At 43.3% G+C, this 72089-nt stretch overlaps 2 protein-coding genes and 1 non-coding gene across 6 annotated transcripts; 1 reads left to right on the plus strand and 2 right to left on the minus strand.

Moving 5' to 3' along the window:
* Positions 1-5304: 5304 nt before the first annotated feature.
* On the minus strand, positions 5305-5376 carry trnae-cuc (transfer RNA glutamic acid (anticodon CUC)). Its single transcript has one exon. It is a non-coding gene; the product is annotated as a tRNA-Glu (tRNA).
* A 2739-nt stretch (positions 5377-8115) lies between these two features.
* LOC144695807 (uncharacterized) lies at positions 8116-40596 on the plus strand. 4 transcript variants are annotated; one of them, XM_078566798.1, is made up of 3 exons: positions 8116-8628; positions 9049-9253; positions 39072-40596. In XM_078566798.1, exon 3 carries the CDS (start codon positions 39599-39601, stop codon positions 40481-40483), a length of 885 nt encoding a protein of 294 aa, XP_078422924.1. In that variant the 5' UTR covers positions 8116-8628; positions 9049-9253; positions 39072-39598; the 3' UTR covers positions 40484-40596. The 4 variants fall into 4 exon arrangements, with proteins under 4 accessions (XP_078422924.1, XP_078422921.1, XP_078422923.1 ...); XM_078566795.1 differs by lacking the exon at positions 9049-9253; XM_078566797.1 differs by lacking the exons at positions 8116-8628; positions 9049-9253 and adding an exon at positions 27595-27716.
* Positions 40597-55084: 14488 nt separating this feature from the next.
* LOC144695805 (uncharacterized) lies at positions 55085-62418 on the minus strand. The gene is made up of 2 exons (XM_078566793.1): positions 62374-62418; positions 55085-56999 (listed from the first exon to the last, which is right to left on the minus strand). Exon 2 carries the CDS (start codon positions 56890-56892, stop codon positions 55687-55689), a length of 1206 nt encoding a protein of 401 aa, XP_078422919.1. The 5' UTR covers positions 56893-56999; positions 62374-62418; the 3' UTR covers positions 55085-55686.
* Positions 62419-72089: the final 9671 nt, after the last annotated feature.

Genomic DNA, 72089 nt, shown 5'->3' on the forward strand with positions numbered 1-72089 from the left:
CTTGTCCTGATATTATCACATTCTGTTTTCTTACCTCAGTGCCACTATCAGCACCTCATTTAGCCTTTATCACTACCATTAACACCCCCTTTGTCCTTTTGTTCATGACATCTTTGTCATTATCTCCTTTGCCTCCACCTATCTCTGGCCTTTATCCAGCTTCACCTGCTCCACATTCCCTGAAACACTATAAGTTTCAAATCACGCCTGGTGTTATCTTCAAATCTTTACCTTGCGGAAGGCGTTATTGGCTTAGCTGTGGAGTAATTTTGATGAACTAGCTTGTTTCCATCATTTTATTACTTGCACCATTACATTTAAATCCCTCCCTCATCTCGCCCCTCCCTGTCTCTATCATGGATTGCTGGAATTGCCTCCCTAAACATTTCTGTCTTCTTTAAGGAATGTGACTTGACGCACCACCTAGCATTGACCTAGTGAACACAAATGTTAAAGGCAAACACAATCCTGTCGATCCTGCAAAGTCCTCCTTACAAACATCTGGGGGCTAGTGCCAAAATTAGGAGATCTGTCTCACAGACTAGTCAAGCAACAGCCTGTCATATTCATGCTCACGGAAACACGCCTTATTGACAATGTCCCGGACACCACTATCACCAACCCCGCTGGTGCTGCTGGGACAGGACATGCCCAGCATAGCAGGTGGCACACTAGTATACGGTCGGGAGGGAATTGCCCAGTGAGTCCATAACATCGACTTCAGATCCCATGAAGCCTCATGGCATCAGGTCAAACATTGGCAAAGGAACCTTTATTACAAAGTACCCCTCCCACCACCCCCCCCCCCACCCCCCACCACCACCTTTACCACACCATCCCATCCCCGCCTCACCGCCTCAGCTGAAAATTCAGCGCTCCTCCATGTTGAACACAACTTGGAGGAAGCACTAAGGGTGACAAGGGCACAGAATGCACTCTGAATGGGAGACTTCAGTGTCCATTACCAAGATTGGCTTGGTAGTACTACCACTGAATGAGCTGACTGAGTCCTAAAGGTTAAAACTGCTAAACTGGGTCTGTGGCAGTTGGTGAGGGAACCAACAAGAGGAAAAACATATTTGGCCTCATCTTCACCAACCTGCCAGCCGCAGGTGCTTCTGTCCATGACTGCATCGGTAGGAGTAACCACTGCACAGCCCTTGTGGAGACGAAGTCCCATCTTCACATTGAGGGTATGCTCCAACGAGTTGTGTTTTTCTACCACTGTGCTAACTTGGGCATATTTCGAACAGATCTAGCAACTCAGGCTGGACAACTATGAGACGCTGTGGGCCATCAGCAGAATCCGAATTGTACTCAATCAGAATCTGCAACCTCATGGCCCTGCATATGACCCAGTCTACCATGACGACCAAGCCAGGAGATCAATCCTGGTTTAATGAAGAGTGGAGGAGGGAATTCCAGGAGCATCACCAGAGATGAGGTGCCAACCATGTCAACCTGCAACACAGGACTGCTTGCATGCCATACAGCATAAGCAGAAACTGATAGACAGAGCTAAGTGATTCCACAACCAACTTATCAGATCTAAGCTCCGGGGCCCTGTCACAACCAGCCGTGAATGCTGATGGACAATTCAACAACTCGCTGGAGAAGGAGGCTCCACAAATATCCCCATCCTCAATGTTGGGTTAGACAAACACATCAGTGCAAAAGACAAGGCTGAATCATTTGCAATAATCTTCAGCCAGAAGAGCCGAGTGGATGATCCATCTTGGCCTTCACTTGAAGTCCCTAGTATCACAGATGCCAATCTTCAGCCAATTCGATTCACTCCACGTAATATCAAGAAACGGCTGAGGGCACTAGATACTGCAAAGGCTATGGTCCGTGAGAACATTCTGGCAACACTACTGAAGACTTCCCTTTGGCATTTGCATGTTTAGGCATTCTTTGCTTCGTTCAAAGTCTGAACCTATTATTGGAGAAAAAAAAACTCATTGAGCTCTTCTCTCATTGCAATCCAGCAACGTGGGCGAGCGATGAGCTCAAGGTTATCGCAATTGCGACAATGGTAGGAAAATGAGAGATGTTGGGAAGTTGCTTCCGGAGAATGTGAGCTGCTGTCAAGGATGGGATGTAGAAGAACACAGTACAGCAGGAAGCAATTTGATTCATCCTCCTTTGGAAGCGAAATCTAATTAATCACGTTGCTCTGCATTTATTTCAACTTTTACGCTTTCCATATGAAAGTGACCATTGAATCTCCTGGACCCACCTCTCCACGTGGGTTTTATGAATCTTCTAACCGATTACCTGTTCCCTACTCTTTTGCCATTACGGACAGTCTTTTCTGAATTACACTACCAATTTACTCCGCACACCCCCATTTGACAACGCTGTCAAGTCTCCGGTTAATCTTCTTTATTCTTCCGGCCTCTACGTTGTTCCACATAGCTGAATTGCCTCGTCCCTGGATATGGGATAAGGCAGAAAATTGTGACGAAGTGTTGAAAAATATCGCCAGTTGGCAGTGGGAAAAAATGGAAAATAAAGCGTTGTTGTGCAATCAGTGAGCACTGTTTGGCTGTTAACCGAAATGTTGATGGTTAAATCCTATCTAGGGGCCAATTCGTTCACTACTCCCCCACTCCTCCCCCCTCCTCATTTGCGACTCTGGTTTACACCGTTTTGGGATGTGTACCTTAGATACAAAAACAATTACACGAACATTGTCAGCTGCGATGATATCCATTAAGGTCCCTCCCAGGATTGTTATTTTTTTATGATTACTCATTTCAAATAAATGAGAAAATAAATGCATAACCTGAATTCAACCCATCAGAAAAAAATACAAGTTAAAGTGTTCACAAGTGATTGCACTGGAGGGGCTGCAGAGGAGGTTCACCAGGCTTAAAAGTGGAAAAATCTCCTGGTCCGGATGATTTGTGTCCCAGCCTGCTAAAGGAGGTAAGGGAGGAGATCGCAGGGGCTCTGACCCAAATTTTTAATTCCTCTCTGGCCACGGGGGAGGTGCCAGAGGACTGGAGAACAGCTCATGTAGTTCCGCTATTTAAGAAGGGTGTAGAGATAAGCCAGGGAACTACAGGCCAGTGAGTCTCACGTCAGTGGTAGGGAAACTATTGGAGAAAATTCTGAAGGAGAGAATCTATCTCCACTTAGAGAGGTAAGGTTTGATCAGGGATAGTCAGCATGAATTTGTCAGAGGGAGGTCATGCCTAACACATTTGATTGAATTTTTTGAAGAGGTGACCAGGTGTGTAGATGAGGGTCGTGCAGTTGATGCAGTCTATATGGATTTCAGCAAAGCCTTTGACAAGGTCCCACATGGGAGACTTAGAAAGAAGGCAAATGCACATGGAATACATGGTAATTTGATAATGTGGATTCAAAATTGGCTTAGTTGTAGTAGACAGAGGGTGATGACAGAAGGATGCTTTAGTGACTGGAAACCAGTGTCCAGTGGCGTACCACAGGGATCTGTGCTCGGTCCCCTATTACTTTTCATTTATATAAACGACATAGATGACTACGTGGGGGGTAGGATTAGTACATTTGCGAATGACACAAAGATTGGCCGGGTGGTTAACAGTGAGGCTGAGTGTCTTGGGCTACAGGAAGGTATAGACAGGATGGTCAAATGGGCAGATAAGTGACAGATGGAATTTAACCCTGAAAAGTGTGAAGTGATACGCTTTGGAAGGAGTAATTTGACAAGGAAGTATTCAATGAACGGCATGACATTAGGAAGTTCTGAGGCACAAAGGGACCTTTGTGTGTGTGTCCATAGATCTCTGAAGGCGAAGGGGCATGTTAGTGGGGTGGTTAGAAAAAACATATGGGACACTTGCCTTTCTCAATCGAGGTATAGATTACAAAAGTAGGGAGGTCATGTTGGAGTTGTATAGAACCTTGGTGAGGCCACAGCTGGAGTACTGTGTGCAGTTCTGGTCGCCACATTGTAGGAAGGATGTGATTGCACTGGAGGGATCGCAGAGGAGATTCACCTGGATGTTGCCTGGGATGAAACATTTAAGTTATGAAGAGAGGTTGGATAGACTTGGATTGTTTTCGTTGGAGCAGAGAAGACTGAGGGGCGACCTGATCGAGGTGTACAAGATTATGAGGGGCATGAACAGGGTGGATAGGGAGCAGCTGTTCCCCTTAGTTGAAGGGTCAGTCACGAGGGGATCTAAGTTCAAAGTGAGGGGCAGGAGGTTTACACGGGATGTGAGGAAAAACTTTTTTACCCAGAGGGTGGTGACGGTCTGGAATTCACTGCCTGGGAGGGTGGTGGAGACGGGTTGTCTCACATCCTTTAAAAAGTACCTTGATGAGCACTTGGCACGCCATAACATTCAAGGCTATGGGCCAAGAGCTGGTAAATGAGATTAGGAAGGTACGTCAGGTGTTTCTCACGTGTCGGTGCAGACTGGTTGTACCGAAGGCCCTCTTCTGCACTATGTGATTCTGTGATTCTGCGAAGGGTATTGTTTATGTCTGCACATGTAGAACTCGAACACGCCATCGTCCCGTGTGAAGCCACATTACTTGTGTCAATTGTACATGGCATTTGTGAAGGCAAAACAATTCTGAAAACGTTGGGGCATTGAAGCACCCCAATAATGTTTCATCTGCATCTAATATCTTAATTTCTATTGATCGAAAATTAGAATCCCGAGGTATTCCTCTCCAGCTGCGCTAGCCCCTGAATATTAGAGCCCAGCAGTGCTCTCTGTGTATCCCTGTCCGACGGTGCGAGTTCCCGTGTGTACCAAACCAGCTTCGCTTGTCAGAGCTGAAACATGTCGAATTTGTCCAAGAATGTCATATGTGATTTTGAGAATACGTGGTTGTGATGCCGCGAAACCTACTGCCCAAAGAAAACCCGCCGCGCTCAGAATTGGAATGGTGTTTCCCGGAGGTGGCGTGAGGTCGGTTTCCATCCAAATAAATCCGAACGACAGTGAACTGATTTTGTAGATCTAGGGAAGACAATTCGGAAACCCCTTCAGGAGTTTAACTACTTTATAATGGATAATTTTACCTTGTGAATTGTGTGGTTTGGAACAGTGAAATATTTGTTGAACGGAGTGCAGGCGATTCAGATTCTACCGCCTTCCTTAATATTTTTTTCTGGCCTGAGGCTGAGAATTTAGACGTTTGCGCTATGTAGCATTTAACAGCTTGATCTGACACGCAAAAGGACGTTGTTCACTTGGCAAATATTTGCTTTGGTTTGCAACAGAATATCATTGTTTCTTTTCATTTTAAAGAAATCGGCTTTCATGAGATAAGATTGCCAGTTTTGTAAAAATTGACTTCCCTGACCGGGAATCGAACCCGGGCCGCGGCGGTGAGAGCGCCGAATCCTAACCACTAGACCACCAGGGAACTGTGCCTCAACTCGTTACAGCTAGGCTAATTATAATTAACACAACCTGGTCCTTTGATATTTTTGTTTCTGTGTGTGGATATAAATGCGTATCATAACTGGTTACAGGGCTATTTATATTAACCTATATTTTTTGTTGATTTAGTCGCCTGAATCTGACTTCATTCGGACAGTTTTTTCTTGTTATTTGTTTCTTTTTTTCAATTACTCCTAAATATATTTATACACAGCACAGATACACAGAACCACATTGAGAAATAACACAGAGACAGATACATCTATTCACAACTACTTGACTGAGACACCCAAAACCTGTTTTCAAGCATTACAGTATTAATCATAAATATTCTTATATTTAGAACCTGATGTAATCCCGAGATCCATAATAGCTACGTTAAGAGCGCTATATAAATGCAACTTTATGGTAGGGCAGATCCCGAGAAATTATTTCTTCGGACTTTGTGTGTACACGACGCAGGCGGATAAAGGTCATTCAGCCCATCGTGTCTGTACCAACTCTCCGAATGAGCAACAGATTTCTCGCCTACTACCTGTAACCCTGCACATTCTTCCTTTTCAGATAACAGTCTAAAATTCCCCTTTGAATGCCTGGATTGAACCTGCCACCACCACACTCTCAGGCAGAGCATTCCAGACTTTAACCATGCCTCACTTTTGCTTCTTTTGAACATTCCTTTAAATCTGTGCCCTCTCGTTCTCAATCCTTTCAGGAATGGGGATAGTTTCTCCCTATCTGGCCTGTGCATCTGTCTAGACCCTTCGTGATTTTGAGTTCCTCAATCAAACCTCCTTCCAGCTTTTTTTCTCCAAGGAAAACAGCCTCGACTTCTCCAATCTATCTTCATAAATGAAATTCCTCATCCTCGGAACCATTTTCATAAATCTCTTCTGCACTCTCTCCAATGCCTTCACATTCTTCCTCAAACAGGGCACCCAGAATTGGATGCAATACTCCAGCTGAGGCTAAACTCGTGTCTTATATCTGTTCAATATGACCTCCTTGTTCTTATAATCTATGCCGCTATTAAAACAGCCTAGATTACTGTATGCTTTATTAATTGTTCTCTCAACCTGTCCTGCTGCCTTCAATTGGTTATGTACCTTTATACCTAAGTCTCTTTGCTCCTGCATCCCCTTTAGATTTGTACCCTTTATTTTATATTGTCTTTCCATGATCCTCCTACCAAAATGAATCACTTCATATTTCTCCACATTGAACTTCATCTGCCACCATCCTGCCATTGCACCACTTGTCTAAGTCCTTTTGAAGTTCCACACTATCCTCCTCATAATTTGCAATGCTTCCAGGTTTCGTATCATCCACAAATTTTGACTTTGTTCCTGTGCTCCGAGGTCTTGGTCATTAATATATGTGAGGAAAAAGTAGGGTCCCAACACTGCCTCATGGGGAACTACACTACAAACCTCCGGCCTGAACAATCTACATTAACTATGGCTCTGTTTCATGTCGCTCAGCCAATATCTTATCCATGTTGCTACTGTCCCTTTTATTCCACGAGCTACAACTTTGCTCACAAGCATGTTACGTGGCACTGTGTGAAATGCCTTTTGGGAGTCCGTGTACGCTATATCAAGAGCATTACCCTCATCAGTCCTCTCTTACTTCAAAAAACTTCAGCAAGTTAGCAAAACAATTTTCCCTTAAGAAATGCATGTTGGCTTTCCTTAATCAACCCACATTTGTCTAACTATTAATTTTGTCCCAATTTATTGTTTCTAGAAATTTCTCTGCCACCAAAATTAAACTGACTGGCCTGTAGTTGCTGGGCTTATCTGTTCAACATTTTTTTGAACCTGGGAGTAACGTTTGCAATTCAGCATTCCTCTGGCATATTCCCTGAGGCTAAAGAAGACTGGAAATTATGGCTAGTGCTTCTACATTTTCCAATCTCACTTCTTTCAGTATTCATGGACGCATCTCAACTGGTCCAGGTACTGTATCAACTTTAAACACAGACAGCCTATCAATACCTCTGCCTTAAAAATTTTAAACCCTTCTGGTGCCTGATTTACCCCCTCTTTCACGTGGCCCAGGTAGCCGCCGTAAAGTATTCATTCAATACATCAGCTATGCCCTCTGCCTCCACGCATAAATCCCCTTTTTATTCAGAATCGGCCCTGCTCCTCCTTTTACTATATACATGCCTATAGAAGACCTTCCGACTATATTCAATGTTAGCTGTCAATCTCTTTTATGCTCCTCCTTGCTTCTCATATTTGTTTTTTTTCATCTTTCCTTTGAAGCTTCTATTATACTCAGCCTGGTCCTCAATTCTATTTCCTACCTGACATCGTTATTTTCTCTTTATCATAATTTCTATCCGGTCCTGCTGCCTCATCTGTTGCTCCAGTCCAGCATCGCACAATATTTTAAAACCATTCCAAATATTCTATTAATTTTATACCCAAGGTCGGGAAGATCACCGGACTCTGATAATGGCAGATCACAAATAATATAACCCGAACTTATGTCAATTCGTACATTTGTATTTTTATTTCAAATTGCTGCATTTATATTTTTCTGTCAATTCTTGTATTTCTCTTCTTTTGTATATCGATGTTTATATTTCAGGATAATATTTTGCATTTGCAGTGAACTCTAAAGACCCAGTGCTCAGTGACTGTTGTTCCTTTGATTGACATGTCTCTATCCTGGATCGCTGCCTCCTGTCACGTGACACACCACTGCGTCACCCACCGATACGGGCTGCGCAGGCGCTGCGCCGTCACGAAGCAGCGTTGTCTGAGTAACAGTTCATGCGTGAAGCAGTTGTGATGATGGCGGCGGCTTTGGGTCGGCTGTGCTGAGGCCTGTGGGCACTGAGGTGGGAGGGGAAAAGTCCTGCAGAGGGATAGTTTGCTGGTACCCATGAGCTGCCTGGGTCCCCAGGCCTGGGCCTGGCGCTGGGAGGGCGCCTGAGCGGCAGCTCCTCCGACTCCAGGTCTCGGCAGCAGTAGCGACGCCGTGCTCTGTGAGGTCACAGTGGTTGAGGGCGGTGATTTGAGCTCTGTCAGCAGGAGCACAGGAACGGGAAGAGGACATTCAGCCCATCGAGCTTGTACCATCATTCATGATCAGTCATGATCTTTGACCCTATTCCAATTATTTATTTGCCTTTGCTCCATATCCCTTAATACCCTTTGCTGGTAAACAACACCCGATCTCAGAGTCGGGAGGGGAGGAGTGGACAGGAGTAGAGAACAGGACGGTGAGTTTCTTGGGGTTTCCTGTGGTTCCCTGTGAATTTCTACCCTCACACACCCAGAGTGGCAGCTCAGCTCAGTCGTTGTCCCTCTGCCACCTCCTTGTCAAATGGGTCATGGGTTGGAGCTCAAAATGACACAGTCATAGAATGATGCATCACAGAAGGAGGCTCTTTGGTCCTTTCAAGGTGCTGTCTCACTGATAGTGTGATTCAATTAGTCCTTCTCCCCTGCCCAACCCCATAGCCCTGCAAATATATACCATTCAGATATTTACCTGATTCCCTTCTGGAAGTTATTGTTGAATCTGTTTCCACTGCCTTTTCAGACAGTGCATCTCAACACATAAGAACTCACTGTGTTAAAAGAAGTGGCCTGAACCTTCCCCTTATTCATGTATTTCTCCATTTTTCCTTGATTTCCAGATTGATGGAGAAGGCAAGGTTGGAAAGCTGTCCTTAAGACTACCCATGCTCTTTCGTAAGATCTCTCTCTCTGTGTCTTGCACTAGTCATTCATACTTGAACCTGTCACTGATGTGCGAAATCTGCGAACTGGACTGCTGCTGTCATCCTGCCTGTTCTCTGCAGATACAAATGTTGTCTGTTCCTGTATGTTGGACAGCGAACTGTAAGTGTCTGTTACCGAGTTACTGCATTCATTTCTGGTCCAACAAGGGGTATGATCAAGAAGTTTGCGGATGACACAAAAATCGCTAGGGTGGTAAATAGTGAGGAGGATAGCCGTAAACTGCAGGAGCATATCAATGAACTGATCAGGTGAGCAGAGCAGTGGCAAATGGAATTCAACCTGGATAAGTGTGAGGTAATGCACTTGGGGAGGGCTAACAAGGCAAGGGATTACACTATGAATGGTAGGACCCTGGAAAGCACTGAATATCAGGGGGATCTTGGTGTGCATATCCATGGAGGTAGCAGGGCAGGTAGATAAGGTGGTTCAGAAGGCGTGTGGGATATTTGCCTTTATTAGCCGAGGCATGGAATACAAGAGCAGGGAGGTTATGCTGGAACTGTATAAAACATTGGTTAGGCCACAACTAGAGTACTGCGTGCAGTTCTTGTCACCTCATTATAGGAAGGATGTGATTGCACTGGAGAGGGTGTAGAGGAGATTTACCGGGATGCCGCCTGGGCTGGAGGGCCTGAGCTATGAGGAAAGATTGGATAGGTGGGGTTGTTTTCCTTGAAGCAATGAAAGTTGACAGGGGACCTGATGGAGGTGTATAAGATTATGAGGGGCAGAGATAGGGTGGATAGGAAGGCACTTTTTCCATTAGTAGAGGGGTCAATAACCAGGGGCACATAATTAGGATATGAGGTAGAAGGCTAAGAGGGGAATAGAGGGGAATCGAGGAGAAATTTTTTCATCCAGAGTTGGGAGTCTGGAACTCTCTGCCGGAAAGGCTGATTGAGTCAGAAACTCTTGTAACATTTGAAAAAAAATTAAATATTCACTTGCGTTGCCACAGCCTCCAAGTGCTGGAAAATGAGATTAGTGTCGTCAGATCTTTGTTGACCGGCGCGGACACGATGGGCTGAATGTCCTCCTCAGCGCTGTAGATGTCTGTGTGTCTATAACAAATCCTCAATTTTTGCATTCTAATCCTCACCTTCGAATCTCTCCATGTCCTTGCCCTCCCCTATCCCTGTCACCTCCTGCAGCCCTAACCCCTCCAAGATTGGTCCCTCCTCCAATTCTGGCAACTTTTGCATCCCCAATTTCCTTTGCTCCGTCATTGGCTGCTGTGCTTTCAGCTGCCAAGGACTGGATCTCTTTATTTCTCTCACTAATTCTCTCCTTTAAGACCAGATGTGAAACTTACCAACCACTTCGAATATGCCCCGAGATGGCTCAGTCTTTAATTCTCCTTGTAAATGTTCCTGTCAAATGCCTTGGGAGGTTTGATAGTGTTGAAAGTATGATATAAATCCAAGGTTCTAACAAGCAATGGGGGCACGGTTTGGGGCTAGTGGGAGAGAGCAAAGTGTTCCTCTACAGCCATCATGATACTTCCATTACACACCTGTCACATCGTTCCCTGTGCAACTTAGGAACAGGAGGAGGCTATTCAGTTCAACGAGTTCACCAAATCATGGCTGACCTGTATCCCAACTCCATTTAAATCCTTGTTTCATCTCCCCTATTATTCTTAAACAAAAAAAAGTCTTATCGATCTCAGTGGTGGAAGCTCTTGTTGGCCTCTAGCATCCACAATCTTTTGTGGGAGCAATTTCTAGGTCTCCACATACCCTTGTGTGAACAGTGATTTCTGAATTTAGTCATGAATTGACAAGCTCAAATTTTAAGGTTTGGCTCCTAGTTCTGGACTCCTCACAAAAAATAATTTCTCCTTAACAACCCCATTTAATCAGTTTAATAAGCAAATGCACAGGTACAAAAAGTAATCAAGCAAGCTCCGAAAATAGAAACAAGAGGAGGCCGTTCAACTCCCAGCCTGTTCCAGCACTCAAACACGAGGTTCCGGAGAAGATGGGAAGGAGCTTGGGAGATGACAATAACATGTTTAAAGAGTTTGGAGAGGAAAGGGAGGGTGGCATGGCAGAATAGATTGCAAGGTTGCTGAGATAAAGGGTTGGTTTTCAAGGAGCCAAGTGATGACAGGAGTTTTTAAAAAGGAGAGTGGAATGGTACTTAAGAGGACCAGCAGGGGAAGTTTTGTGGTCAGCAGTTTACTGGAAATAGTGTCAAACGAGTAGGAGGTGGGTATCATGGACTATATTGTTATTCACAATAAGTGCTTGTTGTGGAAGATGAGTCCAGAGCTAGTACTTTACCTCAAGATAGTTTATTCTCAACACTGCTCTTCAGTGCAACAAACTTGCTCCAGTTCCTTCCACACCAGTGTGTTCCAGCTGTACCTATTTATACAATTTTGGTGGGAGAACCAATGTCCATCATCTGTTTTAACAAGCAGTTGTCTTAACATTGTAATTGCTATGCAATATAATTACTGATGTATTGACAGATTCCCCTCTTTTTTAAATTGAAGCTTTTGATTAATTTAAGACCATTCTTTTTGAAAGAAACAGAAGCAAATAAAGTCAAAACAAAAACAGAAATACCTGGAAAAACTCAGCAGGTCTGGCAGCATCGGCGGAGAAGAATAAAGTTGACATTTCGAGTCCTCATGACCCTTCAACAGAACTAAGTAAAAATGGGAGAGGGGTGAAATATAAGCTGGTTTAAGGTGGGTTGGTGGGGGGAGAGAAGTCAGGGGGAGACGGTGGTTGTAGGGACAAGCAAGCAGTGATAGGAGCAGATAATCAAAAGATGTCACAGACAAAAGAGCAAAGAGGTGTTGAAGGTGGTGATATTATCTAAGAGAATGTGCTAATTAAGAATGGATGGCAGGACAGGCAAGGTACAGATAGCTCCAGTGGGGGTGGGGTGAAATAAGACTGAAAGGGCATAAAAGGTATAGATTTAAAAGTAATGGAAATAGGTGGGGAAAGAAAAATCTATATAAATTATTGGAAAAAACAAAAGGGAGGGGGATGAAACGAAAAAGGGGGTGGGGATGGAGGAGGGAGTTCAAGACCTAAAGTTGTTGAACTCAATATTCAGTCCGGAAGGCTGTAAGGTGCCTAGTCGGAAGATGAGGTGCTGTTCCTCCGGTTTGCGTTGAGCTTCACTGGAACAATGCAGCAAGCCAAGGACAGACATGTGGGCAAGAGAGCAGGTTGGAGTGTTAAAATGGCAGGCAACAGGGAGATCTGGGTCATTCTTGCGGACAGACTGAAGGTGTTCTGCAAAGCGGTCGCCCAGTCTACGTTTGGTCTCTCCAATGTAGAGGAGACTGCATTGGGAGCAACGAATGCAGTAGACTAAGTTGGGGAAATGCTAGTGAAATGCTGCTTCACTTGAAAGGAGTGTTTGGGCCCTTGGACAGTGTTGAGAGAGGAAATGAAGGGGCAGGTGTTGCATATTTTGCGTATGCATAGGGAGGTGCCGTAGGTGGATGTTGAGGAGTAGGGGGTGATGGAGGAGTGGACCAGGGTGTCATGGAGGGAATGATCTCTACGGAATGCCGCCGGTGGGGGCGAAGGGAAGATGTGATTGGTAGTGGCATCATGCTGGAGTGGGCGGAAGTGGCGGAGGATGATCCTTTGAATGCGGAGGCTGGTGGGGTGATAAGTGAGGACAAGGGGGACCCTATCATGTTTCTGGGAGGGAGGAGAAGGCGTGAGGGCGGATGCGCGGGAGATGGGCTGGACACGGTTGAGGGCCCTGTCAACGAACGTGGGTGGAAAACCTCGGTTAAGAAGGAGGACATGTCAGAGGAACTGTTTTTGAAGGTAGCATCATCAGAACAGATACGACGGAGGCGAAGGAACTGAGAGAATGGGATGGAGTCCTTACAGGAAGCAGGGTGTGAGGAGCTGTAGTCGAGGTAGCTGTGGGAGTCGTTAGGCTTGTAATGGATATTGGTGGACAGTCTATCACCAGAAATTGAGACAGAGAGGTCAAGGAAGGGAAGAGAAGTGCCAGAGATGGACCATGTGAAAATGATGGAGGGGTGGAGATTGGAAGCAAATTTAATAAATTTTTCCAGGTCCCGACGAGAGCATGAAGCAGCACCGAAGTAATCATCGATGTACAGGAGAAAGAGTTGTGGGAGGGGGCCGGAGTAGGACTGGAACAAGGAATGTTCCACATACTCCATAAAAAGACAGGCATAGCTGGGTCCCATGCGGGTACCCATAGCCACACCTTTCATTTGGAGGAAGTGAGAGGAGTTAAAGGAGAAATTGTTCAGTGTGAGAACAAGTTCAGCCAGATGGAGGAGAATAGTGGTGCATGGGGATTGTTCGTGCCTCTGTTCGAGGAAGAAGCAGTCAGCCCTCAGACAATCCTGGTGGGGGATGGAGGTGTAGAGGGATTGGACGTCCATGGTGAAGAGGAGGCGGTTGGGGCCAGGGAACTGGAAATTGTTGATGTGACGTAAGGTGTCAGAGGAATCACGGATGTAGGTGGGAAGGGACTGGACAAGGGGAGAGAGAAGGGAGTCAAGATAACGAGAAATGAATTCCGTGGGGCAGGAACAGGCTGACACGATTGGTCTGCCGGGACAGTCCTGTTTGTGGATTTTGGGTAGGAGGTAGAAGCGAGCCGTCCGACCTCCGCGGAGGCTGAGCGTCAACTCGCAGACACTTCCTCCTACCTCTCCCTGGACCATGACCCCACTACTGAACATCAAGAAATTATTTCCAGCACTGTCACTGACCTCATCTCCTCTGGAGATCTTCCTCCCATAGCTTCCAACCTGATAGTCGTCCAACCTCGGACGGCCCGCTTCTACCTCCTACCCAAAATCCACAAACAGGACTGTCCCGGCAGACCGATCATGTCAGCCTGTTCCTGCCCCATGGAACTCATTTCTCGTTATCTTGTCTCCCTTCTCTCTCCCCTTGTCCAGTCCCTTCCCACCTACATCCATGATTCCTCTGACACCTTATGTCACATCAACAATTTCCAGTTCCCTGGCCCCAACCGCCTCCTCTTCACCATGGACGTCCATCCCCCACCAGGATGTTCTGAGGGCTCTCAGCTTCTTCCTTGAACAGAGGCCCGCACAATTTCCATCCACCACCACTCTCCTCCATCTGGCTGAACTTGTTCTCACACTGAACAATTTCTCCTTTAACTCCTCTCACTTCCTCCAAATAAAAGGTGTGGCTATGGGTACCCACATGGGACCCAGCTATGCCTGTCTCTTTATGGAGTATGTGGAACATTCCTTGTTCCAGTCCTACTCCGGCCCCCTCCCACAACTCTTTCTCCGGTACATCGATGATTACTTCGGTGCTGCTTCATGCTCTCGTCGGGACCTGGAAAAATTTATTAATTTTGCTTCCAATCTCCACCCCTCCATCATTTTCACATGGTCCATCTCTGACACTTCCCTTCCTTGACCTCTCTGTCTCAATTTCTGGTGATAGACTGTCCACCAATATCCATTACAAGCCTACCAACTCCCACAGCTACCTTGACTCCAGCTCCTCACACCTCGCTTCCTGTAAGGACTGCAACCCATTCTCTCAGTTCCTTCGCCTCCGTCGCATCTGTTCTGATGATGCTACCTTCAAAAACAGTTCCTCTGACATGTCCTCCTTCTTCCTTAACCGAGGTTTTCCACCCACGGTCGTTGACAGGGCCCTCAACCATGTCCGGCCCATCTCCCACGCATCCGCCCTCACGCCTTCTCCTCCCTCCCAGAAACATGATAGGGTCCCCCTTGTCCTCACTTATCACCCCACCAGACTCCGCATTCAAAGGATCATCCTCCGCCAACTCCAGCATGATGCCACCACCAAACACATCTTCCCTTCACCCCCCTGGCGGCATTCCGTTGGGATTGTTCCCTCCGTGACACCCTGGTGCACTCCTCCATCACCCCCCTACTCCTCAACACCCACCTACGGCACTTCCCCGTGCATACGCAAAATATGCAACACCTGCCCCTTCACTTCCTCTCTCCTCACCGTCCAAGGGCCCAAACACTCCTTTCAAGTGAAGCAGCATTTCACTTGCATTTCCCCTAACTTAGTCCACTGCATTCGTTGCTCCCAATGCAGTCTCGTCTACATTGGAGAGACCAAACGCACACTGGGCGACCGCTTTGCAGAACACCTTCGGTCTGTCCGCAAGAATGACCCAGACCTCCCTGTCGCCTGCCATTTTAACACTCCACCCTGATCTCTTGCCCACATGTCTGTCCTTGGCTTGCTGCGTTGTTCCAGTGAAGCTCAACGCAAGCTGGAGGAACAGCACCTCATCTTCCGACTAGGCACCTTACAGCCTTCCGGACTGAATATTGAGTTCAACAACTTTAGATCTTGAACTCCCTCCTCCATCCCCACTCCCTTTTCCTTTTCTTCCCCCTCCCTTTTGTTTTTCCAATAATTTATATAGATTTTTCTTTCCCCACCTATTTCCATTACTTTTAAATCTATACCTTTTATGCCCTTTTAGTCTTATTTCACCCCACCCCCACTGGAGCTATCTGTACCTTGCCTGTCCTGCCATCCATTCTTAATTAGCACATTCTCTTAGATAATATCACCACCTTCAACACCTCTTTGCTCTTTTGTCTGTGACATCTTTTGATTATCTGCTCCTATCACTGCTTGCTTGTCCCTACAACCACCGCGCACCCTCCCCCCCCCCACTTCTCTCCCCCCACCTTAAACCAGCTTATATTTCACCCCTCTCCTATTTTTACTTAGTTCTGTTGAAGGGTCATGAGGACTCGAAACGTCAACTTTGTTCTTCTCCACCGATGCTGCCAGACCTGCTGAGTTTTTCCAGGTATTTCTGTTTTTGTTTTGGATTTCCAACATCCGCAGTTTTTTGTTTTTAGCAAATAAAGTCATGTAATTTCACATTTATGGACCCCACATTTCCTTTACCATATACACACAATTATAAAGCAAATAATGTTTTCTCATTTGTTATTATAACATAAGACGCCCCTCTTCCAATACACATGGCAATTTCTTGGACCAGGCATTTCTTTTCGTAAAACAGTCTGATAGTTGGTGACTTTTGTCAACCTATCGTGTCTTAGAGATCTCTCTTCTCTCCAACCTTTCTTTTATGTTATCTAGGTGTAATCTTAGACTTTTTTTAAGCACACTTTTCGTCGAATGAGCATTATCCCAAAGAGACTGGTTGTCAACATAACTTTCTATGGGCAAACTTTTCTCACACTGCCTGTTATATAATATTTCAGTGTATTGGATAAGTAAACCCCATATCTATCGCTTCTACTAGTTCAGTGTTTCATCATTTAGGTACTTTGCTACTTTTTATTTTCTTGGACTCCCAACCCAGCGGGCAACATTTATCATTCTGTCCTACCAAGAATATGATAAACCCTGCTGTGCTGGAATACCCACCTGGAAGATTGGCATGTGAATCATTGATGAAAATGACCAACCTTAAATCTTCTGGTTCACCCAAAGCTGCAAACTTGAGTGTGCATCTCTCTGAATTTAATTTCTTTAATGATTTATTTGCTCACAGAACCTCAACTGTAGCATGTTCCCTCATAGTACTCAGCTCCAACACGTCATAACTAGTGTCAGATCTAGTCTGAATGCACAACCAGTTCAACTGCCCAATCAAATTTGTCAATTGTTGTGTTTCTTCCTTTGAAGCAGGATCCCCTTTTTTGTGAGGATCTAACCCGATTTTTTGGGATACAATTAACAGTTTTTAGATAAGATTAGTGATTCAGTGTCACTCCTGACTTGCTCTGCTTAATATCTAAACCTATGTATTTAAAGGCCCCTGAAGCCTGACTTCCGCCCTTGAATTCCTTCGTTATCTTCTCGATTACCCATTGCTCATATTCTACAGAGCCCCCCACAGAAAATCATTAACATGCATGATAAAGATTTCTGTTAGTTTCTCCTTATGGTCCCAGTGCAGGTCCGCCTTTAACTGAACGCAAACTGTTTCCAACAGGACAGACTTCATGGAAAAAATTACCATAATCTTGATGGTCATTAAATCCATAAACACACTTATTCAATTTTCAGCTTTCCTTCTACATTGTCAGCTTCTTTAGGCTGTTTCAAAAAAAAAACTTCTGCCCCTGCAAAAGTGCAATCTTTATATCAATCGATTTGTACTCCAAGGAATATGATGCTGAAATAGTTTTTAAAAACATTTTCAAGCTCACTTATCCTGCAGCAGGCGAGTCCATCCTGATATCCTGGTCCCGAATCTTTCTTCAACGTATCGGGCTACTAATCTCGCTTTACCTTTGTCTGGAATTACCATTTTTGTGCAGATCCACCTGTGAGATAAGGCTGGCTGTCCGTCCCCTGTCAGGTATTTCAGTATATACTGCAATTCCTTCCAACTTCCCAACTCTCTCTGCTTGGCTTCCTTTTTCAGCTTATTTTCTAGTTTATTAGCAGCTACTAAAACCTCTTGGTCATAAGGATTTCTACTTCTATTGACATTCTTAGCTTGTTCTGTAGTCTTCGTTCTTGTCAATCAACGAACTCTACTCGCATTCCTCTCTCTGTCTGGACTACTACTATATGCTGCCTGCGAGCAGATTCCCATTCGCAAGTCCGTGGTCTTTTTCTGGGGTCACAACCACTTTCTGGTCCACTGTCAGAACTCATACTGCGCTTTCTGGGTTTCCACATCTTTACCTCGGTTTGCCAATCCAAAGGTCTTATCTCCTGTCCTTCAACCTGCACATATAACCAATGTTTGTATTTACCGGTGGGATTTCCTGCTCTTCTTATGATGGTGGCATCCTTCCACACTTTGGCCCCTTCTGGCATGTATGTTACCTTTGTTCTTACTTTGGGTAGTTGCCCTTTTGGAAAAATAGCCTTATCCTGTACCTCAGTGTTACTTTGCTTATTGTCAGTTGACCTCCTATCTGCCATACCCCCTCATAACAGCCCAATGTGTATGTGTATGTGAAGTGCACGGTGCCTCTTCCCTTTCTATATCCTGTTCAGAACCTGTAAAGGTATAGTCAGTGCACAGTAACCTCAAAGAATGTACCCTAACAGTTTGATTGCTGTGTTGCATAATTACTATGTTTCCATCACTTCCTATCACTTTGCCAGGGCCTTTCAACTCTTTCCGGCCTTCTCTTTTGTAATATACCACGTCTCCTTGTCCAAACTCCTGATGGCCGTTTGCAGTGCTGTAAGTCTCGCTGAATTTTCTCCAATACCTCCGCTTTAATGAAAGCTTTTCTGCCTGCATGCAAACAATTCAGATGAGTAAAAAAAGTGGAGCTAGTTTCTCCTAGGGCAGGGGTGGGGGCATCTGATAACACTGAAGACAACTGCAGATTTCTCCTGGACACCAACTGATACGGACTGTACTCCCAACCACTTGTTAAAAGTTCTTTCCGTGCACTGCCTATGCCAGAGCTATTTGCAATTTGCAATCTTGTTAATCAGCCAATATCTTATGTAACATGTTGTCTATCACCACATGGTTTCTCTTGCGGTGACCATTACTAAGCGGGCTCTTTGCTGCAGTGTGCATAACTACGATGTTCAAATTTTTACACGTCTTGAAATTACTCATTGGCAAATTCCCCACCATTATCTGTCATGAATTTTTTTGGTGTTCCTAATCCTGTTCCCATCCGTCTCTCCATGACCTTATTGACAATGGTCCATTTGTCTTTACTATGTATTATAGTGGACAGGCTAAATCTGGTTGCCATATCCATGAAGTGCAGCAAAAAAACCCTTTTAAATCCATTGCCACTGCATCATTAAATTCCATGGCGGGTGGCAAGCTCACAACAGGACACTGTGTTGTCTTGTGATATTTAATGCAAATTTCACACTGAGTAGTGATTTACTCAATAATTAAGAAAGCATACGGGATACTTACCTTTATTAGCTGAGGCATAGAATATAAGAGCAGGGAGGTTATGTTGAAGCTGTATAAAATGTGTGTTAGGCCACAGCTGGAGGACTGTGTGCAGTTCTGGTCGCCACACTATAGGAGGGATATGATTGCATTGGAGAGGGTGCAGAGGAGATTCACCAGGATGTTGCCTGTTGTGGAGACATTCAGCTATGAAGAGAGACTTGATAGGCTAGGGTTCTTTTCCTTAAGAGTACAGAAGGCTGAGTGGTAACCTGATAGAGGTATACAAAATTATGAGGGCCATAGATAGGGTAGATAAGAAGAAACTTTTCCCCTTAGCGGAGGTGTCAATAACCAGGGGGCATAGATTTGAGGTAAAAGGCAGGAAGTTTGGAGGGGATTTGAGGAGGGATTTTTTCACCCAGAGGGTGATTGGAATCTGGAACACACTGCGTGAGCGGCTGATAGAGGCAGGAACCCTCACAACATTTAAGAAGTATTTAGATGAGCACTTGAAACACCATAGAATACAGGGCTATGGCTCAAGTGCTTGATAATGAGATTAGAATAGATAGGTGCTTGATGGCCAGCATAGACACGATGGGCTGAAGGGCCTGTTTCTGTGCTGCATAACTCTATGATTCTATGACAATAAGGTCATCCTACCCTTTATTAAGCACTCGAACATCTCTGAGTTTTCAGTTTTTGTGGCGCCAGATGTACAAACTGTCTGTGTAACTTCCAAATAATCTTTTTTGCCCACCAAATTCTTATTCCCGGAAGTTAACAAAACGTCATTAACTTTTTGATGAGAAATATCTGGCTTCCTTAGTGGTAGGCAGTAATGGCCTGACCGAGTAAAATGTAGATCACATTTTTTCCGAACGCAACAGCTCTATCATTCATCATGTCTAGTATCATCTGAGCCTTTTTCATCGCGAATCAACTTAAGAATAGTGGCCTGTCGCTAGTAACCACAGTAATACTGAGGAACAGACTGATCTCTGCTATCTTGCAAGGGAGGGCTACCTTTTTGGAAGATGTTAATGTGTTATCACCTAGAGCTTTCATATTCCTTGACCTTCCCCCGGTTTGCTCCATTGAGAGACTCCAGGCAGCAGTTAAACCAATCCACCCCACACACTGTAGAAGTACAACCACTGTCCAGAACTGCACAGTTGAAGGAATTGACCATCAAGATACTTGTCACTGGATTCAAACTTTCAGTGACGAACACAATTCCATCATGGCAGTCACCATCGTCATTGTCAGTTTCAGAAGAATCAGTTGCAAGTTACTTCAAAAACCTGATTCTTTCGCTGTGGGCAATTCATTGCTTAATGATACTGAGAATGACACTGATAACACTGATTAACCATTCCCAGTGCATTTTTCGGGTTAAACGCCCACGGTCACCATCCCAGACCTGCTTTTTGGCTTGACTCTCAAATTGACTAAAATTACGACCATTTTCATACGGCCTGTCAGTAACCCAGTACAAGGACTGGAATCTTCATCTAATATTTGGTCGATCTCGAAATTTGGCCACCATAGAATCTTCCATCCTTTGTTTTATACAAAGTTGTTTGTATTTGCTAAGAAAGTGACTGGGAATGACTGTTTTCCAATAAATGTTTTTAGGGCAGCAGCCATTGGTCTAGGAGAGAGTATTTCTCCCAGAATTGAACTCCTGTCAATACTGAAAGTCTATCAACATGAGAGATATGTACACATTCAAGTAACTTAAATGCCAATACAGACTCTGGGATTTCAAGTTCAAATCTCTTCAATCTCTTATACCATTTATCAAAATCCATAATATATTCCTCCATGGACTGACCATTTGTTTTATTAAATCCATCAAAAGTTCAGAAACTTCCAATAAATCATCCTTTTTGTAAAACTTATCCAAAAACTGTAACAGAAGGTTCAATCCCTCTTCGTGACCCAAAGCATCCACATTCCATTATGAAAATATGTTATTCCAAATCTTACTTTTTGCTGGTAATGATAATGCCAAAGCCATAGCTTGCTTCTTTTGGGGTATAGAGTACCTGGGTCCACATCTCAACTTCAGCCTTCCATTGCTGATATGGTACAGAATCAGAAAAAATTGGGACCATCCTTCCGTCATTCCATAACTTAAATTGTCAGCAGCAGTATGTTTCTTTTCCCTCAGGATTGAGACAAAAAGCTTCATGTACAGCAATCAATCACCAAAGCTTAAAGTTCATCCTCTACTACCATGTTATTTATAATTAGTGCTTGTAATGGAACAATGAGCCCAAAGATAGTCTTTTACCTCAAGCTGGTTTATTCTCAAGACAGCTCTTTAGTGCTACAAACTTACTGCAGTCCCTTTCACACCAGACTGTTTCAGCTGTACCTATTTACACGATTTTGATGGGAGAACCAATGTCCATCACCTGTTTTAACAAGCATTGTCTTAACAATGTAATTGCTATACAACATAATTACTAGTATATTGACATAAATGAGCTCCAAGATTGCATGAGGGAAGTTAGGATCTGTAAATACCTGAGTATTACACTGTACAGACATAGGCTAGTAGAAACATCCAATACTATATTGCAAAGACACAGACTTACAGAACCCCCAGCATGCAAAAATAGACCTGTAAACCCTCAGCAAGGCACAGTAAGTACATAGTCCTGTACAACCCAAACACTGTGCAATATAATTTAGATACAGAGAAAGTATTTCCTCCTGTGGGGGATTCCAAAAGAATGGGGTCATAACCTTAATAACTAAACCCTGGCCATTCAGAGTGATGTCAAACAACTCTTTCTTCAAAGGGGAGTGAAAATCTGCAACACTCCAAAATCTTGGTGGCACTGAAGTGAATAGAAAATGTTGAAACTGAAATTGATTCATTTTTACACTACAAGTATATTAAGTTAGATGGAGCCAATGCCAGTAAATGGAGTGAAGATACAAATCAGCCAGGGTTTAATTTTATAAAAAATATTTTGCAGGTGTGGGTATCGCTGGCTAGGCCAGCATTTATTGCCCCATCTCTAATTGCTCTTGAGACGGCGGTGCTGAGGTGCCTTCTTGAAGCACTGCAGTGGGTACATCCATTGTGCCGTTGGGAAGGGAGTTCCAGTATTTTGACCCAACGACAGTGAAGGAACAGAAACATGGTTCCAAGTCAGAATGGTGCGCATTTTGGAGGGGAACTTCCAGGAATTGGAAGTTTGTAATGGTCTGTGTCCTTACAGTGCTGGGCTGGCCGGTCTCCCAAATTCAGCCCTCTATAAATCTGAAATCAGGCTGAGTTCAGTGAGGATAGTGCACGTTCTGCCCCGCGGGCAATACTGGCTAACAGTTCCACGATTGGTCAGCCAAATTGATGCATAGGAATTATGTTACGTGATCCAGTTGAGATTGGATCCAGCAGGCCAAGATGTAAAATTAATAGTCAATACAGAAACACAAGTGCACTGGCAATCCACCATAGTTCTACCCTGGATGCGATTAACAGCTGCAATAACAGCAGAATGAACTGCTAGAGTCAAGTGTGATTCGAAAATCCCAGGAGAGAAATGGAAAGAAAGCAATCAAGTGTGAACTCATTGGTGTGTCAACAGTGGGGTGGTGAACAAGTGAATCACTTCTCATACTCAGAGCATTTAAATAGCCTCTCCCCAGTAAGAATGTGCCAATCGTGCATCAAATCATTTCAATATTTAATGTTGAATTTTTAACTGGTAGGAACACTGAGTAAATCTCTTTGCACATGTACAGGATCTGAAAAGAAATCACTCTCTGATGTGACTGTGCTGCTCTGCCTGTAAATGGGATGACCTCGTGAATCCCTTTCCACATTCAGCTGATGAGCCACATTTCTGCAGCATGAGTTTACAGCTCAGACAGGGAACCCAAACACAATCAGAAACAGAAACTTCCACTTGTATAGCATCTTAACTCATCTTAACAAAAGTTTAAAAAAAAATGTCCCAGTGCCCTTCACAAGAGCGTTAATAGTCTCCACGTTAAGATGATTGTTTCCTGAGACAACTGTGTTTGTGTCTGCAATTTAGTCCCCAAAACATTGTTATAATTTCCAAAGCATAAAAATGGGAATGCACATCTTTTACATAAGTCAGTAGCTCTGATAAATAGTCTGTTACATTGTGCCATACCCTAATTGTTGTAAAACAACAGATTCTCTGCATCAGTCAAAGCTGTGCTTTGTCAGATTTGCTAGGAATAAATGTAAACAGGAATTGTCTGTGCACCCTGTTTGCTATATCGCGTGTTTATTTTCAGTAAACCTCTTGCGGCTAATTGTCTCCCAGGCAGTTGAATTCCAATGATCTTATTAACTCGTATTTCCTCTCTCTCAGTTTTGTTTCCCCTGCTTCTTTGTTCAGCTGGTCATATTGTTATTTCTCTGTACATTTCTCACTTGTATTTTTCCTTTCCTATTTTCTTCAGTATAAGTTTTCAAATCTGTTTCCTGCCCTGCTTTCAATCTCTCCATCCCGAGCATTCTAACTTTGTTCCCAAAGTTAGTAAAGATTTAAGATGTGCCATGTAGCATTTATCTAACACTATTTCAGGTGGTGTGGGAAATTAGTAAGTAAAATACAATGTGTACAATGTTTAGCATCAGAAAATGAAGGGCTGGAGCTCCTATGTTTCAGGAGGTATTCCTTCGTCTGGAGCCCCACTTGAAACATCTAACCATTAAAATGGGTTCCAAGGGGGAAAAGTTTGTCTCCGAGACTAGGGATGGCCAAAAATATGTACCAAAGGTAAGATTTAACTCATGGGTTATGGGCTCTAAATATATGAAGCACTATTTTTGGCTGCTTCTCACCCCCTCAGCACAGCTCCTGGCCCCTCTTTGCCTTAGTACTTCCCACACAATTGCTGCTTCCTGCATGCTGTTGCTGCTGTGTCAAGTGATTAAAGACAGCTCCTTACCGTGTGCAGGAATTCTTTCTCAGAGTTTGTAGTGGTATTGTCACTTAAAGCACGTCGGCAAGATGACAAAAAATGGCGGTGAAATTGAAGGGTTGAGCTATCGAGGCAACAATAGAGTGCCAGAATGATATGAGAGGGAAGGAGGGAGAGAATGATGGTCTGAAATTGGAGGGAGGTGGACCGATTGTCAGTGTGAATTGCAGGGAGTGGGAGACTCACCAAATACTTACTTGTGCTCTCAATTAATGCCCCTGGTCTTCAGCTCTTGGGTCTCGTTGTCTCCAGCTCCCTCTCTTAGACTACTCTTTTTTGTAAAAGGCCAGGATAGTACCTCCTCCTTCACAGCACCAAATTCCCTCACTTACCAAATTCCAAGATTTAAGCACTCGGTCTCGCTGCACTCAGTCTCCAGCAGCCTACTTTGTGCAACTTTCTTAAGAAAGTGGAGACACCCCACACATGCACTTTCCAGCAGGTTCACTGGATCTTTTCCCAATGGCAGCCTGAGTAAGGTGGAGGAACAGGAGGGGCTCATATTTATCCCTGTCTGCAAATCCTCCCCTTCAAATACCCTGCAAAAGGAGATCGCAATAATCAACTCTGTAAATGGAGGAGGCCATTTAACCCCTCCAAACTATTCTACCATTGAATTATATCATGGCTCATTTGGATCTTAGCCCCCTTGGTTTAAATGGCAATTATACCAACAATTGCCATTAATATTGCACCTCAAAATATGAAAATGTTCTACACAAGACTGTAAATCAGGCAAAAACTGACACCAAGTAGTCCTTCAACTTTCAAAATTGAATTTTATGAAGTTGAAAGATTATGAATAAAAGATGATTATGGAGAAGGAGCTTAGACTAATTGGAGAGCTGAACAAAAGCCGAATGGTCAGTTTCAGAGCAGTTTCATTATCAGATAGTGGTGAATGATGATACCCAGAGTGCGCTGCATGGTAGGCTATGACCTATCTCCTTCAGAAGGGCCGTAGTGAGCAGCGTAGGAAGGCCCCAGTCCCGTATACCACCTGTTTGTGAGGAGCGTGCACAGTCCGGTTCCAGGAAAACGAGTGAGGGCTACATCGAGTGCTGGTCTCAGGCCCCGAATCAAGCTGCCAGGCCCAAGGGATGTACAACTAGGGCCCTAAGGGGGTCACCATTAAACCCATGAAGCAGAACCTTCCCCATCCTCGTCTCCGCTTCCCGGTTTCTTCTCCGACTTGTCTGACTTGCAATAAAGGACCCACCCAGATTGCCCCGCGGTTGGCCCTGGGCAGGATGCGTACTCTCAATGCATGGAGAAATGAGTACGTTGGATAGAGCAGATTCTGGGACACAAAGAATTGTGGGAACCACAACTGCTACTTCTGAGTGGCTGGCAGTAAGTGTTTTGCCGTAGGCTTAACCGAGAGTCAGGGACCTAAAATGTTTGCTCTGTATTTCCACTGTTTTTTTGTTTTTGTTTCAGGTTTTCATCATTTGCAACATCTTGTTTTTGTTTTATTGCATGTGTTTCTCAGAGAACTGAGTCGAGAAGCAGAAACTGAACATTTAAATTTGCATCAGTGTGGGCGTTGTTTGAACAAGAACTGGTTTTCTGGCTATGTCTTTTTAGTTAGCTCCATTTGGGCAGGACAAGTTAACAGATTTTTATCTAGTGACACTGAAGGAATGGTGATGCATTTCCAAGTCAGGATAGTGTGTGACTTGGACGGAACTTGAAGGTGTTGGTGTTCCCATGCACCTTCTTCCCCTTGCTATTTAGGAGGGTGGAGGTCATGGGTTTGGGAGGCTCTATCAAAATCCTGGTTGAGTTGCATTGTGTAGAATTACTCTGCCCCTTCCATCTCTGTGGGAGACGATATTTGTCAAAAACTGCACCATGGACATTCTCACCATCAATATTAGTGGAAACTGAACCAATCTCACAGCTGAGTGTCATCTTTGAATTATTGTTCTCTTCATCCTGTATTCAATGAAACTTGTAATACTGAACCTGAAATGCTCTTTCTGTTGCCAGGAATCCAGGTAGTGCTGGGCACAGAGAAAGTAGCAAACTCATCTCAGAGTGTGCATGCTGGGTTTTCCCTTCTGGGTTTTCTGATACTCTGGGGCATGTCTGAGAGTGTCACAGGAAACTTAGGAACAGGAGGAGGCTACACAGCCCCTCAAGTCTGCTTCGCCATTCAATTAGATCAGTGCTGATCTGGATCTTAAGTCCATTTCCCCACTTTTAATCCACAGTCCTTGAAATACTTAACCTAACAAAAACCTATACATCTCAGCCATGAAAATTGCACTTGACCTCAGCATCTGCAGTCTTTTGAGGGAGAGAGTTCCACATTTCTGCTATCCTTTGTGTGAAGAATTTCTTCCTGATTTCACTCTGAAATGTCCGAGCTCTAATTTTGAAATTATGCCCCCCTTGTTCTTGATTCTTCGACTAGTGAAACTAGTTTCTCTGTATCTACCCAATTGACAAATCAAACAGATTTTTGTCAGTTCCCTTTACATCCCAGTACCAGCAGGACTCCTGTACTTGTTTATCACAAGGATTTCACAATTCACCCTTCATTTTCCATCGTCCAATGACTGTGGCTATAATTCAGTTTAACCAGCTTGAGTGCTTAATTGAATTGTGGATGCTGATTTCTTGTTGCTGACTCTAGTCTAGAAAGCTATTTGAGATTGCTGAAAGAACTGCTGCAACTATCAACCAAGGGTTGAAGGTTAATCCACAGAAGACAGACCTGTAAGATAAGACAACTTATCAGGTAGTAAGCATTAGCACGCCAGCCTGGCATGGGAGCATTGTTGAAAATAAAAACTGGACAAGAGTTGACCCCTATCTGCAACATTTGTTCAAGCAGAATGATCACTTTGGGCTTTAGTTGTTTGTTACTGGAATTTTACCAAGGATGTTGCCATATTAAGTGCGCCCCTCTTTCCTTTGAAAGAATGCTGAGTGGAAATAGACATCAGTCTGGGACAGTTACGGTTAAACTGCTAAAGGACGCTTCAAAGAAAGTTCCAGTCTGAGCACCAGTTCAGACCACAATATGCTGTTCGGTATCAATGCAACCTAACTATTTGGCCTGAGCGGTTTATGAAACCAGGACATAGCAGTTTCCATTGGCCAACAGACAGAAAAGGAGAGAAATGGAAAAAAAAACAACTCAGAGTGTTCTCGACAGGAAATAGGTCCCAGGAGCGGTTTGGTCATCTCCCATACTCACAAAACCTTATATATTGATGTAAGATTTGAAAGAACTGCTATAACATTTGTCCTGAGTACCAAGCATCTGCCCCCAGGTTCTGTCATTCCACCTATGAGGGCCCCTATGTTAGGATAAGAGGGAATTATCTATAAATTAGAGAAAGAGCGAGATGGACAATGACCAACATATCCCAAGACCCCAGTGTTGGGATGTATTCTGAAATCACAGCGAGCAACTCCTGCCCGCACATGCGTGGTTCTCCCCAGCACTGATGTCATCGGAACGCCTCTGTTAACCCGGTCCAGCTGTCTAACCAGTTTGCGCAGGTGCAGAGTGGCTTCAGGCGTGCGGATGCTTTGTGGCAATCACGCACTCGTATTTGCGCGGTGACGTCACCCCATTCAGAAGATTGTTCCCGGGTGTTGCTTTTTGAATCCTCTCTGACGAGTGCTTCTGATATCTTTACAGCTGCAGGAGCTTCCAAAATTTGATAGTGAAGTAGTTTCAGAGGTCAGTATTTTTGAGCGTTCGTCTACAATTTAGAACTTTTAGTACTATGCTACGTTATCTGAGAAGTTTCATGGCTGGGAGCTGCTATGCTCCTTTGTTGTTATGAATCCATGTCCATCCGTTGTTATGTTTCATCTCTGTCCTCCCTGATCGCCCCTCTAGCATTGTCTAAGCTCCTCCTCCCCTAAGATGGGTGTATTTCAGCTATATTTCATATTTTGTTACTTTTACCAACCATGACTAAATCAGGTTTCTACTGCTGCCCATCTCTAACCATGCGCTGCTGGCTTACCAGATTTATCTCCATACAGTATCTTTCATAGTCAGGGACAGTTTTTCCGGCGTAAGTCCACTTCTCTCCGGTTCTGTGCTTACATGCACCATTTTATTACAAGGTAATTCATTCTGCATATCGTGAATCACAGAATCTCACAGTGTAGATTCTGTGTGGCCAAAAGAGTCTGCATCGACACGTGAGAAACACCTGACCTACCTACCTAACCCCATTTACCAGCACTTGGCCCATAGCCTTGGATGTTATGACGTGCCAAGTGCTCATCCAGGTACTTTTTAAAGGATGTGAGGAAACCTGCCTCCACCACCCTCCCAGGCAGCACATCCCAGACCGTCACCACCCTCTGGGTAAAAATGTTTTTCTTCACATACCCCCCCTAAACCTGCCCCTCACCTTGAACTTCTGTCCCCTCGTGACTGATCCTTCAACTAAGGGGAACAGCTGCTCCGTATCTACATTGTCCATGCCCCTCATAATCTTGTACATCTCGATCAAGTCACCACTCAGTCATCTCTGCTCCAACAAAAACAACCCAAGTCTATCCGACCTCTATCCATAACATAAATGTTTCATAAAAGCAAAAAACTGCGGATGCTGGAAATCCAAATCCAAAACAAAAACAAAAATACCTGGAAAAACTCAGCAGGTCTGGCAGCATCTGTGGAGAGGAGCACAGTTAACACTTCGAGTCCGAATGACACTTCAACAGAACTAAGTAAAAATAGAATAGAGGCGAAATATAAGCTAGTTTAAGGGGGGCGAGGGACAAGCAGAGCTCGATAGAGGGCCAGTGATAGGTGGAGATAACCAAAAGATGTCACAGACAAAAGGACAAAGAGGTGTTGAAGGTGGTGATATTATCTGAGGAATGTGCTAATTAAGGGTAGAAGCAAGACAAGCAAGGTGCAGATAGCCCTAGAGGGGGTGGGGTGGGCTGAAGGAATCATAAAAGGCTAAAAGGTGGAGATAAAACAATGGATGGAAATACATTTAAAAATAATGGAAGTAGGTGGGAAAAGAAAAATCTATATAAATTATTGGAAAAAAAGGGGGAGGGAGAATCAGAAAGGGGGTGGGGATGGAGGAGAGAGTTCATGATCTAAAATTGTTGAACTCAATGTTCAGTCCGGAAGGCTGTAAAGTGCCTAGTCGGAAGATGAGGTGCTGTTCCTCCAGTTTGCATTGAGCTTCACTGGAACAATGCAGCAAGCCAAGGATGGACATGTGGGCATGAGAGCAGAGTGGAATGTTGAAATGGCAAGCGACAGGGAGGTCTGGGGAATGCTTGCGGACAGACAGAAGGTGTTCTGCAAAGCGGTCACCCAGTCTGCGTTTTGTCTCTCCAATGTAGAGGAAACCGCATTGGGAGCAACGAATGCAGTAGACTAAATTGAGGGAAGTGCAAGTGAAATGCTGCTTCACTTTTTCCGATTCCCCCTTTTTTTTCCCAATAATTTATATAGATTTTTCTTTTCCCATCTACTTCCATTATTTTTAAATGTATTTCCATCCATTGTTTTGTCTCTACCTTTTAGCCTTTTATGATTCCTTCAGCCCACCCCACCCCCACTAGGGCTATCTGTACCTCGCTTGTTTTGCTTTCTACCCTTAATTAGCACATTCTTCAGATAATATGACCACCTTCAACACCTCTTTGTCCTTTTGTCTGTGACATCTTTTGGCTATCTCCACCTATCACTGGCCCTCTATCCAGCTCTGCTTGTCCCACCCCCCCTTAAACTAGCTTTTATTTCACCTCTATTCTATTTTTACTTAGTTCTGTTGAAGGGTCATTCGGATTCGAAACGGTAACTGTGCTCCTCTCCACAGATGCTGCCAGACCTGCTGAGTTTTTCCAGGTATAAATGTTTCATCCCAGGCAACATCCTGGTGAATCTCCTCTGCACCCCCTCAAGTGCAATCACATCCTTGCTATAATGTGGCGACTAGAACTGCACACAGTACTCCAGCTGTGGCCTCACCAAGGTTCCATACAACAACAACATGACCTCCCTACTTTTGTCACCCATGCCTCGATTGAGAAAGGCAAGTGTCCCATATGCCTTTTTCACCACCTCACTAACATGCCCCTCCACCTTCAGAGACCTATGGGCACACACGCCAAGGTCCCTTTGTTCGTCAGAACTTCCTAGTGCCATGCCGTTCATTGAATACTTCCTTGTCAAAGTACTCCTTCCAAAGTGTATCACCTCACACTTTTCAGGGTTAAGTTCCATCTGCCACTTATCTGCCCATTTGACCATCACGTCTATATCTTCCTGTAGGCCAGGACACTCAACCTCACTGTTAACCACCCGGCCAATCTTTGTGTCATCCGCAAACTTACTAATCCTACCCCCGACATAGTCATCTATGCTGTTTCTATAAATGACGAGTAACAGGGGATCCAACACAGATCTCTATGGTACGCCACTGGACACAGGCTTCCAGTCGCTAAAGCAGCCTTCTGTCATCAGTCTCTGTCTCCTACAACTAAGCCAATTTTGAATCTGCCTTATCGAATTACCATGTATCCCATGTGCATTTGCCTTCTTTCTAAGTCTCCCATGTGGGACCTTGTCAAAGGCTTTGCTGAAATCCATATAAACTACATCAACTACACTACCCTCATCTACACACCTGATCACCTCCTCAAAAAATTCAATCAAATTTGTTAGGCATGACCTCCCTCTGACAAAGTCATGCTGACTATTCCTGATCAAACCTTGCCTCTCCAAGTGGAGGTAGATTCGCTCCTTCAGAATTAAAAATTAGGGTCAGAGCCCCTGCGATCTCCTTCCTTCCCTCCCTCAGCAGTCTGGGACAGAAATCATCCGGACCTGGAGATTTGTCCACTTTTAAGCCTGCCAACTCCTCCAATACCTTGTCACTCCCTATATCAATTTTCTCAAGAACTTTGCAGCCCCTCTCCCCGAGTTCCATACCATCCTCCTCATTCTCTTGGGTGAAGACAGACGTGAAGTATTTGTTCAACACTCTATTGATGTCTTCTGGTTCCACCCATAGATTGCCCCCTTGGTACCTAATGGGCCCTTACTCTTTCCCTGGTTATCCTCTTCCCATTGAAATACTTGTAGAATATCTTGGGATTTTCCCTACCTTTACCACCCAGAGCTTTCTCATATCCCCTCTTTGCTCTCCTAATTGCTCTCTTGAGCTCCATCCTGCACTTTCTGTACTCCACTAATGCCTCCGCTGATCCCCTTGTACCTGCTAAAAGCCTCTCTTTTCCTTCTCATCGTATCTTGAATATCTCTGGTCAGTCCATGGTTCTCTGGGCTTGTTACTGCTTCCTATCACCCTAAAGGGAACATGTTGAGCCTGTACCCTCCCCATTTCCTTTTTGAACGCCCCCTATTGCTCTTCTGTAGATTTCCCCACAAGTAGCTGTTCCCAGTCTATCTTGGCCAGATCCTGCCTTATTTTACTAAAATCCGCTCTTCCCTCAGTCCAAAACATTTTTTGCAACTCGTCTATTTATTTGTCCATAACAAGCTTAAATTGTACCATGTTGTGGTCGCTATCACTAAAATACTCCCTCACCACCACCTCAGCCACTTGTCCGGCTTCATTTGCCAGCGTTAGGTCCAGCACTGCGCCGTCCCTTGTTGGACCCTCTACATATTGACCTAAAAAGTTCTCCTGTACAGATTTCAAGAAATCCACTCCATCCAAGCCCTTAACACTATGTCTATCCCAATTAATGTTGGGAAAGTTGAAATCACCTAATATAATTATCCTATTCTTATTGTTTTTACACACCTCCGCAAATTGTGCACATATTTGCTCCTCAATTTCCCGCTGACTATTTGGGGGTCAATAATAAACACCTAACAATGTGGCTGCCCCTTTTTTATTCCTAAGATCTACCCACAAAGCTTCATTCGATGACCCTCCAAAATATCATTACTCCTTCCTGCAGTAACTGACCCCTTAACTAACAATGCAATGCCTCCTCCTCTTTTACCGCCTCCCCTGTCTCGCCTGAAGATTCTATATCCTGGAATGTTGAAACGTTAACGCTGTTTTCCTTTCCAGATACTGCCTCACCTGCTGAGTATTTGTTAAATTTTCTCTTTTCTTTCAGACTTCCAGCATCCACAGTAAGTTTCTTTTGTTTTATTGCAGTTATTGCTCAAATAACCGAGTCTAGAAATACTGATGAACCAATTAAGAGCTGGTTTGATTCAGGATGGCAGTTGAATGCAGAAGTCGATTCATGGCATTCTGTGTAGCTCTTCATTGTTTTATCAGTTTGAACTAGAAGAGAAGCTGTTGGGCCTAGCAATTTTTCAATATCAGATTATTAAGAAAGGTAGATTCTAGGTGAGATTAGGTTTCTAAACAGACTGTGTGCATTAAAAGACAAAAGCAGTGATCCTCGTACTGAGTCCTGGGAAACCCCACTATTTACCACCATTCAGTCTGATAAACAACCATTCATCAATCCTCTGATTTCTGTAACTCCATTAATTGCATTTCCACCTTCTACTGTCCCTTCTATGGGCTTCAACTTTTCTGATAAGCCTTTTACATGGCAGTTTATCAATTACCTTACTCTCATCAACCCTCTCTGCTACCTCATCAAAAAACTCAATCAAATTATTTAAACATGATTTTCCCTAATAAATTCCTGTTTGCTTCCTTAATTAATCCACATTTGTCCTTGTGACGGTTACCTTTTGTTCCAGATTATCATTTCTAAGATTTCCACAGAGGTTAACTTGACTGACCTGCGGTTTTCTGAGCTTGTCCTTACACACTTACAAGAGTTTAACATGTGCAATTCTCTAGTCCTTAAGCACCACCCCTATATCTGAGAAGGATTGAAAGATTATGGCCCGTGCAACTGTAATTTGCACCCTTACTTCCCTCAGTATCCTCGGATGCATCTGATTTGGTACTGGTAACTAATCAACTTTAAGGTATTGCCAGCTATTCCGATATCTCCTCCATGTCAATTTTTAACCCATTCAGTGTGTCAGCTGTTCCGCTATGATTTTGGCAGCATCTTCATCCGTAGTGAGGCCAGACACAAAGTACTGAATTAGTACTTTAGCCATGCCCTCTAACTCCATGCATAAATTCCTAATCACCCCTCCTTATCTCACCCTTTTACTATTCATATGCCTATATAAGACTTTTGGATTTCATTTCACGTTGGCCCTCCAATCTCTTGTCATACTCTTTCTTTGTGGCTCTTATTTCATTTTTCACTTGCCCTATGAACTTTCTGTATTCAGCCTAGTTCTCACGTATGTTATCCATCTGACATTTGTCAGATCCACTCTTTTTCTGCTTCATCTTATTCTCTATCTTTTTTGTCATCATTGGAGCTCAGAATTTGTTTGTCCAGCCTTTACCACTCATGGGAACGTACTTTAACTGTACCTGAATCTCCTCTTTAAAGGCTGCCCATTGTTCATCTACAGCTTTGACTGACACTCCTTCATTCCAATTTAGTTGACCAAGCATGTTCTCACCCCATTGAAATTGACCCTCTCTTGATTAATTAATTTTTGCTTTGGATTGCCCCGTTTTGTTTTCTATAGTCAACCCAAACCTACCTATACAATGATCACTGGCACTTAAATGTTCCTCTACTGACTCTTGAACCACATGTCCCATTTGATTTCCCAGAGCCAGATCCAGCAATGCCGCCTTCCTAATTGGACTAGAGTTACACTGTTCCGGAAAATGTTCTTGAACACACTTCAGAAACTCTTTCCTTCCACTCTGCCCTATGCACAATCACTATCTTGGTCAATATAGGAATAATTAAAGTTCACAATATAACTGTGCCTTGCAAATTTGTTCCTCCATAACTTTCTGCTAGTTGGTGGCTTATAAAATAAACCCAGTAATGTAATGGCACCACTTTAATTTCTTAGTTGTAAATAGATTCTGACCTTGATCCCCCTGGGTCAACCTCTCTCCAGCAATTTATCACTTGCTGCACATGAAAAGGCTAGTATTAATTACCTGGAACTTGCTGCTATGAGGGTGGTGGAAATGAAGACATTCAGTGATTTCAAAAGGAAATTGGATAGGCACTTGAGGGAAATACATTTCCAGGGTCCTGGGGATAGAATGTAGCAATGATACCGACTACATTGCTCTACAGAGAACTGGCTTGGACTTGATGGACCGAAAGGCTGCCTTCTGTTCCGTTATTATTCTATGATTTCATGTATGCGAAGGGATTTACTTGGTGTTCCCAGCAGTTAACATACCATCTTTGAAAGGTGAAAGAATTTGATGAATGATCACTCATTCTTACTGGAGAGAGATTGTTTAAATGTTCTGTGGATGGACATGGTATATTCGTCCAACCCACTTGCTGACACTACAAGTTGTTCACTTCTAACTTAGGAAGAAATAGGAGCAGAGACATTTTTACACATATTTAATAATTTGTTAGAAAAGGTTGTAGTGTCAGAGGACTGGCGGAAAGCTAACATAATTTCTATATTTAAGACAGAGGACAGAATATGTAACAGGGAATTATAGTTCAGTCAGTTTAATATTGGTGGTGGGAAAATAATGGAATCCCTACTGAAGGAAAGAATACAAGAAATCTTGAAATGAAAAATATAATGAATACTCAGCATGGATTTCAAAACCTTGCTTGACCAACCCTATTGAATTATTTGAGGAGGTAACATAGAGTAGACAATGCAGTAGTTGTAATTTTTCTCGAGTTTCAAAAGGCTTTCGTTAAGGTCCTCGTAATAGACTAATCAATAACGTCAGAGAATGTGGAGTCAGGGGACTTAACAGAATGGCTTACTAGTTGGCTTCAAGACAGAGGACAGAAACTTGGAATAAAAGGTTGTCATACAAAGTGACAGATGATGGGATGTGATGTTCCAGGAGGATCAGTGCTGGGACCACTGCTGTTCACAATTTACATTAACAATTTGGACTTTGGAATCAAAAGCGCAATTTCTAAATTTGAGGATTATACCAGATTTGGGATGGGGTGTAGCGAAGATGGTCAGTCCTGTGCAGGATTGCAACAACTTAAGAGGAGGATATTAATAAGCTTGCAGAATGGGGAAATAATTCACAAATGAAGTTCAACATGGAGAAATATGAGGTAGTATATTTTGGTAGGAAGAATATGGAGATCATTTATTACTTGGAAAGAGCATTAGGGTTAGGTGAGGTAAAGGAACAAAAGGATCTTGGAATGCGTGTACATCAGTCACGAAAGGTTGCACCAGAGGTCAGCAGGGCCATAAGGAAAAAAACAAACCAAGCACTAAGCTTTACTTCCAGGCAGACAGAATTGAACAGTCGGAAGTTATACTAAACCTTGGTTAGACCACACTTAGAGTTCTGCATGCAGTTCTGTCACCATACAAAAAGGATATAGAGGCACTGGAGAGGGTGCAGAGAATATTTACATGCGTGATATTAGAAATGTACAGTTACACATATTAGGAAAGGATGAGCAGGCTGAGAAGATGAGGGACCATCTAGAGGAATTTAAAATTGTTAAATTTTTTGATAGAGTAGATACAGAGAGAATGTTTTCTCTTCTGATGTAGAGCATAACCAGAGGCCATCAATATAAGAAATCCAATGGGGAAATCAGAAGAAACTTCTTTACTCAAGGAGTGCTAGGAATGTGGAACTTACCACCAAAGGGAATGGTTAAATAACTCGGCCAGATGATATTTAGTGGAATCTGGACAAGCATTTGAGGGAGAAGGGAATAGAGGGTTGCAATGAAAGATTTCGATGAGGAAAGATGGGAAGAGGTTTAAACATAGAAAATAGGAGCAAGAGTAGGTCATTCGGCCCTCTAATCTGCTCTGCCGTTACGAACATATGAAATAGGAGCAGAAGTAGACCATTCAGCCCATCGAGCTCTGCCATTCAATAAGATCATGACTAATCTGTTTGTATTACTAATTTAATTCCACACTCCCAACTGCCCCAGGTAACCTTTGATTCCCTTGCCGAACAAGAATCTATCTACCTATGTCATAAAAATATTAAATGACCCTGCCTCTACCGCCTTCTTAGGCAGAGAGTTCCAAAGTCATATAACCCTCTGAGAGAAAAAAAATTCTCACTTCAGTCCGAAAAGGATGGCCCCTCGTTCTGGACTCACCCACAAGAGGAAGCATCATTTCTGCATCCACCTTGTCAAGACCGTCCAGGATCATATATATTTAAATCAAGTCACCCCTCACTCTTCTAAACTCCAGTGGGAACAAGCCCAGTCTATCTAACCTTACTTCGTAAGATAACCCCTCATCCCAGGTATCAATCTAGTAAAACTCCTCTGAACCACCTCTAATGCATTAGCATCCTTCGTTAAATAAGGAGACCAAAACTGCACACAGTATTTGAGATGTGGTCTCACCAATGCCCTGTATAACTGAAGCATAACATCCTTTTATGTTCAATTCCTCTCGTAATGAAGGATAGCGTTCCATTAGCCACCTTAATTACTTGTATGTGCATACTAACTTTTTCTGACTCATGCACAAGAACACCTAGATCCCTCTGCACCTTGAAATTCTACAGTCATTCTCCATTTAAGTAATACTCTGCTTTTTTATTCTTCTTGCCAAAGTGAACAACTTCACATTTTTCCACATTGTACTCCATCTGCCAGATTTTTGCCACTCACTCAACCTGTCTATATCTGTCTGCAACCTCCTTATATCCTCTTTATAACATACTTTCCTACCTATCTTTGTGTCATCTGAAAATTTAGCTACCATGGCTTCACTGCTGTCATCTAAGTCATTGATATAAAATATAAGAAGTTAAGGCCTCAGTTGAAATCAGAAAATGACCCATTTATGCATACTCTCTGTTTTCTCCCAGCCAGCCAATCTTCCATCCGTGCTGAATGTTACCCCATACACCATGATTGGCAGGATGTAACAAACGGAGTCCTATAGGGGTTTGTGCTGTGGCCTCAACTTCTTACAATTGATATCAATGACTTATTTTCTGCAATAACATTTGATGTGGCACTTTATCAAATGCCTCTGGAAATCCAAGTACAGTACATCTACAAGCTCCCCTTTATCCACGTTGCAAGTTACTCCTCAAAGAACTCCAGTAAATCATTTAAAACATGATTTCCCTTTCACAAAACCACGCTGACTCTTCCCAATTACCTTGAATTTTTCTAAGTGCCCAGCTATAATCTCCTTAATGATCGATTCCAGCACTTTCCCCACGACAGACGTCAGACTAACTGGCCTATAGTTTTCTGTTTTCTGCCTCCCTCCCTTCTTGAATAGAGGGGTTATATTTTCTGCTTTCAAGTCTGATGGAGCCTTTCCAGAATCTAGTGATTTTTGGAAAATTACCATCAATGCGTCTATGACCTCATTAGCCATTTCTTTTAAGACTCTAGGATGAAGCCCATCAGGACCCGGAGACTTGTTAGCCCGCAGCTCCAACAGTTTGCTCAGTAAGGCTTCCATAGTGATTGCAATTTCACCAAGTTCCCCTCTCCCTTCCACCTCTTGATTTATGGCTCTTACTGGAATGTTTTTTGTATCCTCTGTCGTGAAGCAAAATAATTGTTCGTTTCATCCGCCATTTCCTTATTATCTACTATTAACTCCCCATTCTCACTCTCTAGAGGACCAACACTCACCTTACCTACTCTTTTCCTTTTTAAATCCCTGAAGAAGCGCTTGCTATCTAATTTTACATTTCTAGCTAGCTTCCTCTCATACTATCATTTATTTCTCCTGATTAACCTTTTAGTCATTCTCTACTGTTCTTTATATTCTGACCAATTGTCTGACCTGTCAATTATCTTTGTGCAGTTATGTGCTTTTTCCTTAAGTTTGATGCTTTCCTTAACTTCTTTAGTTAACCAAGGCTGGTGGCTCCTCCCCTCAGAACTTTTCTTTATAGAAGGAATATTCTTATTTTGAGAATTCTGAAATATCTTCTGAAATGTCTCCCACTGCTCCTCTATTGATCAATTAATATTGATTATCCTCTAGCTTAGTTTCCCAGTTCACTTCAGCTGGCTCTCATGTCCACATTGTTGCCCTTATTTAAGTTTAAAATACTGGTCTTGGACCCACACTTTTCTCTTTAAAACTAAATGTAAAATTCAATCATATTGCGGTTGCTGCTACCTAGAGGTGCCTTTACTCTGAGGTCATTAATTGATCCTGTCACAGCACCAAGTCTAATATAAGCTGCTCTATCTCAAAGCCATACTCCCGCTCTCTCCCCATACCCCTTGACGCCTTTAGAGCCTCGGAACCTATCTATTACCTTCTTAAATATATTCACTGATGTGGCCTCCACAGCCTTCTATGATAGAGAATTTCACAGGTTAACCACCCTCTAGTGAAGAAGTTTCTCCACATCTCAGTCCTAAATGGCCTACCCTGTACCCTGAGACTGTGACCCCTTGTTCCAGACCTCCCAGCGTGAGGAAACATGATCCTTGCACCCAGTCTGTCCAGCCATGTGAGAATTTCATACATTTCAATGAGACCTCCTCTCATTCTGGTCTTGGGTTTAATTGTGTGGGCTAGCATCTGCAGGGCTTCTCCCTGTGACAGACCCTGGTTAATGTCTGCCATCTCTATTAGGAGCAATGTGCAGCAGAGCACTTGTGCGGCCATCCTGGACCAGGAAACAAGAAGAGAGAATGCTGTGAAGTTCTAACATGGCCTGACAGAAATGGCTTTTGTAACCTCCTTTTACAGTGTTCAAAATGTCTGGTCATGTTTCTGGTCAATGTATGAAGTTTCCCCCTTCCTTGTTCCCTGCTCCCTCTTTTCACCTCTTTATCTCTCTCCTTGCATTGAGTCCAGATTCTTGTGTAGGCCCAGAGGAGGTGGTGGATTCCCTCCTCTGAAGGACATTAATGAACAACTTGGATTTTTATGACATTCGGGCAGTTTTCATGCTCATTTTTTCCGGTTTCAGTCCCACACGTTACCGGACTCATTCAGCTCAATTTCACAACCAGTCTTTGTCTTTCTGCATTCTCCCTCACCTTCCCCTTTCCCTGTTTTGAATTAATTTTACAGGATATTTGAAGGAGATTTGCAGACATGGAGCTCCACCCAAACATCACTTTGAGATCTGATAGTCAACCCATCAGGACCTGAATGTCATCAGTTTTTGAACATGGAAGCATAAAGCACCATTCACAGTGGAGAGAAACTGTACACATGTTCTGTGACTGAATGAGGCTTCAGCTGATCATCTGGCCTGTCGAGACACAAGTACAGTAACACTGGAGTTGGGGGGAACTGTATAAATGTTGGGACTGTGGGAAGGGATTCAAGTACCTGTTTGAGTTGGGACTTAATGTTGCATGCACAGCGGAGAGAAGCCATTTGCCTGCTCTGAGTGTGAGGTGATTCATTCCTTCATCTATCCTGCTAACACAAGTTCAGGTAAAGAGAATTTAAATACTCAGACTATGAATAAAGCTTTAAATATCTGAAGAGGCAGTCTCACTACTTTTACAGCAATCAGCTACTGTCACTGGAAAAAGTGGGTCAGCATATCACCCCACCTGGTCAGACACCAGTGGGTTCATATTGGGGAGATGCTATTCATCTGCTCTAAGTGTGGGAAGGGATTCACAGATTCATCGCACCTTCTGATACATGAACAAGGTCACACTGAGGAGGGACCCTTCATTTGCCCTGTATGTGCAAAGTGCTTTAAGAGTTCTGAGGAACTGGTGGCCCATCAACATGTTCACACTGGGGAGATACCGCTCACCTGTGTGTGTGGGAAGGGATTCTCTTGCGCATCCCACCTCACAAGGCACCAACTTATTCACACCAATGAGACACCTTTTTCATGCTCTGACTGTGATAAGAGCTTTAAAAGCAGAAGTGAGCTTCTAACACACCAGCATAATCACACTGAGGAGAGACCGTTCACCTGCTCTGTGTGTGGGAAGGGATTCTATCGTTCATCCCACTTGCTAACGCACCAGCTAGTTCACACTGGCGAGAAGCCATTCACCTGCCCCGCGTGTGGGAAGGGATTTACTCAGTCATGCAACCTGCAGAGACACCAGCTTGTTCACAATGACAAGAGACCTTTTAAATGTCCAGACTGTGAGAAGAGATTTAAATGCAAAAGGGATCTGCTGACATGCCAGCGAGGTCACACTGGGGAGAGGCCGTTCACCTGCTCTGACTGTGGGAAGGGATTCACTCAGTCATCCCACCTGCTGAGGCACCAGCGAGTTCACACTGGGGAGAGACGATTCACCTGCTCTGACTGTGGGAAGGGATTCACTCAGTCATCCCACCTACTGACACACCAGCGAGTTCACACTGGGGAGAGGCCGTTTACTTGCTCTGAATGTGGGAAGAGATTCACTCAGTCATCCCACCTACTGACACACCAGCGAGTTCATATGCGACAGCAGGATGTGCAGTCTGCCGTTGCTGGTGTTAATCATACCCAGGATTGAATTGCGTTCATTCTGACAGTTGGAGTTTGTTCCTGCTGATATTAATAACCCCAATAACTGCAATGTAGTTCAGTATTCTGGATAAATGTGAAATAAATTTTGTTTTAAACACATTCTTGTAGATTTTTTCTTGCCTGGAGCTCAGAAAGGGGGAACATCATATGGCATGAACAGAACTTCAACCAGGGCACTGTCTAGGAGCATGATGACCATCCACATCTTGTCCCTGTTGAATAAAATCAAACACAGCATTGACTCTCCATCTAGTTACCTGGCCTTTTCATTTTGTACAATTTACACTGATACACAGCCAATTTCAGATGTATTCCTCTCAATTTATCCAGAAAATCATATGCACTTTTCTCATTGGCCTCGCAGCTGATCCTTTCCATTTTTTTTAACATTAACTGCTCAATGGGAAATGAAATAATGTAACAGGTGGTGGTTATCTGTGGCGGAGTTGATATGAGCAGCAACTATTTTCTCTGCTATCGCGCAGGGAGAATGCTAGGGTTTTTGGGAGATTCTGATGAAATTGGACCTGAGCCTTGATGAGTAGCAATGTGGAGTGGGACCCCTAAGGGATGCAAAATCTGAATCTGCTGACCTGTCATGAGATGAAATGGGCTGTGACCAGGGGAGTGAATCAGTGGCATGCTTGTCATTAAATTACCAAGCAAGGCAGTGACTCGCGTCACTGACATTGACCAGATCATCAGCTGCCTTTTCATGACAGCTGTTTTCCAGCGTCATTGCTTTAGTGTGATCAAAGCGTTCAACCAACCCACTAGACTTTGGATGGTTGGGGATGTGGGTATGTTGTTTGACAATAAGACAACATAACTGTTGCTTTACTTATGTGAAAAAAATAGAGCTATCATCAGTTGCTATTTTCAGAAATCCCTGCTTAATACACTGGTCGATTGATCTTTCCACAACAGGAAATGTGTGTAAGAAGTATCTGACTGGAATGCATTTTTCATGCACTTATTGTATTACTACAGCAGATATTCATCATTCTGACTGTGCCAAAAGAGTTGTAGAACTAACTGGATTGATGCTGAGAACATGTTTCTCCTTGTGGGGGAATTGAAAACCAGGAGGTACAGTTTCAAAATAACAGGCCTCCCACTTACGTCAGAGATGAGGAAAAATTTATTTTCTCAAAGATCTTCAGAACTTACTTCCACAGAGAGCAGTGGAGGCTGGCTCATTGAATATATTCAAGGCAGAGTTAGATCATTTTTTTATCTACAAGGGAGTCAAGGGTTAGTGAGGTGGCAGGCAAGAAAGTGAAGTTAAGGCAACAATCAGGTCAGCCATGATTGTATTGAATGGAGCAGGTTTGAGGGGCCAAATGGCCTACTCTTATTATGATCTTCCAAAGAGTCAGCACAGGCATGATGGGCTGAATTGCTTCCAGCTGTACTGTATCATTTTATAAAACTGAATATTCGTTATAGATATATGTAGAGAGAACGAGAAGAACCAATGAGTGTGAAACCAATCCCAGCAAGAAATTGCACTTTCAGAGGAGGAAAGGGAGAGGAAACAGCCAGTGTAAAATTCGACACTGTTGGAGTTTGCACCTTCAGCAGAAGGGAAGTACTGTGTCAAAAGAACTTAATTCTGTATCAATCCCACCACACCAACTCCCTTGTACTTGCCTGGGAGTATTTCATGTTATAGTAGCAATGAAACTATACTTTGTATCTTGCTCACATCATACTTGCCTTAGTAGTGTTTGATGAGACAATGCAGAAGGAGATTATATAAGGTAGGAAAACTTCCTAACAAATGGAATTCTCTCACACACAAAAAAAATCACTCCACTCAATGAATAATTTTGCCTTGCCTGTGGTTTCTTCCCATTGTCCCACTGTGTGGTGTTCCCTTGGATTAGATCTGTACTTGTACCTTTTGGCTTGGTCTTAGTTCACTAATGGACCTGTAGCATTAGGTTTTGGAAGGGCTAATGTGTGGAATTGTGTAAATAGTGCCTCCCAAAGTAATGAGATAAGAGAACATATGACTAGGATAGAGAGAATGTTAAAAGCAACAAACTGCGGATGCTGGAAATCCAAAACAAAAATAAAAATGCCTAGAAAAACTCGAGTCCGTATCGAAACGTTAACTGTGTTCCTCTCTGTAGATGCTGTCAGACCTATTGAGTTTTTCCATAGAGAGAATGTTCATGTCTTCAGCAGTGTTACACCGATAGTGGTACATAGTTAGGTTGTATTGAAATATGAAATAAACCAATTGTTGTTTGAACTTACTAACATTTCAGTAATCATTCTGAAGCTAGGCTAACCAACATACAACATGGTGGCAGTGGTAATGGGCTCCAAAACAATGAACAAATTTAAAGATTAAATCTCAGACCTATAAAAGTGTTCTACAGCCAAAGCTGTAGAACTCTTTAAGACACAATTGAAGATTTCTAAAGCTGCTTCAGAGACAAAATAGAGGCAGGAAACATCAAAAAAATCAACTTTCTAAGCCATTTGGAGCTGCACCACAACATGTGGATATCTGTGAATAAAATCCCAATCCATCAATCATAGGCTTTCAGTCAGAGAACTAAGCAAAGATCGTGGAACTGGTGAGCAACCCATAAAAATGGTCTAAAAAAATCAATTTTAATGGCACAGTGGGTGGGCAATACTGAGGAAAACAGGTCCCTAGCAAGGGAGTTAGAGAAAACCTTGCAGTCCAGGTCTAAGGTCAGCAGCATTACACTTGGCAACCGACAGGCAGCACAAAATGAGTGAAAAGATTATTGAAATAAAGCAAAACAAACACCTTTGCAGCGCTGAAGAAATAAATAAGTCTAGCTGAGAGCCCCAGGGAGAGACAGTAACTGCAGCAGGTCTCGGTGACAGGCTAAACAGCATGGGAAAGCTTCAATTACTGGAAGGAAAATTTAAAACATTGGGTAAACCAACTAAAAGCTTAGAAAAGCCATGGGTCCCGAATGTATGCTACCCGAGGGGTTTAGATGCATGGAAGGACCAAATCTTAGATGCATGGAAGGACCAAATCAAACTCCAAATTGGACAGCTTGGAAGAAAAAAAAATCTTGAGGATCCTACATTGCGTCAGGGTTGTACAGTAAGTCTGAAGCTGAACAGGTCAACATTACTTAACTCCATAAGAACAGCAACAGATGATGTTATTGTAAGGCAGCACATTAATGAGTCCTCTGAAAAAATTGAGGAAGTCTTAAAAACCTTTGATAACTTTTTCAAACTTAGGAGCACAAGGATTCTGGAAAGGGCCAAATTCAACAAGTGTTTAGAAACCAGATCAAGCAGTAAATGCTTTTATTAATAACCTTTACAGGCTGGTTGAAGGATCAAAGAATGGAGACTTAAAAACAAAACTAATATGTGATTTCTTGAAGTCAGTATTACTCATGAATCCCTATGAAATTTATTGCAATCCAAGGAAAATCTCACTATGGAAAAAAGCAAGAGCTGGTGAGACAAACAGGACCATAAACTGAACAGGGCAATACTGAGAGGTGAAGAAAAACCTTGGCTAGGGAACGTCCAGTGACCATACGGTTCGTTAAATGCAGGCATGTAAAAGAAGCATCAGAAAATAAGGTAAAATATGGAGGGAAAGTGCAAGATGCCATAAAACCCGGTCAACACTGTGGTGAAAAAAAGTTTTGCAGCATGAACAGTATCCTGCAAACATTGCAGAATGTTTTCACTGCAGAGGAATTGGCCATTCTGGGAAGATGTGTTGATGTAAAACTTCCAACTTCCCAGATTTCAAAGAAAAAGTCTTCTCGCAAATGGCTATTAATGAAGTTGAATAATTTCCACCAGAAGAGGTACAAAAATATTTTCTGAGTGAGATCAATGAACCAACCATGCATTCTGGAATGTAGATATAGATGTCAATGGGCGTATCACCAACTTTAAACCAGATACAGGAGTGAGTGTAACAGTTTTATCAGGCAATGACTCGTGGTTACCAATGCATTGCCTGCAGAAAGCCAGCTATGCGGTCCAGGAGGGATCGAACTAAATGTCAAGTTGCAGTCAACATTCTATTACAGGGGAAAGCAGACATTGGAAGCATTGTATGCTCTACCTAATCAGGAATTGTCTCTTTTAAGTAGAACAGCTTGTATAAACCTCAATCTTATCAGGAAAGTGGGAGAAGTCAGTCAGAAAGAATCCAGGTGTGACTTCAGAAAATACTTCCTGAAAGTATTCACCAACCTGGAAAGACTTAAAATATAGCAATACTTTGCAAAGAGATGCTAAACCTGTGTGTCATTTCACAACTTGGCAGATACCACACCCAGTAATGAAACAGCTCCAACTCAAGCTGGAAGAGATTACTTAGATGGGTGGCATCTCTCCTGTCACTAAGCCTACAGAGTAGTGTTCCAGAATGGTTCCAGTTCCTAAACCTAGAGGATCCCTTTGCAATTGTGTAGACTTAACTCAACTTAATAAGGCCATAGCGAGGGAAGTTCATCTGATGTCCTTGTTGGATGAAAGCTTATCATAAGCAATGGTAACATTTTCAAAAAATTGGTTTCCAATAGCAGCTTTTGACAGATGCTTTTCAACAGAGGTCAAAATTACCAATGACCTTCATTATGCCATTTGGGAGATCTTGTTTTAATTGGTTACCCTTTGGCATAATGTCGGCACCAAAGTTTTTCCAAAGAACCATGTCTAACATTCTACAGGGCCCGAAGGAGTAATATGTCACATGGATGCTATGGTGAACCTGCCAAAGAAGATGACTGGAGGATTAAAATGGCTTTAAACCATCTGCAAGGTGAATTCCTGAAACTAATGAAAAGTGTGAATTATCAAAAATGTCTATTCATTTCCTAGGGCACATTGTTCATAGCAATGGCATAATGGCAGACCCGCAAAAATCAAGAGCCATTAGTGAATCCCCAATCCCTACTTCCATCCCGGCTAATCAACTATTCCTTGGCATGGTTAATCAGTTAGAAAAATTCCTGCCTAACCTAGCACAAGACAGCTAGTAAAGAAAGCCCAAGCATGGTGTTGGGGTGCACACCAGGCACAGGCATTTCACCAAATTAAGGCAATGCTGCTTTCACTAGACATCTTAGCTCATTATGACTCGTTACTACTGACCACAGTTGCGGCCAACACCTTGTCTACAGGCCTGAGGGCAGTCCTTTTCCAAGAACAACCAGATGGGTGTCATAGACTGGTTCATTTTGCATCTCGGGCATTGTCTGAAACTGAGAGGAGGTACCTGGTCAAAGAGAAAAAGACCCTTGCAGTCACATGGCCTTGTGAAAATTTCTCTGGTTATATCATTGGCTTAAAAGTCACCATAGAGACAGACCACAAACCCCTAGTTTCCTTACTTGACGAGAAATAACTTGCCAGAATTCCCCCGAGAATCCAGAAATTCCAGTTGCGATTAATACGCTTCACCTATGAAACAGTATATGTTCAGGGTAAGCTGCAAATGACAGTGGACAAATTATCCAGAACAACTATTGACCATCCTACACAACAGGATATGCACATCATTAATGAAATTGAATCATATTCTCAGTTAGTTGTAGTACAATTGCTGGCAAGCCCAAATAGGCTGCAAGAAATTTGTCACACCCGGAGGCAAGATGGGGAGTGCATCCACATTCTCCAATACTGCATGCAAGGTTGGCCACAGCAGCATCCCAGTGGAATAACGGTGAAAGCTTACTTTGAGCGAAGGAAGCACTTTACTATGATTGGTGATCTGTTGGGCATATGATGAGTGGCTTGTGACTCTGGTCTTATTCTGGCTAGAGATCCTGGAAGTAATACGCCAGGGCCTCCTAGGTATCATGAAATGCAGCGCTCAGACTCAGTCTTCTGTGTGGTGGCTGGGAATGTCAAAATCTATAGAAGAAATGATTTCTCAGTGCCAGATGTGTGCAGTGCGCAGGTCAGAACAAAGGGAACCCCTTATCTCAACTCAATGCCCATGATTGATTACTTCTCCAGGTGGATCTAGGTCAAACATCTATACACTATGACAATTGAGACAGTAATTTGGGCTTTAATGAAAATATTAACAACATATGGCATTTTGGACCAGGTTCTCTCCAATGAAGGTCTACAATTGCCATTGACTGCTTCACACACTTTGCAAATAAATGGGTTTGTACATCTCACAAGTTCCCCAAGATATCCCTAATCCAGTGGTGAAGCCAAAAGGGGTGATTGAACCATCAAAGCACTGTTAAAGAAGAACAAAGATTATCCACCTGCACTCTCAAATTAGAGGTCTGCTCCACTGCAACGTGATTTTTAAAAAAAAAATCATTCATGGGATATGGGAATCACCAGCTAGAACAGTATTTATTGCCTGTCCCTAATTGTGCTTAAGAAGACGGTGGTGTGCTGCCTTCTTGAACCACTGTAGTTTATATGGCGTAGGTACACCCGCCGTGCTGTTTAGGAGGGAGAATCAGGATTTTGACTCAGCAGCAGTGAAGGAACAGCAATATATTTCCAAGTCAGGATGGTGTGTGGCTTGGAGGGGAACTTCCAGGTGGTGGTGCTCCCATGCATCTGCTTCCTTTGTCCTTCTAGATGATAGCAGTCATGGGTTTGGAAGAGTGGCACCATCAGAACTGTTGATAGGCAGAAATCTCCCAATGCAGCTTCGCATGCTACCCATAAAATTACTTAAAGGGCTAGAAGTCCAGGATTATCAGTAAGTTCAAGAATGAATGTGGTTCTATCAAAAGCTATGGACTTACAACTGTAACTGGAAGTTCCTTGCTAGGAACCTACCCAGGTTGATGGAAGGAAAAAGTTATGGATACGGGACTAAGGGAAAATGGGGCATTGGCTTCGCCGGTGGATCGGGGATATCATGGAGAACTTGTGAGACACAAAAACCCATTTTTATTTGCCAAGTGTGTGAAGTAGACATTAGAATTGTGGATGTTTATTGGAGACAACCCAGTGCAGAGAGATAACAATCAACAGAGACCTTATTTAGTACATACTTCATAAGGTACTATATGTGGAAACTGGAGGAATCTTATTTCAACCCATCAAAGATGACAATCAGTCACAGATTTGGAAGAACTAGACGTTGTGTTAGAAAGTAATAAAGGGCCAGATACTGCAATTTCAATGAAGACCAGCCAAGTCAAATAACGAATTTCAAAGAGAGATTACTGACCTTCCAAGACTGACAAGAACACGATCAGGGAGAGTTGTGAAACCTCCTGACAGATTGGATCTGTGATGTCAGAGACTTGGGGGAAGATGGGGTAGTGTGTAAATATGAATGTAAAGAAAATGGTTGAACACTCGGGGGAGGGAGATGTATTATTAGGGTTTGTAAGGGTTAATATGTGCGACTGTGTAAATAACACCTCCCATAATGATGAGGCAAGAGAACACTGCCATTGTTTTTCCTCCCAAATTGGGTAACTTCATGTTTATCTGCGTTTTACTGCATCTGCTATTTGCCCACTCACTCAACTCGTCTAAGTCACCTTGAAACCTCTTAACATCCTCCTCACTACTCACATTCCTATCAAGTTTTGTGTTATCAGGAAACTTGGAGATATTAAATTTGGTTCCCTCAGCCAAACTATTGATATATCTTGTGAATAGCTGGGCCCCAAGCTCTGTATGCTGCGGTACCCGACTAGTCATTAATTACCCTTGAGAAGGTGGTGGCGAGCTGCCTTCTTGAACCACTGCAGCCCATGTGGTGTAGGTACACACAGTGTTGTTAGGAAGGGAGTTCCAGGATTTTGACCTAGCAACAGTGTAGGAACCACAATATAGATTTAAATCAGGATAGTGTGTGGCTTGGAGGGGAGCAGGTGGTGGTGTTCCCATGCATCTGCTGCCTTTATCCTTCTAGGTGGTAGAGGTCCTGATTTGCAAGGTGTTGTCAAAGAAGCCTTGGTGAGTTGCTGCAGTGCATCTCGTATACTGCAGACGTTGTGAGTCGCTGGTGGAGAGAGTGAATGTTTAACGTGGTGGATGGAGTGTCAAGCATGTGGGCTGCTTTGTCCTTATCCAATTCTCTTTTAAATGTAACTATTAAATCTAACTCCACTATCCTTTCATACTGTGCATTCCAGAACACTGCAACTCGTTTTATAAATAAATTTTCCTCTTATGTCACCTTTGGTTCTTTTGCAAATTACTTTAAATATGTGCCCTCTGGATGCCAATCGTTTTGCTACCGGAAAGAGTATCTCTTTATTAATAGTATCTCTAACAAAACCATTTCCTCTATTAAATATTTGCATGGCTTCTGTGCCATAATGAAAAGCCCAGCTTCTCCAGTCATTTCAAATAACTGAAGCCCCTAATCCCTAAGAGCCATTCTAGAAAATGACTTCTGAACTCTTCCCAATGGTGAAATGTATTTTTTACGATACAATTCACTTCTCCTGTCACTTTAAAAGTTTTGTGTAGATACACCAGTGTTCTATCTATTACTGCAAACCTTCTAAAATTGTATTGTTTGGGCCATATTAATACTCCTTATTCTTTCGACTAAAATGTATAATTTCACATTTTACTGCAGTTAATTTCATCTGCCATATGATTGTCCAATTTGACCCAACTATGTCTGTTCCCTTGAAGTCTATCAAGATCCTCCTCACTGTTCACTACACTTCCAACTTTTGTATATTCCACCTCCACGCCATTGCCTGATTCTGCTGCTGAAACCTGCACCCGCACCATTGTTACCTCTAGACTTGAAATTCCAATTTTCTCCCAGTCAGCTTCCCATCCTACACCTTCCATAAGCTTTACATCCGACATACACTTGAGGTCATCCAAAACTCTGCTGTCGGTATCCTGAATTTAAACCAAGCCCCATTCACCAGTCATCCCTGTGTTTGCTAATCTACATTGGCTGTAGATTATTTTGGAGATCATACATACTGTTATGGATAGCAAGTTGGTTACAAAACAGAGAATAGTGATTGGGTGTTAAGAGTGGCAAATGGACCATGGTTGTTTACATATATTTAAAAAACCAGACTTAGGAATAAGTTATATAAGTTAAAAAATTTTTGACGACATCAAATGGGTAAAACTGTTGGTGAAATCCTGATGTCTAATATGCATGCATATGTCAGTAAAGCAAGGGGTTCTTGAAAACATTTAGCAAGTTCTTCATTATCGAGAGATGAAATGTCTGTTGTGTACTTCCACCAGCAGTGAAATGGCTCCTGTGCACTCCTATGGCTATCTTAATGCATATTTTAACCTATTTATTTTAAACATGTTTATTTAATAAGTTATCAACTGCTTAAAATGAAAAACCCAGGGCTGTTAAGTCTTCATGGAATAATTCCTACAGACAATTTTAGACTGGAAATTTAAACCTGCCATTTCACTTTCAATCAGGAACAGTTTGCAGTTTGATACCAATGCCAGATCTGACATTTAGTTTCCAGCATTCACCATTGTTCTTCCTGATTCTAAACATAGGATTTTTTATTCATTCACGGGGTGTGGGCTTCGCTGGCTGGGTCAGCATTTATTGCCCATCCTTAGTTGCCCTTGAGAACATGGTGGTGAGCTGCCTGCTTGAACCACTGCAGTCCATATTGTGTAGGTAAACTCACAGTGCCGTCAGGAAGGGAGTTGCAGGATTTTGACACAGCAACAGTGAAGGAATACCGATACATTGCCAAGTCAGGGGGGGTGAGTTACTTGGAGGGGAACCTCCAGGTGGTGGTGTTCCCATCTATCTGTTGCCCTTGTCCTTCCAGGCGGTAATGGTCGTGGGTTTGAAAGGTGCTGTCAAAGGAGCTTTGGTGAATTCCTGTATTGCATCTTGTAGATGGTACACACTGCTGCTACTGTGCGTCAGTGGTGAAGGGAGTGAATGTTTCTGGATGTGGTGCCAATCAAGTGGGCTGCTTTGTCCTAGACAGTGTCCAGCTTCAGTGTTGTGGGAGCTGCATTCATCCAGGCAAGGAGGGAGTATTCTATCCCACTCCTGACTTGTGTCTTGTAGATGGTGGACAGGCTTTTGGGAGTAAGGAGGTGAGTTACTCATCACACGATTCCTAGCTTCTGACCTGTTCTTGTAGCCACAGTATTTATATGGCTAGTCCAGTTCAATTTCTGGTCAATGATAGCCCTCAGGATGTTGATAGTGGGGAATTCAATGATGGTAATGTCATTGAATGTCAAGGGGCGATGGTTGGATTCTCTCTTGTTGGAAAGTTCATTGCCTGACACTTGTGTGGTGCAAATGTTACTTGCCACTTGTCAGTCGAAGCCTGGATATTGTCCAGGTCTTGCTGCATTTGGACATGGACTGCTTCAGTATCTGAGGAGTCACAAATGGTGTTGAACATTGTGCAATTGTCAGCGAACATCCCCACTTCTGACCTTATGATGGAAGAATGTAATTGATGAAGCAGCTGATGGTGGTAGAGCCTAGGACACTACCGTGAGGAACACCTGCACTGATATCCTGGAGCTGAGATGGCTGACCTCCAACAAGCACAATCATCATCATTTGTGCTAGGTATGACTCCAACCAGCGGAGAGTTTTCCCCATGATTCCCATAGACTCCAGTTTTGCTAGGGCTTCTTGATGCCACACTCGGTCAAATATTACCTTGATGTCAAGGGTAATTACTCTCACTTCATCTCGGGGGTTCAGCTCTCTTGTCCAAGTTTGAACCAAGGTTGTAATGAGGTCAGGAGCTGAGTGGCCCTGGCAGAACCCAAACTGGGCATCAATGAGCAGGTTATTGCTAAGCGAGTGCTGCTTAATAGCACATTGATGACCCCTTCCATAGCTTTACTGATGATCGAGTAGACTGATGGGGCATTAATTAACTGGGCTGGATTTGTCCTTTTTTTTTGAGTACATAGCTGGGTAGATGCCAGTGTTGTAGCTGTACTGGAACAGCTTGGCTAGGGTCACCGCAGGTTCTGGAGCACAAGGCTTCAGTACTATTGCCGGAATATTATCAGAGCCCATAGCCTTTGCAGTATCTAGTGCCTTCAGCCATTTCTTGATGTCATGTGGAGTGAATTGAACTGGCTGAAGACTGGCATCTGTGATGCTGGGGAGGAGGCCGAGATGGATTATCCACTCGGTACTTATGGCAGAAGATTGTTGCGAATTCTTTAGCCTTATCTTTTGCACTGCTGTGCTGGGCTCTTCCATCATTGAGGATGGAGATATTTGTGGAAACTTCTTCTCCAGTGAGTTATTTAATTGTCCACCGCCAGTCATGACAGGATGTGGCAGGACTGCAGAGTTAAATCAGATCTGTTGGTTGTGGGATCGCTTAGCTCTATCACTTGCTGCTTATGCTATTTGGCACACAGGTAGTCCTGTGTTATAGTTTCACCAGGTTGACAGCTCATTTTTAAGTATGCCTATTGCTGCTCCTGGCGTGCCCTCCTGCACTATTCATTGAACCAGGGTTGATCTCCTGGCTTGATCGTAATGGTAGAGTGGGAGATATGCCGGGCCATGAGGTTACTGATTGGATTTGAGTGCAATTCTGCTGCTGCTGCTATCCCACAATGCCTCATAGATGCCCAATTTGAGTTGCTAGATCTATTCGAAATCTATCCCATTTAGCATGGTGGTAGTACCACATAACATGATGAAGGGTAAATTAAGGGTATCCTCAATGTGAAGGTGGGACTTTGTCTCCACAATGCCTGTGCGGTGGTCACTTCTACTGATACTTTCATGGACAGATACATCTGCGGCAGGCAGGTTGGTTAGGATGAGGTCAAGTATGTTTTTCCTTCTTGTTGGTACCCTCACCACCTGCCGCAGACCCAGTCTAGCAGCTATGTCATTTTGGACTTGGCCAGCTCAGTCAGTAGTGGTGCTACCCAGCCACTGTTGGTGATGGGCATTGAAGTCTCCCACCCAGAGTACATTCTGAGCCCTTGCCAGCCTCAGTGCTTCCTTGAAGTGGTTCAGCATGGAGGAGCACTGATTCATCAGCTAAGGGAGGGTGGTATGTGGAATTCAGTAGGAGGTTTCCTTGCCCATGTTTGACCTGATGCCATGAGACGTCATGGGGTCCGGAGTCAATGGTCAATGTTGAGGACTCCCAGGGCATCTCCCCCCTGATTGTATACCACAGTGCCACCACCCTGCCGGTGGGACAGGATATACCCAGGGATGGTGAAAATGGAGTGTGGGACATTATCTGTAAGGTATGAAACCGTGAGAATTACTATGTCAGGCTGTTGCTTGACTAGTCTGTGAGACAGCTCTCCCAATTATAGCACTAGCCCCCAGATGTTAGTAAGGAGGACTTTGCAGGGTCAACAGTGCTGCGATTGGCCTAGGTTGATGCCAGGTGGTCTTTCTGGCTTCATTCCTTCTTTGTGACTTTGTAGCGGTTTGTTACAACTGAGTGACTTGCTAAGCCATTCAGAGGGTATTTAAGAGTCAACTACGTTGCTGTGGGTCTGGAATTACATGTAGGCCAAAGGACATTAGTGAACCAGATTGTTTTTACAACAATCGACAATGTTTTCATGGTCATCATTAGACTTTTAAATCCAGATTTTTTATTGAATCAAATTCCACCATCTGCCATGGCGGGATTCGAACCCAGGTCCCCAGAGAATTACCCTGAGTCTCTGGATTACTAGTCCAGCGACAATACTGGAGCCTTCTGTTCTGTGCTTGGAAGTCTGAACAGCAATAACTTATATACATGCTTTTGGAACATAAGAACAAAAGAGGAGGAGGCTATTTGGCTCGTCAAACCTGCTCCACCATTCAATTAGATCATGACTGATCTTCTATCTCAACACCACTTTCCTGTGCTATCCCCATATACCTTGATGTCATTAGTATTTAGAAATCTATCGATTTTTGTATTGAATGTGCTCAATGATTGAGCTTCCACAGCCTGCTGGAGTAGAGAATTCCAAAGATTCACCATCTTCTGAGTAAAGAAATTCCCCCTCATCTCAGTCCTAAATGGCCTTGGCTTATTCTGAGACTGTGCTGTACTCACCAGCCAGGGGAAACATCCTATCTACAGCTATCTTGTGACACCCTGTAAGAATTTTGTAAGTTTCAAAGAGATCACCTCTCATTCTTTGAAACTCTAGAGAATACAGGCCCAGTTTCTTCAGCCTTTCCTCGTAAAACAATCCTGCCATCCCAGGCATTAGTCTGGTGAACCTCTGTTGCACTCCTTCCATGGCAGTATATCCTTCCTTAGATAAGGAGGCCAAAATTGTACACAATACTCCAGGTGCGGTCTCATCAAGGCTCTATACAATTTCAGCAAGGCATCATTACTCCTGTACTCGAATCCTGCTATAAAGGCCAACATACCATTTGCCTTCCTAATTGCTTGCTGCACCTGTATGCTAATTTTTAGTGACTCATGAACAAGAACACCCAGGGCCCTTTGGACATCAACACTTCCCAAAATCTCAGCATTTAGGAAATACTCTGCCTTTCTATTTATTCTACTAAAGTGGATAACTTTACACTTCACATTGTATTTCATCTGTCATGTTCTTGCCCATTCACGTAGCCTGTCCAAGTCCCTGGAAGCTTCCTTGCATCCTCCTCACAACTTAGATTCTCAAATGGTTTTGTGTCATCAGCAAATATAGAAATATTATATTTGGTCCCCACATCCAGATCATTTATAAAGATTGTGAATAGCTGTGGCCCCAGCATTGATCCTTGTGGTACCCCATTAGTAACAACCCGCCATCCTGAGAATTACACATTTATTCCTGCTCTCTGCTTTCTGTCTGTGAACCAATTCTCAACCATATTAATATATTAGTCCCAATCCCACATGCTCTAAATTTGTTTACTAATCATTTTTATGGGATCTTACCAAAAGCCTTCTGAAAATCCAAATACACCACATCCATTGGTTCTCCTTCATCTATGCTACAGGTAAAATCCTCAAAAAACTCCAACAGGTTTGTCAAATGTGATTTCATTTTCATAAATGCATGCTGACTCCATCCAATCATATCATTATTTTCCAAGAATCTAGTTATCATATCCTTGATCATAGATTCAAGCATTTTCCCTACCACTGATGTCAAACTAACAGGTCTGTAGTTCTCCGCATTGTTTCTCCCTCCCTTCTTAACTACTGAGGTTACATTTGCTACTTTACAGTCTGCAGGACTCTTTCCAGAACATAGAATTTTGAAAGTTAACAACCAATGCATCTGCCATCTCTATGAGCACCTCCTTCAATACTCTGGGATGTAGCTCATCAGGGGATTTATCAACCTTCATTCCAATTAATTTTTCAAGTACTACCTCTTTATTTTTACTAATTTATTTCACCCTTCCTCATTTCCACAAGCCCCTTGGTTCCCTAGTATTTCTGGGAGATTCTCTGTATCTTCCTCCATGAGTAATTGTTTAGTTACTCTGCCATTTCCCTATCCTCCTTCATAAATTCACCTGTCTCTGACTGTAATGGACCTACATTTGTCTTTGCTAATCTTTTCCTTTTCACATACTTAAAGATCTGACAGCCTGCCTTTTTGTTTCTTGCTGGCTTGCATTCATACTCTCATTTCCCTTTTTGTCAGTTTCTTGGTCCTACTTTACAAGATTCTAAACTGTGCCCAATCCTCATGCTTACCACCTTTTCTGGCAACATTGTAAGCCACTTCCTTTGATCTAATGCAATCTTAAACTTATTTTATTAGGTTGATTCACCTTTCCTGTTGGTTTTTTGTGTCTTAGAGGAATGTCTTACTTTAATGTATTAAAATGTTGAACCATCAAACAGAGTGGTGTGGCACATTTCTTACACCCCTCAAGATTAACCCACATGAGGTTAACCTGGACACAGTCTTCCAGGAATGCTGAGAGGGATGAATGACACTTTGTCTTATTTGTCTCCTTTCACTGACAGCAGTGTCCAGGTTAACATTCTGTTCTTGCTGTCTGAACCTCTCCCCAGACTGTCCCTTCTGAGCTCCAGCCAGGTAATGCTAAACTCTCAGGTGAGAAAGGCAAGAATCTGCAACAATATGTTTAAAACAAAGCTTATCAATTTGATATAGAGCTTTTATATTTAACTTCCCACCAGTGACATGGGCGAATTACATCAGTGAAAAGAAACCCCCAACTGTCTGCATGAACATGGTTTAGTCCTCGATTTGATTAAGAGAAATGGTAACAGCAGAATCCATTGCTTGCATTCACTTGTGAACTCGCTGGTGTCTCAGTACATTGGATAACTGAGTGAATCCTTTGCCACACTCAGTACAGATGAACGGCCGCTCCCCTGTGTGAACTCGCTGGTGTGTCAACAGATCCTTCTTGCTTTTAAATCTCTTCTCGCAATCAGAACATTGAAAGGGTCTTTTATCAGTGTGGACAAGTAGGTGTTCATTGAGGTGCGATGACTGAATGAATCCCTTCCCACACACGGAGCAGGAGAATGGTCTCTCACCAGTGTGAACTCGCTGGTGTGTCAGCAGGTTGGATGAATCAGTGAATCCCTGCCCACACACGGAGCAGGTGAAGGGCCTCATCCCAGTGTGAGTGCATTGGTGTTTCAGAAGATCATGTGAGCTTTTAAAACTCTTCTCACAGTCAGAACATTGAAATGGTCTCTTATCAGTGTGAACTTGCTGATGCCTCAGCAGATGCGATGACTGAATGAATCCATTCCCACACACAGAGCAGGTGAATGGTCTCTCCCCAGTGTGAACTCGCTGGTGTGTCAGCAGGTGAGATGAACGTGTGAATCCCTTCCCACACTCAGTACAGGTGAATGGCCGCTCCCCAGTATGAGCTCTCTGGTGTGTTAACAGATGGGATGAACGGGTGAATCCCTTCCCACACACACAACAGGTAAATGGTCTCTCCCCAGTGTGAACTCGCTGATGCGTCAGCAAGCTGGACAATTGCCTGAACTTCTTACCACATTGAGAGCAGCTGAATGGTTTATAACCAGTGTGAATATGCTGGTGCTCCCTCAGTGCATGTGGGCGTTTGAAGTTCTTGTTGCACACGGAGCACTTAAACTCTGCCTCATCAGTGTGAACTCGCTGGTGTCTCAGCAGAACAGAGAAAAGAGTGAATTCCTTTCCACACACAGAGCAGGTGAATGACTTCTCCCTGTTATGGATCACCTTATGTGTCAGCAGGGAAGACAAATTAGTGAATCCCTTCCCACACACAGAGCAAGTGAATGGCCTCTCTCCAGTATGAATACGTTGATGGATTTCCAGCTCTGATGGATAGTTGAATCCTTTCCCACAGTCCTGACATTTCCATGGCTTCTTCCCCGTGTGACTGCGTTTGTGTCTTGAGAGGCCAGATGAATGCCTAAAGCCTCGTCCACACAAAGAACACATGAACGGTTTCTCTCCACTCTGAATGGTGCCTTTTCCTTCCATATTCAAAGTCTGGTGATATTCAGGTCTTTATGAATTGAGTGACTGTCAGATCTTGATGTGATGTCTGGCTTCCCTTTCCTGTGTTCAAATTCTCCCCTTCTAACGCTCTGAAAAATGAATTTAAAACAAGAAACGTGAGAAAGAATACACAAAAACACAATGGCAGGTTGTGGTACTGAGCTTAAAAGGTCTGGTCATTTGTGGGGCTGGCAACAGTCAAAATTGACCCTGGAAGCCGCCAGATTGCAGTAAAGCCCCAACTGGTTTACTAATGTCCTTCAGGGAAGTGAATCTCAGCCTCTTCATGAGGAGAGAGAGAACAAAGATGAATGTTATACATCTGCATCACAACCAGAACATTGACACAATCCCCAAAATGTCCGGAAACTGGATGGACAAGGGCAGGAAGTGCATAAAAACACGTCTAACTTTCCCTCCAAGTCATACGCCATCCAGCCTTGGGTGTATTATCACTGCTCCTTCATTCTGGATGAAAATCCTCAGGATTTTACCTACAGGCATTGTGGGATCACCTTCACCATATGGCAGTTTTGGAAGAATGTAATCACATTCTCAGAAGACAACTGGAGATGAGCTAAATATAAGATGGCCTTGCAACTGATGCACAAGCCACAAAAATTAAATGCCTCTTCAAAAATTCTTGATTTTAAAACAATGCTCCATTACATAAGGGAAGTGTCTATTTTGCAAACAAATAAAATAACATATGAATTTGCAACTGGAGTAGGCCATTCGGCCCCTTGAACCTGTTCTGTCATTTGAAAATATCATGGCTGACACGACTGTAGTCTCTACTTTCCTGTCTACCCCCTATACCCTTTGACTTCCTTGTCAGTCAAGAATCTATTTAGATCGGCTTTAAAAATATTTATTTTTAAAAATAAAAATATTTAATGACCCGATTTTCGCTGCTGTCTGGAGAAGAGAGTTTCACAGATTAATGACACTCAAGAGAAAAAAAAATCTCATCTCCATCTAAAATGGGTGATGCCTTAATTTTAAACGTGTCCCCTAGTTCTGGTCTCTCCTACAAGTGGAAGCATCATCTCAGCATCCACCTTGTCAAGTCCCCTTGGGATCCTACATGTTTCAAGATCACCTCTCATTCTTCTAAACTCCAAAGGATACAGGCCAAAACTTTCCTCATAGGGTAATACCCCTTACCCCAGGTATCAGTCAAGTGTACCTTCTGTTCACTGCTTCTAATGTAATTATATCCTTTCTTAAATATGGAGAGTAGAACTGTGCACAGTGGAAGGCAGTGCCGGAGTGGTAATGTTGCCAGACTGGAGAGGCCCGTGGAAATGCACTGGGGACATGGTTTTGAATTTACATTCAGTTAAAAAATCTGGAAGAAATAAAAAAGCTAGTCTTGGTAATATGACCATGAAACCATTGTAATAAAAACCCATCTGGTTCCCAAGTATCCTTTAGGGAAGGAAATCTGCTGTCCTTACCTGGCTGGCCTACATGTGACTTCAGACCAGCACCAACGTGGTTGACTCTTACATGTCCCCTGAAATGGCCTAGCAAGTCACTAGGTTGTGTGAAAACCATTGGAAAGTCTACAAAAAGGAATGAAACTGGACAGACCACCAAACATCACCCCAGGCGCCGGAAACGACAACAGCAAACCCAGCCCAGCCGACCCTGCAAAGTCCTCCTTTCTAACATGGGGGCACTTGTACCAAAATTGGAAGAGCTGTCTCATAGACTAGTCAAGCAACAGTGTGACATTATACTCACAGAATCAAACTTATAGACAACATCCCATACACCACCATTACCATTGCTGGCTACGTCCTGTCACACCGAAAGGACAGACTGACTGGAGCTGGTGGCACAGTGGAATACTTCTGGGAGGGAGTTGCCCTTGGAGCTTTCAACATCGACTCTGGTCTCATAGCATCAGGCCAAACATGGGCATGGAAACTTGCTGCTGGTTACCATGTACCAACTCCCCCTCAGCTGATGAATCAGTACTCCACAACATTGGAGGATGACACCATTACTGACTGAGCTGGTTGAGTCCTAAAGGACATAGCTCTTAGACTGGGTCCGCGACAGGTGGTGAGGGAACCAACAAGAGGGAAAAACCTATTTGACCTTGTCCTCACCAATCTACCTGTTGCAGATGCGTCCGTCCATGACAGTACAGGTAGGTGTGACCACCACACAGTCCTTATAGAGACGAAGCCCCGGCTTCACATTGAAGGCAGCCTCTATCATGTTGTGTGGCACTACCACTGTGCTAAATGGGATAGATTTCGAACAGGTCTAGCAACTCAAAACTGGGCATCCTTGAGGCGCTGTGTGCCATCAGCAGCAGCAGAATCGTATACAACCAAAATCTGTAACCTCTTGGCCCGGCATATCCACCACTGCACCATAACCATCAAGCTGGGGGGTTAACCCTGGCTCACTGAAGAGCACAGGAGGGCATGCCAGGAGCCAGGCTAGACATACCTAAAAATGAGGTGTCAACCTAGTGAAGCTACAACACAGGATTACTTGCATGCCAAACAGCAAAAGCAGCAAGTGATGGACAGAGCTGAGCGATCCCACAATCAACAAATCAATCTAAGCTCTGCAGTCCTGCCCCATCCAGTCATGAATGGTGGTAAACAATTAAACAACTAATAGGAGGAGGGGGCTCCAAAAATATCCCATCCTCAATGATAGGGGAGTCCAGTGCAAAAGACAAGGCTGAAACATTTGCGAAAATCTTCAGCCAGAAGTGCCGAGTGGATGATCCACCTCTGCCTCCGCCTGAGGTCCCCAGCATCACAGATGCCGGTCATCAGCCTGTTTGATTCAGTCCATGTGATTTTGAGAAACGGCTGATGGCGCAGGATACTGCAAAGGTTATGTGCCTTACAGAATTACAGGAATAGTTCTGAAGACTTGCACTTCAGAACTAGCTGCATCCTTAACTAAGCTGTTCCATGCAGCTGCAATGCCAGCATCCACCTAACAATATTGAAAACTTCCCAGATATGGCCTATCCACATACAAAAAAAAATACAACCCAGCCAATTACTGCTGGGTTGTGCAGGGGGACATGCCAGGAGCCAGGCTAGGCATATCTAAAAATGAGATGTCAACCTAGTGAATCTACAACACATGATTACTTGAGTGCCAAACAGCAAAAGCAGCATGTGATAGACAGAGCCGGGTGATCCCACAATCAACAAATCAATCTAAGCTCTGCAGTCTTGCCCCATCCAGTCATGAATGTTGGTGGACAATTAAACAACTAACAGGAGGAGGGGGCTCCACAACTATCCCATCCTCAATGATGGGGGAGTCCAGTGCAAAAGACAAGGCTGAAATATTTGCAAAAATCTTCAGCCAGAAGTGCCGAATGGATGATCCACCTCTGCTTCTGCCTGAGGTCCCCAGCAGCACAGATGCCAATCATGGCAGCAGATGCACAATTTGGCGGCAGCAGTTCCTTGGAATCGAGGGTGACATCCATCAGGCTTGGTGAGACTTCAGATGACTGAGGAGCTCAATTCTGGATCCACATGTTCTTCAGCCCCATCAGTCTATCCTCAATCATTAGTAAACAGGTGGAAAGCGTTATTGACAGTGTCATCAAACAACACTTGCTTAGCAATAACCTGCTCTCTGACGCTCAGCTTGGGTTCTGCCAGAGCCACTCAGCTCCTGACCTCGTTACAGTCTTAGTTCAAACATAGATAAAAGAGCTGAACTCGTGAGGTGGGAGTGAATGCCCTTGACATCAAGTCCACATTTGACTGAAAGTGGCATCAAGGAGCCCTAGAAAAACTGGAGTCAATGGGGGTCGGGGGAATGGAGATCAATTCTCCATTGGTTGGAGTCATAGCTAGCACAATGGAAAATGATTGTGGTTGATGGAGGTCAAGGATCTCAGTCCGTGGACATCACTGTAGGAATTCCTCAGGGTATTGACCTAGACCCAAACATCTTCAGCTGCTTCATCAATGACCTCCCTTCTATCATAAGGTCAGAAGTGGGGATGTTCGCTGATGATTGCACAATGTTCATCACCATTCACAAAGCCTCAGGAGACTGAAGCAGGCCCATATGGAGCAGGCCCACATGGAGCAAATCCTGGACGACATTCAGGCTTGGGCTGGTAAGTGGCAAGTACGACTCACACCACAGAAGTGCCAGGTATTGGCTATCTCCAACAAGAGAGAATCCAACCATCTCCCTTTGACATTCAATGGCATTACCATCGCTGAACCCTCCCCACTATCAACATCCTGGGGGGGTGGTTACCATTGATCAGAAACCGAACTGGGCCAACCATATAAATACTGTGGCTACAAGACCAGGTCCGAGGCTGGGAAATCTGCAGAGAGTAGCTCAATTCCTGATTCCCTTTAGCCTGTCCACCGTGTACAAGACATAAATAATGAGGGGGATGGAATAATTTCCACTTGCTTGGATGAGTGCAGCTCCAACAACACTCAAGAAGCTCAACACTATCCAGGAAAAAGCAACCCGCTTGATTGGCAACCCATCATCACCTTCAACATCCACTCCCTCCACCACCGATTCAGGGACAACAGTGTGTACCATCTACAAGATGCACTGCAGCAACTCACCAAGGCTCCTTGAACAGCACCTTCCACATCTGCAACCACCTAGAAGGACAAGGGCAGCAGATGCTTGAGAATACCACCACCTGCAAGTTCCCCTCCAAGCCACACACCATTCTGATTGGAACTATACTGCCATTCCTCCATTGTCACTGGTTCAGAATCCTGGAACTCCCAACCAGCAGCAGTGTGCGTGTACCTGCATTACATGGCCTGCAGCAGTTTAAGAAGGTAGCTCTCCACCACCGTCTCGAGGACACTTAGGGATGGGTAATAAATGCTGGACTAGCTAGCAATGTCCACATCCCGTTGAAGAATTAAAAAAAATGTGGTCTCACTCACACCCTGTACCACTGTAGCAAAACTTTCCTACTTTTATGTTCTATTCCTCTTGCAATAAACAACCCATTTTCCTACCTAATTCCTGAACGAAGTTCCCTAAAAATTAACGGAAATGTTGAAAATAGTCTCCAGGTCAGACAGCATATGTGGAGAGAGAAATATTTAAGGTCGCTGCCCTTCCATCAGCCTGCAATCAAATATTTACCACATACATAAACAAATGGCGAACAAAGTTCCCACAATTCCCTGCGCCCCAGAAATCCTTTTGCCACTGCGCTCATTTCCCCCAGACACAGAATACGCATGCTCCCCAGAGCCAGCCGCGGGGTATTCTGGGTGGCTCCTTTGTTTCCAGAAGGACTAGGCGGAAACGCGAGAAGAAAGCTAGAAACGGCGGGTAGGATAAGTAGGACAGTACACCATCGGTTTATTGGTGCCCTTAGGGCCCTAGCCGCACGTCCACCCGAACCGGCTGCTCTGATTAAGGGCTAAAATTCGCATTCGGTACTCCTGAGGTCGCACTCACCCTTGCTCATCTTCCTGGTGCCGTATCACGCATGCTCAGCCAGGCCGACCCTCTCCCGGGGCGTGGCTTCCCACGCCTGCGCGTTACGGCCCGTTTGGTGGAGAAAGGTCATATTTTGTCGCGCCGCGTATTCTGGGAAGATCATGCTCCATTCATATACTGTAATAAGGCTAAGCTGACGGAAGCCAAGTTCATGCGCCGTATTCATGAAATAAAAAGAAAGATCTATTCCGCACTGAATTCGTCTAAATTAAGCATATTAATGCAAGGAGTCTGACGAATAAGGCAGATGAGTTGAGGGCACAAATTAACACATGGAAGTACAATGTCATTGCTGCCACAGAGACATGGCTGAGAGAGGGGCAGGATTGGAAGCTCAATATTCCAGGATATAGGGTCCTCAGGCGAGACAGGGAAGGAGGTAAAAGAGGATGGGGTATCAATATTGATCAAGGAATCGATTACAGCAGTAAGGAGGGATGACATCTTAGAAGGCTCCTCAAATGAAGCTTTGAAGATCTTAAAATCAAAAAGGAACAATCACATTCCTGTGAGTGTACTATAGGCCTCCAAACAGTCAGAGAGAAATAGGAAAGCAGATTTGTAGGCAAATTTCAGAGAAGTGGAAAAATAACAGGGTAGTAATAGTGGGGGATTTCAACTTCCCCAACATTAACTGTGTTAGTCATAGTGTGATAGGTTTAGAGGGAGTGGAATTCTTAAAATGCATCCAGGAGAGCTTTTTAAGCCAGGACAAAGAAGGTCCTAAAAGAGAGGGGGGCGGTCCAGGACTTAATTTTAGGGACTGAAGCCGGGCAAGTGGTAGAGGTATCAGTGGGGGAGCATTTTGCAGGTAGTGATCATGACTCCATAAGATTCAAGGAATCCTTTTATGGAAAAGGACAAGGATGGGCCAGAAATCAGAGTTCTAAATTGGGGGAAGGCCGATTTTAATAAGATCATGTATGATTTGGCCAGAGTGGACTGGGAGCAGCTGCTTTTCGGTAATCTGCTTCAGAGCAGTAGGACTCATTCAAGAAGGAAACAGGGAGAGTACAAGGCCAATATATTCCAGAAAAAATAAAGGGTGGGACCAACATATCCAGGGAACTCTGGATGTTGAGGGGTATACAGGATTGGAAAAAAAGAAAAAAAGGAGGCTTGTGGTGGATACTGAGGGCTCAAAACCGCGGAAGCCCTAGAAGAGAATAGAATGTGTAGTGGGGAACAGAAAAAGGAAATTAGGAGTGTAAAAATGGGGTATGAAAATGCATTGGCAGGTAAAATAAAGAAAATCCAAAGTTATTTTGCAAGAACCTTAAGAGTAAGAGGACAACTAGGGCAACAGTAGGGCCCATTAAGGACCATAGTGGTAATTTGTGTGTGGAGCCGGAAGGCGTAGGTGTGGTTCTAAATGAATACTTTGTGTCGGTGTTCACAAGTGAGAGGGACGACTTGGATATGGAAATCAGGCAGGAGGACTGTGATATAATGAAGGAAATTAGCATAGAATAGGAGGAGGTTTTAAGTGGTCTGGCAGGCTTAAAAGTAGATAAATCCCCAGGCCCGGATGAAATGTATCCCAAGCTGTTGAGTGAGGCAAGGATGGAGACAGCAGGGGCGCTGGCAATAATTTTCAATACCTCTCTGGCCACAGGAGAGGTGCCAGAGGGCTGGAGGACAGCCAATGTGGTACCGTTATTCAAGAAGGGAGGAAGGGATAAACCAGGGAACTACAGGTCAGTCAGTCCGACCTCAGTGGTGGGGAAACTATTGGAAGCAATTCTGAGGGGCAGAATTAATCTGCACTTGGAGAGGCAGGGATTACTCAAGGACAGTCAGCATGCTTCTGTTCAGGGGAGGTCATGTCTGACCAATTTGATTGAATTTTTCGAAGAAGTGACCAGCTGTGTAGATGAGGGCAATGCATTTGACTTAGTTTACTTGGACTTCAGCAAGGCCTTTGATAAGGCCCCACAGGGGAGACTGATAACAAAGGTAAGAGCCCATGCGACCCAAGGAAATTTGGCAAATTGGATCCAGAATTGGCTGAGTGGCAGGAAGCAGAGGGTGATGGTCGAGGGATGTTTTTGTGACTGGGTGCCTCTGTCCAGTGGGGTTCCATGGGGATCGGCGTTGGATCCCCTGCTGTTTGTGGTATATGTAAACGATTTAGACTTGAATGTAGGAGGGTTGATCAGCAAGTTTGTGGACGGCATGAAAATTAGTGGGGTGGTAAGTAGTGAGGAGGATAGCCTTAGATCACAGGAGGATATAGATGGGCTGGTCAGATGGGCTGATCAGTGGCAAATGGAAATTAATCCGGATAAGTGTGGGGTGATGCACTTAGGCAGGACAAACAAGCCACAATAAATGGTAGGACCCTGGGAAGTACCGAGGATGAGAGAGAGCTTGATCTGCATGTCCAGCAGTCCTTTAAGGTAGCGAGCCAGGTAGATAAGGTGGTTACGAAGGCACATGGGATACTTGTCTTTATTAGCCTTGGCATAGAATATAAGAGCCGGGAGATTATGCTGGAACTGTATAAAACGCTGGATAGGCTACAGCTAGATTATTGCTTGCCTTTCTGGAATCCGCATTATAGGAAGGATGTAACTGCACTAGAGTGAGTGCAGAGAAGATTTACCAGGATGTTGTCTGCGCTGGAGAGTTTTAGTTATGAGTAGAGATTGGATAGACTGGGGTTATTTTCATTGGAGCAGAGGAGATTGAGGGGGGACATGATTGAGGTGTATAAAATTATGAGGGGCATAGAGAGAGTAGACATGAAGGAACTTTTCCCCTTGGTGGAGGGATCAATGACAAGGGGGCATAGATGTAAGGTAAGGGGCAGGAGGTTTAGAGGGGTTGTGAGGAAGAATTTTTTCACCCAGATGGTGGTGGAAATCTGGAACTCACCTCCTGAAAGGGTAGTAGAGGCAGAAACCCTCATAACATTTCAGAAGTATTTGGTTGTGCACTTGCGATACCATGGCATACAAGGCTCTGGGCCTAGTGCTGGAAAATGGGATTAGAATAGTTAGGTACTTGTTTGCCTGGCACAGACATGATGAGCCAAAGGGCCTTTTTATGTGCTGTAGACCTCTATGACTCTATGTTTAATCCAACCATTCATTTTATTTGTTCTAAATAATGTGTTCTTTATTTGAACCATGTTTCTCTAATTGCTTTCCCAACTCAGATTTAATGACCCATTTATTTTTCTTATGTGAATTCCCTCAACTTTCGAGAATGGTAACTGATTGTCCTGCAAACTAACATGAAGCAAACACAGAGGCGAAATGCCAAAAGGAACACTATGTTCTGCAACCAGTCCAGATTTTCTGAGTGATGGAACCTGAGTCAGCCTATTAGTTGAGTCAATGTGAACCCCTGTTAAGCAATTTATTTTTAAAGCTTAATAGTGATTCTTTTGTCGAAAAACCATTTTAATACTTGCCAGTATTTTGTTATCCCAGCGTTTCCATTGTGAGTTTGCCTTGTTGCCAGTTTTTGACTGATTTAGTCTGTTGAAACTCACAGTAAAGGTTCACACATACAGATTGATCACATGGATCCGATATTGAACAAGACATGATACGTGAAGAAGTGAACACAGTTAGAGTCAGCGCCCTCTGATGATGACAGGACGGTAATAGTGAGAGTGGAACTGAAGCCAACGAGAATCGTTACCTCCAGGGTAGAGACAAAAGCTGACAAAGCAAAACATTTTGGAGATGCTGTGAAAGGTTTTGATTTCAGCTCAGGGAGGAAAGAGAATGCACTGGACAAAGATCTACAGCTTTGGTGAAAAAGAAAGGGAAGCAGTTGCTTATTAAAACATAATTTGCATATTGCTGAAAAGAGAGACATATTGCCAAAACTGTTCATATTGTACTCATCAGGACAAGCGCGAGAATGCCAAATTCCTAATAATTACAATTTATACTAAAGGAAGAGAGGGAGCTGATTGGTAGGCAAGTCAACTCTGATTGGCCAAGGCCTTTGCCATGGATAAAGCAATGGGCAACTATTGGCTGCCAGGTCCCTGGGCAATTCAAAAAAGGTGATTCACTTAAATGTATTTATTTTGCTTGCAGAGAGTAGGTTCCTGTGTTGTATATTGCTTCTTGCAAGCATAAATGAGGCACATTGAGTATCAACAGACTAAATCAATTGCAAACTGACAACAAGGCAAACTCACAGTGGGAACTTTGGGATAACAAAAAAAAAACACATTATGAGCTGGAATGAGTTTCTTAAATTGGTTGTGAGTGTGACTATCAGTTCACTCCGGATTCTGCAGCAAGAGCTGCCCAATTGCAGAATCACATTTAACGGTGCACATTTTCTTTTGGATTTTGCAAGTCCTGGCTGGTTGAGTACACTATGTACTCTGCAAATTACTAACAATAGAAAGAACCTGCTGTTTCATTCAATCAGTCAATCACTGGGACATATTGCCTACGTACCTGGCATTGAACAATTACTAACATTCATGTTTGTTGTTGCTCAATTGTGTGGTAGGCAGGGCGTCTTTTAGAACTGATGGCAGCATGTTGTTAATGGAAAATAGCACTCGTGTAGCCACTGCAGAGTAGCAGCGAGAAATGGCTTGCTTAACTTGTTGTTCAGCGTGTTCAGGTACTTTGGCTTTCCAGGGTAATTAGAGGTAGACCGGACGCTTTCAGGTTCAAAAGTGGCAGCATTTGGCCCATTTGCGAGTTTGCACAATGCCGAATGATCTGGTCATGAATTCTATTGCTGGGTGAAGCTTGCAAGGTGAGCAACCAGCCTGTGCTTGCAAAACCCAAAACAAAATGAAATTGGGAAGCAGATGCTGAGCAATCCTAAGTGCATTAATAGCTACACTAACAATCAATTTAAGGTTATCAGTCCAGCTCATAACGTGCCTCTTTTATGCTTGCTAGATGCATAAATATTCATATATCAGCACCCCGGCCTCTGCAAACAAAAGGAATATATTCAACCTTCCGAATTTTTGAATTATCTGGAGGCTTGGAGAGACAACCGTCCCCTGTTGCTTTCTCCATTTCATTGCCTCAGCAAGTCAGAATGGACTTGCCAAATAATCAGCATCCATTTCCCCTGTAGTATAAACTGTCATGTTCATTTGAAATTTGACATTCTTGTGTTCGTCCCAATGAATTCAAAATGAAAAGCTTCAGCAACACGTCTCTTTTTAGAGCAATATTCAAGAGAGGGATGAATGTTCCATCAAAGCTCGGATTGTCTGTTCTGAAAATAATTTACAATGGCACACCGTTACCTTCTCAAAGGCAATTAGGAATGACCAGCAAATGCCCACCTCTCTGGACAGAATAAATATTAACAAAATTATATCAATAACTTTTGTAAACTCATTTTGCTTCTAGCAAGCATAAATGAGGCACACAATGATCTAGAATGATTTTCTTAAATTAGTTGATAGTGTAACTATTAATTCACTCAGGAGTGTTCCAGGACAAAGCATCCCACTTGATTGCCACCTCATCTACAAACATTCATTCCCTTCACCACCGACATACAGTGGCAGCAGTGTGTACCATCTGCAAGATGCACTGCAGGAACTCAACCATCCTCCTTTGACAACACCTTCGAAACACACGACCACTACAATCTAGAAGGACAAGGGCAGCAGACACATGGGAACAACATCATCTCGAATTTCCTCTCCAAACCACACAACATTCTGACTTAGAAATATATTGCAGTTACTTCACTGTCACTGGGTCAAAATCCTGGAACTCCCTTCCGAACAGCACGGTAGGTGTACCTACACCACATGGACTGCAGTGGTTCAAGAAGGCAGCTCACCACTGCCTTTTCAGGGGCAATGGGAAATAAATACTGGCCTAGCCAGCTAAGCCCGCATTCCATGAATGAATAAAAAATAATATAAGGGAAGATTTATAGACGGGAAACCCAATCCGAACATTAGTTCAAGATCTGACAGAGACACCCGATTAATGAGGAGCTGAATAACATCAACATTCGAACGTGGAATGTGGAAAAACAGAAATGCCCGCTTGTCTTATTTGTAGGAAGAGATTTTAGGCATCAGTATGACAGGAAATGCACTAAGAAACACATAACTGAGTGAGAAATGTTCCCGTGCACTGAGTATGGAAAGGGCTTTACAGAGCCTGATAGAGATTGCATCACTTATAGTGTGGATAAACTGTGCTTGTGTTATGTGTGCGGATGAAGCTTCAATTGATTGTTCAAACTGGAGACACTCAAGGGCACCTATTACATGGAGAAACTCTGGAAATGCGAGGTCGATGGAAAGGGATTCAATTATCAATCCAAGCTCAAAACCCATCGATCCAATCTCACTGGGGAAAGGTGATTCAGCAACTCTGTATCGGAAATAAATGTACAGAATTATCAAAAATCCATGTACAAGTAAGAGCTCACAATGGGGAGAGGTCGTTCAGCTGTTCCACATGTGAAAAGGGATTTATTCAGTTATCCATCCTGCTGGAACACCAATAGGTTCAGAATGATAAGCGACCTTTTAAATGCTGTGAATGTGAGGAGAGTTTTAAAAGCAGAAGTGCAGTGCTGACATACGAACATGCTCACACTGCGGGGAGACCATTCATCTGCTCTGTGGCTTTGGAGGGATTCTTTCATTCATCCAACTGCTGACACACCAGCGAGTTCACACTGATGCGAAGCCATTCACCTACTCAACGTGTGAGAAGGGATTCGCTCAGCTACAACACCTGCTGAGACACCAACGAGCCCACATGTGACAGCAGGGTTTGGATTATGCTGTTAATAGCATTTCTTGTTCATTTTTACCCCCATAATATCTGCCACATAAATCAGTGTTATTGGAAATACAAGGTGTTGTGTTCTTTATTTCTCCAAGAAAAGACCAGACTAATTGTTGTTCAGTTAAAGACTGCTCCATTTTTTGGCCTTTTTCTCCTTTCTAACTCTAGGTTATTTGCGTTCTCATAACTTTGCTTATAGTCATAGATAAGTCCCCGGACCTTCCAGAATGCGCCTCATAGCACTGGTATCCAGGAAACACATCAGTAACACACCAAGGATCACCACACAGGTTTTTAAATCACTTTCTGCTCCTTAAGGTATCGTGTTTCCAACAACATCTCTCTCAACTTCAACGTGTGAAGAGAACATCATTACGCATGCAAACCTGGTTTATGTTTCAATTTGATTACTTTCTTCAGCATCACTGGAGGCATTCCATGTGTGCCTCCTGACTTCCCAACTTGAAATACTGCCAGGCTACTAGCCTTTATAATATCAAGTCTTCCTCAATTTGTAACCCACGATTTTCTCAATTGCTGGCTTAATCATGATGGCTTTGGCAGTATTGTCTTCTTTAGTGATGACAGATGCAAATTATTCAAATTGTAACTCAACCTGCCCCCTGCACATATGCCTAACAATTTATTTTTCTCTTATTCTGCAAGTTTTGTTCCAAATAGATATTCTACCTTGTATAATTGACAGAAGTTAATATTTCTGCAGGCATCTTTGCTCTCATACAGTAAATTATTCAATTTAATGTCCAGATTTCAGCTTCCATTGCCCTTCGACATGTGTCCACATGTCAGCTGAACAGCACAAGTTAGGTGCCAATTGATTAAATTGCATTTTTGCTCTGTGAAACTCCTTAATTTATTTGTTTTGATTAGAAATTGGAGCCATTAGACGCTTAGTTACATTCTTCAGTTGGCCTCTGAATTTACTTCGTGACGCGGCATAAACTAACATGCTGGCGCATGATACCCAGTTAAGTCAAAGATGGTGAGAGAGTCCATGTAATTTGTTTCAAAAAGTGAACAAGTACAAATTGTTTGTATCAGAAAAATATGAAAATTGCCACCCGTAAAATATAACGTTACTCTCATGGCAAGCAGAAATGTGGTGATTTTCTTCGTTTTGTTTTTATCTCTGGATAATCGTGATTCTCAACATTGTTGTTTCCATCGAGTCAGCCACTTATTAACCATCGCAATGTCCTGGTAGCCAGAGCATTGAGAAGCGAAACCAACTCAAATGGGGAACATTGTCTTAAAATGGTCCCCAAGCACAAGAATGCATCCCATATGGATGCGGTATAGAAGCTTGAATGCACATAACAGGACAATGCGACGTTGCCAGTTATCTTCTGATGTTTACACTTAAAGTAGTTTAGAACATTTTGTAAAGCACTTGATGGACACACCACTGCATCACACAGCTGCAGTTTTGTCGATACAATACTCAGTTCCCAATCTTTGGCAACAAACAGTGACAGATCGATTTGAGCTGAAAATCACGGTTAGCAGACAGAGCCAGCATTGGAAAGAAAAGAAAATGCGCCAGACTTACAGTTAACAATTACGAATAACAGCACAGTTCAGAAATAAGACAAAATATTCATCTTTAATCCCTTAAATAATTACTTCAAGTGTCAGGCCATTAAATCACCTGCTGTAACAGGTCATGCACCTAAAGAGCCACCGATTTCTATAGGAGAGAATATCGATTGCCATGAAATTAACCGCAAGGAAAGAAAAACAAATTCACCAATAATTACAATCAGTATAGATGTCACAATTATCTATTCTATGCTTTGGAATTCTTGTGATATGCGATACTTCTCTCCAGGTCTCACTGAACTATGAAATGTTTACAGCTCCGAAGGAGGCGATTCGTCCCATCGATCCGGCGTTACCTCTCTTCAAGATCATTTTTGCTTCTTCCACTCCTATATCTGTACTCAAACCATCACCTTTTAAAATGAAGTACATTGTTGAATAACGGTTTTGCCTGTCAATCTTTAATTCTGATTTTCTTCGGCCAGTTACGAATTCAAGCTTCTGAAGTTTGCCCTCTTCCAATTAAGTATTTTTATTCTAGAATGTCCTTGTGCTTTTGCTTAGTTAACTCGAACTTTATTGTACAATGTTCACTGTTCCATAGAAATAACCCCGTTTACGTTTGATCTACTTAATTAAGCTCTTTCGCCAGCATATATTCCAGTAATGTAGCGCGTGAGACTGAAGTAATAGGGAGAAACACGGATATAGCAGAAGCGTTCAACAAGTATTTTGCGCCTGTCGTCACTGCAAAATACTTGGCAAACTTCCCCTACACTTGACAATCAAGAGGTGAAACAGAGGGAGGAACTTAAAATAATCAGCATCACCAGGGAAAAGATATTAGGAAAGTTATAAAGACTGACAAGTCCCCAGGACCTGATCGCCTGCATCCTATGGTCTTAAAATAAATGGCTGAGATAGTAGATGGAAAATTCCTTAGTTTCTGCAAGGGCCCTAGCGGGTTGGATAATAACAAATGGGACATCGTCATTCGAGAAGGGAAGGGGACAGAAAACAGGCCAGTTTCCCTAACATCCGTCATAGGGAAAATACTAGAATCCATTATAAAAGAAGTTATAGCAGGATACTTGGATCATCATAATATGGTCAGGTAGAGTCAGCATGATTTTGTGAAAGGGAAATTATGGTTAAGTAATCTATTAGAGTTATTTGAGGAAGCAACAAGCAAGGTGGATAAAGGGGATCCTGTAGGCGTGTGGTGTACTTGGATTTGATAAGTCACTTGATAAGGTGCCACCTCAAAGGTTGCTACTCAAAATAATAGCTCATGATGTAGCAGTTAACATGCTAGCATGGATGAAGCAAAGAGAAGGGATAAATGGGTCA

Source organism: Cetorhinus maximus, chromosome 21, assembly GCF_964194155.1.
Source record: "Cetorhinus maximus chromosome 21, sCetMax3.hap1.1, whole genome shotgun sequence".
In the NCBI taxonomy this organism is placed as follows: Eukaryota; Metazoa; Chordata; class Chondrichthyes; order Lamniformes; family Cetorhinidae; genus Cetorhinus; species Cetorhinus maximus.

Excerpts from the sequence above, each read along its gene's own strand:
- LOC144695807 (XM_078566798.1), top strand. The coding sequence starts at position 39,599 with ATGCTATTCATCTGCTCTAAGTGTGGGAAGGGATTCACAGATTCATCG.
- LOC144695805 (XM_078566793.1), bottom strand. The coding sequence starts at position 56,892 with ATGGAAGGAAAAGGCACCATTCAGAGTGGAGAGAAACCGTTCATGTGT.